Source organism: Osmerus eperlanus, chromosome 17 (assembly GCF_963692335.1).
Source record: "Osmerus eperlanus chromosome 17, fOsmEpe2.1, whole genome shotgun sequence".
NCBI lineage: Eukaryota > Metazoa > Chordata > Actinopteri > Osmeriformes > Osmeridae > Osmerus > Osmerus eperlanus.
This window is the reverse complement of record NC_085034.1, coordinates 6,827,521-6,899,231: the sequence shown is the minus strand read 5'-3', so window position 1 is coordinate 6,899,231 and position 71,711 is coordinate 6,827,521. Positions and strand designations below refer to the sequence as shown.

Below are 71,711 nucleotides of genomic sequence, written 5' to 3'. Positions count from 1 at the left end.
ATTCGAGGTGGGTGAGGAGAGTAGTTACATCTGTGTATGTCATCACATCATCAATGAAACAAGAGAAAGACTATATTCTACTCTTACGAGGGCTTCAGATAGTAGGATATTGCTTTTCCTCATCTGATTAAGCCTAGCACCTCTCCTCTCTACACCCCATGGGGTCGAATTTAGGCTACTGGAGCAAAAATGGTTTCAGTTGGTTACAGTAATACTCATAGTACATCACTTAATGAAACACTTCTTAATACAACCCCCAAATATACCTTTGAGAATACTCTAAGACAGTTTCTCACTGTTGAAAGGCATGTAATAAAGGTTAATATTTCCACACAAAAACTCACGATAGCTCTAATTCAAAATACTGCAGTATTTTTAGGGCTTGACTCAAACCGGTTTTGCGGCTGCAAATCCAGGCTCCATGATAAGCTCCTGGGGCTTGCTGAGGAGTGAGGCAGGAGCCACAGCCCGCTCGCTGCCTCGTCTCGCTCTACACCCTCCGCCCCTGCCGCACCCCCCCTCATCTCCCTACGCGGCAGCCAACTAGCTTCAGTTTAGTGTCTAGTCTTGGCACACACTTGACTTTGCATGAGGGAGAATAAGCTCCCCTATAATTCTCCCCTATCCTCTGTTTTGGTCGAACTTGGGGTTGAGAGGGCTGTAAGATGGTTTGGTTTTGGAAAACAGTATGGAGGACCCAAGCAAAAGGAGTGTAAACAACATATATCTTTAGTTATAATGATGAATGAGTTGTTCTCATTCGTGAACAGGAGGAACTTGCAGATAGATGGCACCATCGACAAAGACTTTGAGTTCAGTTATTCACCGCATTCAACACACTTAACCAACCAACCGATAGTGATAAATGCTGTGCGACATTGAGTCCTTTGTCATCCCTAATTCCAAGGACACAGAGGATTGCCCGGTCCTCTCTCATCTCAGCCTGGCCCATTTGGACAACAGCGGCCAGGCGCCTTGTCGGCGAGCGTCCAGGGAGTCACACACCGATGGAGGGAGGAGCATGAAGCAGCCTGGAGGCGGGGGTGGGCGAGGGAGGTGGTGGGGGGGGAAGTCTCTTTGGCGAGCCAATTTAGAGTGACCTCGTCCTCGTGTGGCCTCCCCAGTGCTGAGAAACCTGGTAACGGTCTCCTCAGTCCAGGGGCTTCGTCACGGCCGCTTGCCCGCTCTGATGCAGCCGGGCAGGCGGAGGAACCAGACCTGAACACTGGAGACCTTTGGGGATTCCCCAGCACTGCACGGGACTGACAGGACTTGATGCTGCCATCTGGATCTCTCCTCTCTTTGGTCTCGCTTTGTTCTACACGGAGACGGGTTCTTGTTTTTGTTCCGTCGTTTCGTTTCACGTGGGAGATCACGGAATCGTTTCAACGCCTGTTTACGTTTGCCTGGCCCGACCAGAGATCTGGACGTTTCAAACGTCTGGATGTTCTCAAAGCTTGTTTGTAGGCCTAACAGAACACAATTCTACTTAGGCGTACATCAGTTTTACACAAGAAAACTAATTAAACCTCCAGATCAATCATTACTACACAACAACAACAACCAACCATCTGCTGGAACGCCGAAGCAGCACTTCTAGCCCATGTCAGGGTCTCATTAAGGCCTCGGCTGAGTCGGCCCTCCTCTTCCTAACAGCTCTCTCTAATCGCCATTTGCATGTTGGTTAACCTGTTCCGGCTCTGCGTCCCTAGGGGGTTCATTATCCGGGTGGGATGCCTCACAGCACGGCGTCTTTGACACAATCTCTGACCCTGCCCACATCCACGCTGCCTCTCATCCTCATTAGCCACGGCAAGGCAGGGCAGGGCAGCGAGGCGCAGAGCGAAGCTTGCCACGAGACCCGCAATGCATCCCACGGTTATTGATCAGCCTTTGTATTAAATGTGTCGTTCGCCCCAAGGCAGAGAGCAATTAAAAAGTAAACGCCGCGAGAGCTAACACACTTAGCGTGACATAATGAATGCACACTAATTACTCAGTTTAGAAAAGCATAAATCCGTGGGATTTTAGACCCGAGCGGCCGAAAGGGGGAGGGGGAGGGGGAGGGGGAGGGGGAGACTCGCCGAACAAAATGCTCCCACAAACAAGGGGAGGCCTACCTTTGAATGAAGCAAAACAAGGATCGTTCAAACCTTTTCATGGGGAATTCGTTTTTGTACGTGCACTTTTTACGGGGGGATTCGTTCAAATGTCTGGAGTTTTGGAGGATGTTCCGTTGTCTTTAACTCCTGGCACTCAGCTCTTGTTTTTCCAAGTCTATTTCACCGCTCTACTTTCAAAACAGCCAAATTCTCATTTCAGCCACTAGGTGTCACTATGATGACACAAGGTGGTTTTATTCAATACTTTACAATCACACTGAAACACACATCTCTGTGAACATGACTTTTTGTGTTTGGAGATTACAGGTGAATGAGTGACTCCCCTATTACTGTGTGCAGTAACAATGAGGGTCTTAATTACTGTTTTTGTAATATATTTAATTTAATCATTGAAAGCGACACAATGCTCTTCTGGTCGAATGTTGTGCAATCACAGTCCACGCGATGGCAGTATTGCTACACTAAAGTAGGCAAATGACTTAATAAGGCAGACTCCGCCAGGTGACTCAAAATGAACCAAATGAAGTCACAGTTGCATTGATCTGCATCATTGAATCACTTTATGTGCGATCTGGCTCAGGTAAATGTCAGTCTTGTTATGGGGGGTAAGATGAAACGACGCAGTAATTAAGTCACCGCAGAGAGAACGGAGTCCTATGATTTCTCCATCCATTTAAAACGGCAGCAGCTCCCACTGTGTTCTAATTAGAACGCTCCGATGCCATTTAAGTCCCTAGACTTGGTTAATCCACGGAGACAACACATTATCCCCGCGAGTGCTAATGATCTCACTTGATTGATCTAAATACATCCAGATATTCTCTCAGGAACTAAAGTTGAGATGCAACATGGGAGTCATATTGTCACATGCCTTTGACACAATCATACACAGACAGCTTCCAATATCACAACTGTTAAATGGGGTTGTTCCTTTTTGGGGTCAAGGAAACTTTTTAAGGACGTATTTGAATCCAAGCTCAGGGAGGAAGGGATACTTGTCATATTAGGCTATATTTTAAATGTTTCAAATTTCAACCTGATTTATTTCTTTATAGACCTTTATACCAGTGTAACAGACCACAACTCCATGTAGACTGCGACCAAAAGAATGTCAAAAACGAGACCTTGAGCTTAAGTCATTTCTGTTTCCGAAGTCAATGGTAGAAGACACATGAAGGATGTTTTTTTTTTGTTTTCTTGCCCGTGGTTGACAATTACATTAGGCTTCAGAATTAAATGCCTGTTTGAACAGATTGATAGTAGGTTTGAATCCTGAGCAAGATACCGTGATAGGCCTACTTATCAAGGCAAACAGACCATTGCAGTGCAGGTAATAATAAGCTTAGGCCTATGCTACAAAAACCGGCGTAGATTTCACCTACACCCGATCTTAGGCACTACACCTGAACTCATTTCCATAGACAAACTTTTATCGTCTTTAGTAGGCCTATGATACAACATGTAGCCTAACAAACGCAGCAGCTAAGCTTAAGAGTGCATTCATTCTGTCAATGAGATATGATTAAGAAAGCTGTTAGAAAAGAAACTGGCGGTAATTGAAGAGCCGTTATTTATAATTCTCCGCACAAGCCCACCTCGGGCTAAACAACTAACCCGACGATTAACTTACTCAGCAGGTAACCTCCAGAAGAGTCTCGCGCTGCATGGTGGTTTGAAATCAATTGGGAATTTAATTAAATAGGTGTTTAAAGGCTGGCATGCAGTGTCGATTGACATCTTCGCCTTTTTCTTATTTTTAACTTAATGAAAAGAATGTTTGGCGCTGCTGCAAATTAGAATTTAAGGTGTTGAGCAAATATTAACAAATCAATTACCTTCCAAAATAGTTAATGTTTTTTCTATTTCCAAGGCATTGATGTCGCTCAAAAGACCGAGCTGCTATTCACAGTTGCCCGACACCTCAATCGACTGTATTCAAGCCCCCAGATAGGAGAGAACACAAGAAACGGCGGTAATGAGAGGAAAAACATCATTACACAGCAGAATCCGTTCACCCCTCTCAATTTAGGCCCTTTATTGTGCCTTGATAATTACTGCCGTCTCTCCAATTTAGCTTCATACACAACAGGTAGACTACAGTGGCGCTTCCTAGCCGACGCGGTACTCCATAAACAGCTTTAATAATCTGCCAAGGAAAGCATGCTCTGTGGGTCAGATGAGAGTTGAACAATAGATGAAGACGGAGGAAAAGCAGCTTTTTTATGTGTTTCAAGATGGCACAGAGAAACATAATGTAGCCTGTCTATGACTGCTAATGCAAGGTATTTGTGAACAGTAATTAATGTTTCTGGCATTTGAATCTTCATTTGACTAATGATATGCATGGTATTAATTGAGTCATTAGCATAACAACCATTGGACAATATCCTAGAGGGAAGAGGATGGCTGTTTTGTTATTTTTTCTGTTCTTTTTTTCTACCCCTCAAGTCATGTTCTCATTAAGGAAGCTTCTGTAACCTTGACAAACGAAACTTCTGTAACCTTGCCAAACTTTTGTCCCCTAAAGGAGTAGTGTTATATCATTTATACAGTCTAGTTAATTAATATTTCCCATCGATGAATCCCGAGGCACATCTAGGATGCTTCACTGAAAACACTGCAGCACAAAACTGCAAAATAACTGCCTGACCTCAAATGTTTATTATTGATTCAAAATGCATAATTAAAATAAAGGATCTGTACCATACCATATGATTAAATGTGACCCTGATTGTAGTAGTATGGGCGATCAAACACAAAGAAGAGGTCTGTCTAAGTCCAAAAATGAGAATGAATAATTTATTAACTTTCACATATCAGTGTTCAAACACAGACATCTACAACAATATCTATCGATTCGAGGTGGGTGAGGAGAGTAGTTACATCTGTGTATGTCATCACATCATCAATGAAACAAGAGAAAGACTATATTCTACTCTTACGAGGGCTTCAGATAGTAGGATATTGCTTTTCCTCATCTGATTAAGCCTAGCACCTCTCCTCTCTACACCCCATGGGGTCGAATTTAGGCTACTGGAGCAAAAATGGTTTCAGTTGGTTACAGTAATACTCATAGTACATCACTTAATGAAACACTTCTTAATACAACCCCCAAATATACCTTTGAGAATACTCTAAGACAGTTTCTCACTGTTGAAAGGCATGTAATAAAGGTTAATATTTCCACACAAAAACTCACGATAGCTCTAATTCAAAATACTGCAGTATTTTTAGGGCTTGACTCAAACCGGTTTTGCGGCTGCAAATCCAGGCTCCATGATAAGCTCCTGGGGCTTGCTGAGGAGTGAGGCAGGAGCCACAGCCCGCTCGCTGCCTCGTCTCGCTCTACACCCTCCGCCCCTGCCGCACCCCCCCTCATCTCCCTACGCGGCAGCCAACTAGCTTCAGTTTAGTGTCTAGTCTTGGCACACACTTGACTTTGCATGAGGGAGAATAAGCTCCCCTATAATTCTCCCCTATCCTCTGTTTTGGTCGAACTTGGGGTTGAGAGGGCTGTAAGATGGTTTGGTTTTGGAAAACAGTATGGAGGACCCAAGCAAAAGGAGTGTAAACAACATATATCTTTAGTTATAATGATGAATGAGTTGTTCTCATTCGTGAACAGGAGGAACTTGCAGATAGATGGCACCATCGACAAAGACTTTGAGTTCAGTTATTCACCGCATTCAACACACTTAACCAACCAACCGATAGTGATAAATGCTGTGCGACATTGAGTCCTTTGTCATCCCTAATTCCAAGGACACAGAGGATTGCCCGGTCCTCTCTCATCTCAGCCTGGCCCATTTGGACAACAGCGGCCAGGCGCCTTGTCGGCGAGCGTCCAGGGAGTCACACACCGATGGAGGGAGGAGCATGAAGCAGCCTGGAGGCGGGGGTGGGCGAGGGAGGTGGTGGGGGGGGAAGTCTCTTTGGCGAGCCAATTTAGAGTGACCTCGTCCTCGTGTGGCCTCCCCAGTGCTGAGAAACCTGGTAACGGTCTCCTCAGTCCAGGGGCTTCGTCACGGCCGCTTGCCCGCTCTGATGCAGCCGGGCAGGCGGAGGAACCAGACCTGAACACTGGAGACCTTTGGGGATTCCCCAGCACTGCACGGGACTGACAGGACTTGATGCTGCCATCTGGATCTCTCCTCTCTTTGGTCTCGCTTTGTTCTACACGGAGACGGGTTCTTGTTTTTGTTCCGTCGTTTCGTTTCACGTGGGAGATCACGGAATCGTTTCAACGCCTGTTTACGTTTGCCTGGCCCGACCAGAGATCTGGACGTTTCAAACGTCTGGATGTTCTCAAAGCTTGTTTGTAGGCCTAACAGAACACAATTCTACTTAGGCGTACATCAGTTTTACACAAGAAAACTAATTAAACCTCCAGATCAATCATTACTACACAACAACAACAACCAACCATCTGCTGGAACGCCGAAGCAGCACTTCTAGCCCATGTCAGGGTCTCATTAAGGCCTCGGCTGAGTCGGCCCTCCTCTTCCTAACAGCTCTCTCTAATCGCCATTTGCATGTTGGTTAACCTGTTCCGGCTCTGCGTCCCTAGGGGGTTCATTATCCGGGTGGGATGCCTCACAGCACGGCGTCTTTGACACAATCTCTGACCCTGCCCACATCCACGCTGCCTCTCATCCTCATTAGCCACGGCAAGGCAGGGCAGGGCAGCGAGGCGCAGAGCGAAGCTTGCCACGAGACCCGCAATGCATCCCACGGTTATTGATCAGCCTTTGTATTAAATGTGTCGTTCGCCCCAAGGCAGAGAGCAATTAAAAAGTAAACGCCGCGAGAGCTAACACACTTAGCGTGACATAATGAATGCACACTAATTACTCAGTTTAGAAAAGCATAAATCCGTGGGATTTTAGACCCGAGCGGCCGAAAGGGGGAGGGGGAGGGGGAGGGGGAGGGGGAGACTCGCCGAACAAAATGCTCCCACAAACAAGGGGAGGCCTACCTTTGAATGAAGCAAAACAAGGATCGTTCAAACCTTTTCATGGGGAATTCGTTTTTGTACGTGCACTTTTTACGGGGGGATTCGTTCAAATGTCTGGAGTTTTGGAGGATGTTCCGTTGTCTTTAACTCCTGGCACTCAGCTCTTGTTTTTCCAAGTCTATTTCACCGCTCTACTTTCAAAACAGCCAAATTCTCATTTCAGCCACTAGGTGTCACTATGATGACACAAGGTGGTTTTATTCAATACTTTACAATCACACTGAAACACACATCTCTGTGAACATGACTTTTTGTGTTTGGAGATTACAGGTGAATGAGTGACTCCCCTATTACTGTGTGCAGTAACAATGAGGGTCTTAATCGTCTTGTAGGTGGAGAAACGACAAGAGACAAGGTATCATTTATGTATTTGATTCAACCCTGACAAGCTCCTACTGTGGTTTCTTCAGGTCAGTTGCCTAGAACAACAATCAACAAACATTTACTAACAGGGGTGACCAGTCAGTGTCCCTCAACTCATATAGCAATCATTAATGCATTCACTTAGTGTGTGTTTTCTGCAATACCCCTGTAAGTGTTGTGTGTTGGACATGTTTGATGTTTTCTTCTAACTTGCTGTATGCTGATAAACTAACAATCCAGATTGCAGAGCAACAAAGTGTTCATTTATCTGACAGTTTTGTCCAAAGCGACAGACATGGGGGGATTCAACCCTGGGATTCAACCCTGCCTCTGGATCTGCAGTCAAATGCTCGACCACTGAGCAATACCCATCCGCATGACCATGTCATGGGGATGGGTTTCCTTACTTGTTTCCTTACTTAAACTCAGGCCCTGTCTGGGTTTCATCTGTAACCCCCCCCCACACACACACACACACCCTCCTCCCCCCTCCCTATTCTCCTGGTTGCTCCTCTCACCCCCACTCTCCCTCAACTTCTCAGAAAAAGAAAAACGACTCTGAAACCACTTCTAATGGAAAATGCAGCTGTTTGCAAGTTTGCTCTCTCCGAGTGAGTATGGAAATGGTTTTCGAGGCACGCTCCATCAGAACAAGCGTGCCATAGGAAAAAGGGGGGGAGAGAATGGAGGGAGAGCAGAGAGATGGGTGAGGAGAGGGAGAGAGAGAGAGAGAGAGAGAGAGAGAGAGAGAGAGAGAGAGAGAGAGAGAGAGAGAGAGAGAGAGAGAGAGAGAGAGAGAGAGAGAGAGAGAGAGAGGAGAAAAAGAGAGGTAGAGAAAAAGCTTAGGGTGTGCAACTGTGGTTGTGCAGAATCAATGTGTATCCAGATCAGAGAGAAGTCTTCTCCCTCACAAAATGTGGTGGTTTAAAAGCAAACAATTCCGTCGCCAAAGAATAGTACAAATCGGTTTCAAGTACCGTGTTCCAGTAGCTGGGATATACGATGGCGTGTCATGGAGTTCACGTGTGTCATCGGGATTCACGTCAAAGTTCATTCAGAAACGAAAGTAGTCGTAAACAGACAAAAGACGATCTTGAGCATTTTCTTGTGGTGAAGACTTGTCTGGGAATGTGAGGGCCTCTCCCCCTAAGCCCTATCTACCACCAGAAGTGAGACATTTTTGGTTGTTGGGTTAAATGTTATGGACTTACACTGTTGAATAACAATATGTTCCTCGTTTGTGCTCAGGGCTGTATTTCAAATCCATTAGGTGGAAGAGAAGACAAAAGCACTCAAAGTGAATCTGGAGTGTTTGAGGTGGCTGTGAAGCAATGTGGATGATTGTACTTTCAAAAGAAAGAGTTTAATTCAACAAGATCATCTATTACATTCCGTCGCTAGTTCTGTGCCTCTTCTGATGAGATTAGTTTGAACCACTTCATGGGTGTCAAAGCCATCAGTACAACCGTGGCAAAGTGATTAAAATGAGTCGTTCGTGTTTGATTGATGCAATATGGCCCACATATGTGCTGCCAGTGCTCTGGTGATTACACCACTTTGAAAGCCGCGGAATGCTCCTTTTGATGTCGGACTGTCTGCGACGACTTTGAAGAGTCCAACTAAAGGCCATCTGGGATTGAAGAGAAAGATGTTCATCAAAAGAAAAAGAAAGAAAAGAGAGGAGGGAGGGAGGGAAGAGGAGGGGAGAGGGAGTCGGCAGAGGGGAGCTCTGTCCAGTGACATTCACGTCCCGAAAATGTGCAGCCAGTCTTTTGAACAGGTCAGATGTTCTCCGGGATACCTGGTGTCAGGGAGTAGGAGTGGGGCAGGGGCATGTGTCCGGTGGACTGACGTGACGCAGGGGAAACATATGGAGCGTTTTAAGACTCACGGCTAGTTGGAAGTGGGCAGGGGGAGGTTCCTAGGGGATGTGTGGAGTGTGGAGGTTTAACGGGGTCAGTGCTGTGGGTTGTAAACCAGCATAGGAGCACGGCTACAGGCTACTGGCTCGCTGGGAAACTGAATTCCTCTCAGAAGGGAGTGACGCGGATACGAACATCCGGGGAAGAGAGGAACGTGATCGTGAGACCGGGAGACTCCCAACTGCTTTGTGTTTCTCAAAAGAATCTCTGTCAATAATCCAAAGCCAGCTCGCGGATACAAACCTGACACTCAGCACATAGAAACTAACCCAATCAAACGAACAAATAAACATTAAACATTGACCTGAACTTATCAGAACTGATAAGGCTATCTTCACAGCTGTAACAGACTGACGGGCCCACTGTGCTTGGTGATGGGTGGAGATGTAGTTAAAGCAGTACCTCCCTCTATCACGGAAAGTTGTGCTGTCGTTTCCCCTGCTGGGAATGATTTGTCCACCTGCACCTCTGAACACCAGGTTTGGTAACAATTACAAGTCCAGGAAAGAAAACATTACAGAGCCATTACAATAATGATAGTAATTCAGGGCAGGATTGATGTAGCCTCCACTGACTTTCTCTCCATCTCCCTCCATCCCTCTCTCCTTCCCTCCTTTCCTCAGCCAGGCTTCTCTCTTTCTTGTTCTCTCTCCCTCTACCCCCCCCCCATCCTCTTACTTGCTACACAGACACACAACGGCACATAACACTTCTATATACGCTGATCTGAAAGATGTCATATGTCAAAGAACAAAAGTCAATCCCCCATGTGAAAACAGTTGAAGCCATATCACAGCCATGATCAGTGATCAAAGCCATATCTCAAACTACGATCAAAAGGCTCTGCCTGGCTCCATACCTCATGCCTCCAGCAGGGGGCACAAGCCTACAGAGCCGAGGGGTAGGCAGAGTCTGGAGTCTGCCCCAAAACGCAACTTTATTTTATAATATTCTTTTATTTATGTATCAGAAAGCGAGATGGCGGCTCCGGGAGATGTTCTGACGTGCTGATGGGGTGGGCTCGGCGCGGTCCACTGCTACTCCGCAGTCTGGAACACATTACAGCATCGGCGTTATGAAGAGAGTGTGAGGCCTAAACTCAAATTAACTGCACACTCTCATTTTAGAGAGAGAGAGAGAAAGAGAGAGAAAATGAAATGTTCCATTTGCATGCGTGCGTGGGAATGGAAAGAAAGAAAAAGGCAGAGGGAGAATTATTCAAGACTAACACAGGTAATGTATATGATAATTTATTGTATACATTACTTTGGTACTATCCCCAATGAGCCTCCAGGAGAGATGATTGTGTATCTTCTAAAAAAACGATTGGAGAGCTCTTCTGGGTGGGCCTCAGTACACAACTCAGATGAAGTCTTGGCGGGCTTAACTGTTCCTCTCAGTCATGAGCTAGGTAGACCTATCCATCTCCTCTCACCCCCTCTGGACACATCCATCTGCTACAGACACTCTTCATCTATGTACTGGAGTCAGTTATATCTTAAACAGAACCCACACTCTGTAAAGCTTGGGGAATCCCCAGTCCCTCCCTCCCTCCCTCCCTCCCTCCATCCCTCCATCCCTCCGGTCCTCTTTCTTTCCAAGCCTCGTCCACTGCCGTGATTCAGCACTGGAACACAAACCGAACAGTAAATATTAGACAGTTCAGTTGGTTTTAAAAGCTGCAGTGTTTCCACAACAGTGCGTGCCAGAACTTGCTCTCAGAACGGTGATGCGGGCATGTTCTGCTGTCTGCCTCTCAGTGTAAACCCTGCCCTGCAGAGGCCAGCGTGCCACCCCACACAGACTCCTGGAGAGAAAGGCTGTTGCTCAGTGGTTAGAGCATCTGACTGCGCATCAAGGGGTCACAGGTTGAACTCCCCCCCCATGTACATTGCTTTGGATGAAAGTGTGTGCTCAATGAGGTCATTATTATTACACACCATGTGTCCTGTACTGTACTGCCCTGTGTTGTGCTGTGCTGTACTGTGCTGTACTGCACTGTACTGCCCTGTGTTGTACTGTGCTGTGCTGTACTGTACTGCCCTGTACTTCCCTGTGTTGTACTGTGCTGTACTGTGCTGTACTGCCCTGTGTTGTACTGTACTGCGCTGTACTGCCCTGTGCTGTACTGTGCTGTACTGTACTGCCCTGTGTTGTACTGTGCTGTACTGTACTGTGCTGTACTGTGCTGTGCTGTCCTGTACTGTACTGTACTGCCCTGTGCTGTGCTGTACTGTGCTGTACTGCCCTGTGTTGTACTGTGCTGTACTGCCCTGTGCTGTACTGTGCTGTACTGTGCTGTACTGTGCTGTGCTGTGCTGTGCTGTCCTGTACTGTACTGCCCTGTGCTGCACTGTGCTGTACTGTACTGCCCTGTGTTGTACTGTGCTGTACTGTGCTGTACTGTGCTGTGCTGTACTGTGCTGTCCTGTACTGTACTGCCCTGTGCTGTACTGTACTGCCCTGTGTTGTACTGTGCTGTGCTGTGCTGTGCTGTACTGCCCTGTACTGTGCTGTGCTGTGCTGTGCTGTGCTGTGCTGTACTGCCCTGTGTTGTACTGTGCTGTGCTGTGCTGTGCTGTGCTGTACTGCCCTGTACTGTGCTGTACTGTGCTGTGCTGTGCTGTGCTGATGTCAAACAGAGGCGCCACAGCACAATGTGTGGCAAGCACGCACGACACAGAGCCAAGAGTGAATTCATTGCACGAGAACATATTGTAGTCATTAATCATCGGCAAAACCAGAGAAAGTATGAGTTAATTGCCAGAGAGTGTACCAGCCAAGACATAAACTCCACATTGCAGTTCCCATGCAGACAACGTCCCCCAGCTCAGATGGAAACACGCATGGAGCTCCCATACATTTGACACTTTGTTCATTTAGCAGAGGCTGTTTTCCCAAGCGATGTGCAGGCACCCACCCCCCCTACACACTCCTGATCCTCATCTGGTGTTTGTCCTAGGCTATCTGATCTGGGCTCTACAAAGAGAACTAACAATCAATGAAGGAGGGATGCAGCTCTGAAGAGAGGGTAAACAGACTGAGTAAACTATGAGCCTGGCTGAACCTCTTCACCTCCTCCACACCAACCTCCTCCCCCTCCCCCCCCCCCCTCCTGCCCCCATTCCCCTCTCTCATTCAGGGCTTGTTTGACTTGTCGACAGGAGGCTGGGCCTCAAATTACAACCTTTTGGTCTTTGTTTGCTCATTGTCAACAAAGGAGGCTCACCCATCTCGTAGTGACAGTGCATAACTCACACCTTTAGAGAGAGCCTCTGCTGTGGCTCTCATGTGGTAGGTGGAGCACAAACACACTCACGCACACACACACTAACACTTACATATGTGTTATGTGGTTGGTGGAACGCACACTAATACTCACACTCAGAGAGGTGCAGACACTAACGCTCCCAGATGTGTTATGGGGTAGGTGGTACTTAGAGAGAGCTAGTAAAGACACACACACACACCCTGTGTGTGCTTGGGAATGTGTTATCATGTGTGCTGTCTATCATTTAGGGATTTGTGTGGGTCGGCGTGCGTGGTTGCGTGCACCTGTGTGAGTGTTAGTGTGTATTGGGTGTGTGTGTGTTTCTGCGTGTGTAAGGCGGTTGCGTGCACCTGTGTGTGTGTGTGTGCACATGGTGGGGTCTAAACGGCGGAGGTCGGTTTGTTTGACCCTGGAGTGGCTGGAGTAATGGTGCCCGGGGGGTTAAAGGTCAGATGGTGATAGTGAGTGTGTTTGTGTGCGGGGTGTGGATAGAGTTGCTATACACAGTCTGAATGGCCACAGCCCTGACTTCAACCACACCGGCTGGGAGCTCACACACACACACACACACACATTTCTTTTGTCCTGCTTCACCCTCTCTGGGTGAAGTGAGCTGAAGAGATTGATGACAGAAGCTGTGACCTGAGGGCATAAGATAGACTGAGGCTCGAGAGAGAGAGTGATATCTCTCTCTATCTGTCTGCTTCTGTCTGTCTCTCTCTGCCTCCGTCGCATTCTGTCTCCATCTAGTTGTCTATCGTTCACTCTGTTTCTCTCTCTTACTCTTTCTCTCTCTCTTGCATTGTACATGTGTACGTATGCATGTCTCTCTCTCCTCTCTCTGTCGTCAAGTGACCAAGAAAGATCCCGCTCCGATAAGAGGAGAGACCCTCTGCTCACTTGAAAACTCGCGTGTCTATTTGGTCAAGAAGAACAACCGGTGTCCCTCCAGATCCAGTGAGATCAGATACTTTTAGAGTCAGAGGAATGGGACAGGAACAGCACTGCTGTGAAGGACTCGCTCAACGGGATTTTATGGATTCCTCTCCATGTGTGTGAGAGGGTTCAGCACAAACAAACTGAATACAATTGTGTTTATTTTATTTTTTTATTGCTGGGGCTTTCGAAACACAACTTTCAAAATAGATAAGACAGACACGAACAAATGAATCTTGTAATAACAGGCTACCAATGACAAATACCCACAAGGCACACATTCACACAGAGAAGTATTCACTGTGCTCCCCTCTGTGGATTTTTGCATACAGTGAAAGAATGTGAAGGGGCTGGACCCTTACTGGTGGTGACAGGAGAGGCGGAAACCTCCAGGAGGGAAACTAAACTAGCAAGGTCACCTTTTCTCTTCCTTTCTCCCCTCCTCCTCCGCCTTTTGCTCTCAGCTCACAAAATATGCCCTGAAGACCTACAGCTAACCTGTCTGGATCTGTCCAGGGCTATAATTTGAGTCAGGCTAAACGCAGACACAGTTTACCACTTTATTGGCAATTTGTTTGGGGATTATTTCAGAGCTAGTTTGGCAGCAGCTGTGTTGTGGCTCTGTTCTTAACACAGCGGACATTTTGTTTTTGGGCAGCAGAGTACTGGTCAACTCTTTGTTGGGAAGAGAGCTCTCCTTACCAACAAATGAAGGCCAGTCTGAACTTTAAAGCTCAAAAACATCTATCTATGGACACAGGATTTGATCCACTTGACTCTACTTACAATTGAGCTGTTTTTACAAGCTACATACCTGCCCCAGTCGTGAAACCAGAGAGGTGTCGGTGTGACTGCTTTCAATGCAGCAGTAAAACCAAACAAACAGAGGAGAGGATCCGGAGGGCTGCCAGGTGCTAGCGAGCGCTGTGGCCCGGGGCGGCCTGCTGTCACCGTCACCCTCATAAATCCTCACACTCAGTCTCTCGTCACGGACGACCCTCAGTCCTCTCTCACACCCATCTACCGTCGACGCTATGACGCTAGTAGCAAATACAAACAATGTCATCTATTTGGAAATACATCTGTGTCTGCTGTGCGTGTACTAATGTTTTCTAAATGCTACGTGCTGTTTGCTCATTGCTTTGGATACATTAATCAAATGGAATGTGTTCATTCCACACTCGCGTACACACACTCTTGCACACACACTCCCAAATATTCCCAGACTGGTTCGCCATGAAGGCTGGCGGATGGTGGTGCATTCTCTTACGTCTTGGATTGTGTTACATCAACGTTTGTCCCTGCTAGAGAGTGAGAGACATGAGGGATGCAGTCAACCACGCTTCAAGAGAGGTGTGAGAGAGGGAGAGAAGGAGAGAAGGAGAAGTGTGGATGGATGCTTTTGTTTGTTACTTCTGTTTACTACCTCTCAGTTCCACACCTGTGCCAAGAGTTTACAATTGTACCGAAAGAGTTACTAGAAGCCTGCTTGAAATTCCTGCATTTCCCCCCTCCTCCTCCTCCTGCCTTTACTTTACGGGAAGGGTGGGGTGGGGGGTGGGGGGGGCGAAGTTATTGTGGAACATTTGTCAGACAGCCAGTTGTTGAGGCTGGGCCAGCTAGTGATTTATGGCAAAAAAAAGAAAGAAATGCACCAGTATCTGCTTTTAATCATACAAGCCCCCTAGGCTGGGCTGGTGAAGGCAGCGGTGATTTTCATAAGGAGGGCTGAGCTGAGGAAGGATGAGGGATGGGCTGGGCTGTCAAGGAGGACTCCACCTGTGTCAGGGATGACTCCACCTGTATCCTGGACCCGTATCTGATTGTGAGGTTTCCGACATTTTAAAATACATATGATTAAGATTGTATTCATCAAGCAGATGCATTGCCCACAGTTTGAACTCAATCTTGTCTTGGGTTTATCCATCTGTAAATTATCCATCTGTAGATTCCATCAAAAAAACTACCAGACTGGTGTAAATGTAAATTTTCATGTAAAGTGTTCATAACAATTCCAACTTTTACATTTGTCTGCAGAAGTTTTTGCCGTGATGCATCCAACTTAGGCTGTGCCCGAGTCCTCCCTGTGTTGCCATGACAACAATCTCTGGGGCAACAAGCAATGTGTCCAAACTTTTGACTGGTACTGTACGTCCTTCTCCATAAGCGGTCCGCCTTCCAAAACACAGATAAATTGACCCACAATAATATCATGTTTCTGTGTTTTTAATCAGGGCTAGCTTTTCCCAGCTTAACTCTTTAGATTGGTGGTCAGCGAAGAATTGATTGCAGAGCTTAGCTGAACCACGCAGATCAAATGACTTCTAGAGGAGTGAGTCACAGTAGAAGACGTGGTTCTGAGTGTGACTGTGTGAGAAAACTTGTCAACAGAGTTGAATCACAGCCACTGGTATTTGTGGTGGCTGATGGGTCACGCTCATAACTCTTGTTTTTCAATCATCGAACAACTTTATTATGGGATAGAAGCTGGTCTCCCACAGCAATTATTTCTCTGAAAGTCATTTGATTGGCAAGGTTTAGTTAGGGTTAGAATGAATTCTTCGCTGACCAACAATCTAAGACAAGCTAGGAAAAGCAAGCCCTGATTAAAAACACATAAACATAATATTAATGTGGGTCACTTTATCTGAGCAGCAACAGTGTTTGATTGTAAGTTATTGTTTAATTCATTTTCTCAGTTTACTGTTTGAGCCCCAACCCAGCCCAAAACAGGACCCAAGGAACACACAAAGAGGTAGTAAAAAGTTTGACTCCATTCCTCCAGCAGATTTCCTGAGCTTCACAACAAAAGAATAACAATTTCAGCGAGCCGCCCGTGGACATTTAATATCATAAACATCTGTCTCCATGTCCCCACATCTGGTAACAATGAAGGCAAATTAGCTACGAAATTCAAAGTGTCTGGCACTGAGATAAGGCTCTGGCATGCTAAATTTCTTTTTCAGGGTCCCAGTTGCCAGGATCGGGAAGGCCAGCTATGGCCTGAGGAACTGATTTAAGATCAGTTTCGGAGAGCTCCTTGTATATGGGTGAAGGTCAGGGCGATGGGCCCAGAAACTGATCCCAGACCAGGGGTAGAGGACTCCAACCTGCCCTCCCATCCCCCAACTGCCAATCACTGGTGGTCTGGAGGAATAGTCAACTTCCTGTCTACTTTCTTTGGAGCCAAAATCAAAGCGGGGAAATTATTCTGCAATCTGGCCAGTGTTTTCTTTTCCCTCCGGCAGAGAACAGGACTGTTCTAGCTGACTGCAGTCTCTGCAGGAGAGACTCTCCTTATTTCTGTGGAGAACTTTTTAACCTAACACCTCCCTCCTTTCCCTCCCCTCCTCCCCCCACCCCCCTCACCACCATCTCCTCCCCCATCCCCTTGTTATGCTACAAATTGTTTCTTGATGGCAGTTGTTTCAGAACTCTTCCCAGAGGAGTAAATAAACGGTTAGGGCCTCACCAAATTGTGGAGAGGTAAATTGCTTCTACAAGTGTAATTGCTGCATGCATAGTTATGTTAAATGCAACAAAAAAAGTGTATGCTGGTGAGAAGTCTCTACCAAAAACACAACAGTGTGGGAAAACCCACAATCATCATGCCATACCCCCTGGAAGTTAACAAACACTATGCTGTGATTCAGGCATTTTGAACTCAATAGTTCCTCACTTCCTGTGGTTGTGATTCTCAACCCTGGTGTGATTCCTATCACCTCTCATCACGCCAACGTAAGGAGCCAAGTTTGAAAGTTTGATGGTCTGGTTTCTTAGATCTGGTTTGCACTCTATGCTGACGAGGGTTGCCAGGATGAGAGCATCTGACTCGAGCAGCTGTGTTCCAGGTGTTTGATCGTGTGTGGCTGCAGTGTCTCGTCTTCATCCCAGGTCCCTTGGTGACATAGCAGAACTTCCAACAGACGACCCTCACGGCATCACAGAGGAGCTACATTCACACAATTCGCCCTCTCCAGGTGTGGTCAGTCAAATAAGCTGAGTCAAATAAGTCAATAAGATGAACGGGGGGGGGGAGGGGAGATGAGCTCTTCTATCAGCAGATGTCGGTTTTCGAAATGTACCCTCTCGGAGCTACCACCAAGCACCTCAGAGATTTTAGTGTAATAATAACGGAGCTTTAAAAATCTTACAATTTTCTCAGTGGGATATCTCACTAAAGTTCTGTTGAACACCTGGCACCAGATGAACCCTCCTCCTCCTCCTCGCTAACACTGCCAGCTCAGAGACACTGCTCCAGTGTGGCAGTCACCAAGGCCGCACAATGCCTTCCAAGTGCAAGTTTCAACAGCTAGCCTAGCGCACAGCTAGCCTAGCGCACAGGCTCACCTTTTTCCTCCCATGTTGAAAAGGAGAGGCCTGAAATAACAAACCCAAAATGCGAAGAAGTTGGGGCGGGGGGGGGGGCGGTGGAAGGGAGGGGGTGGGGAGAGGCAAGATGAGTCATCTGGTGGAAAGTCTCCATGTGCTGAATACTGCGAGAGCTGCTTTCAGCCCTGGCTGGCTGGCTAGCTGGCTGGCTGGCAGAGAGAAAGTTTATGTGACTGTTCTTGTCCTGTATGTCTGCCCTAATTTGAACTTCCATCTTCAGCCTCAGGGGGTCCCTGTGGTGCTGAACCTACACAGCGCAAGCCATGGACACACACACACACAGCCGACCTTCACTTTACTGGTCTGTGTTTGGCCAGCGTCGTGGGGGGCACATGGCAGGAGCATTGCCGTCCTTGGAGGTCTGCGGTTGCGCTCTGAAAAGCTGCCCTATATGCCAAGCCGTCCCTCTCATCCCCGGCTAGGCTGAAGCCAGGACCTCTCTCCACTCCTCGTCCTCACATGGCACAGACCAGGCCTCCATGCATGACACACAGGCTCCATTTAAACCACAGAAGTAGAACCACCGAAAAATCCCCAGATCAAGAATCACAGAACTCCCAAGTGTACATAGCAGCACATGTTATGGTGTTTTTTATTATGTATGGGTATGTGCAAAAGATTGCTTCACTCAAAGCAAAATGTCTTAGGCTAGGATAACTGAACAGGCAGGGAGAGATCTGACAGACAATACTTGTAACAAACATGAAAGGTAAGCAAAAATAATTGGATTCTAATTTATTTTACATTTAATTTACAAAATATAATAAACTTTGTATAAAAATGTATATATTCAATATCTCTCTTCTTAAATGGAAGTCGTGTACCATTTCTCTCTCTCTTGAAAATAGAAGAAAGAACCATCTTCACTGTTAACAGACTCCCCGTGTCTTTTTCTGCATTTCATACAAAACAATGCTTCTGTTTTACATTCACTTGTTGCACTGCGGTGTCCATCATTGGGAAGAAAGAAAAAAGGGTCATTTCACTGAGGTAGCATTTTTTGGTCATCCTCTTCTCGAAGAAAAGCAAAAAAAACATTGAGTCCGTCTCGTTCATGGAAAGGGGGCACCCGCGCGTGGACCCTCCCTACGTGCTCGCCCGTCCGTGCAGAGCGGCGCCTGTCCTGTCGACGTCGAAAGGCAGCTCGTACACGTTCTGTTCCGAGCGGTCCGGCGGGGAGTCTTTGCCCCGGGCGGGGTCCTTATCCTCGTCCCTGTCCTCGTCCGTGTCCAGAGCAGAGTAGGGGTTCTCGTGGAGCAACATGCCGCTGTGGGGGACCGGGGGCTGGGGGGTCAGACCAGGGTACAGGTCCTGCTGGGGACGCCACGGGGCCTTGCCAAAAGTGCCTGGAGGAGGGGAGGAGAGCACAGGGGAAATGGGCTTAATATACCTCTAAGATGGACTTACTGACTGAAGAACTGCTTTGACAGACAAGCAGACCTGACTGACTTCTCGTCCTACAGGCCGTGTGCAACTTACCCATGAAAGTGTTGGCGGAGGCCAGCCTGCTCTGAGGCCGCCCGTACTCGCTGGCCTCCCCCTGCTCCGCGGAGGGGGGCTGCTCGTCTGGGAGGTGCAGGAGGGCGTGCGGGAGGGCGCCGTGGGGCAGCTGCATCAGGACGCCCTGGGGGCCGTGGTCGTAGGGGTCGGTCAGGACCCCTCCGCATGGATAGTAGTCCCTCCTCTTGGCGCTTGTCAGACTGCCGCTGTAGGAGTCGACACAGACCGGTCTCTGGTCCACACAGCCTGGGGGGGGGGGGGATGAGAGAATGTGAGTACAAGGGCACCCCTAGTTCGCCCACCCTCTTCCCACTCTCCCACACATCCCACTCTCCTGCTACACCCCCCCTCCCTTCCCAGCTCCCTCCCTCTGTACCTCCCATTCACCTTCCTTGCACCCTCCCCCCGCGCTCCCCTCCACCCTCCCCCCGCGTTCCCCAGAAACCACCCCTTCCCAGAACCGTGTCGGTGTGTCAAAACGGACCTGCGAAACCATCCGTGGGGTCAGGAGAATACATGTTTCCCCTGCGCAGCAACGACCCCATGGGGCCTTGGTAGTGGCACAGCAGGGGGTCAATGGCTGCCTCCATGTCCGCCTCACTTCCGGTATCCAGCTGACACAGTCCTGCACGCAAACAGAAAACCACACCGTTACAACCCCTTCCACATCGGACCCTCGGATCTCCTTTTGTACCAAAAGGAGATCTCCCCCCACCCCCCTTACCGTTGAGGTCTTTAGTCTGCAGGTAGAACCCCCCCAGGGAGGAGCTCATGAACTGGTGGTTGCTGCCGCTGTCTGAGGGCAAGTACCCATCCTGCCTGTCGGCCAGCGTGCCCTGGGATGACAGGTAGCTGGGGATGTCCGCCGGCAGGTTGGTCTCGTCTGCGGAGGACAAACACGCCCGTTAGACATGGGGGACCAGCTAGTTGGAATGGGAACGCTAACTGTAACATATCGAATCCCTCACACCTCTGCAACAACAGAAAACCCTCAACTGTGCTGCACCCTCCAACAGCACCCTCAGGGAATGTCCCTCTCCCCCCCCCCCGTTAACCCTCACCCGTGTTGGTGATGCTGCAGTCCTCGTTGCGCCGGCGCGTGTGGTAGATGATCACCACCCAGACCAGCGAGGTCCCCACCACGCAGCACACCACCGCGATGATCACGATGCCCACCGTGGTCCAGCCGTCCGCGTCCGACCCCAGCCCTCCCACGGAGCCCGCGCCCACGCCGCCCGGCGCCCCCGAGTCGCAGTTGGGGTTGGGCAGGACCCCCAGGCGCACGTTGCCCCTCTCCGTGCCCAGGGCGTTGGACATCTCGCACGTGTACCTGCCGGCGTCGCCCTCGGCCGCGTCCACGATGATGAGGAGCTGGTTGGCGGCGGCGAAGAAGTGGCGCTCCGTCACCACCAGGGGGCTGTCGTCCTTGGTCCAGTTGAGGCGCGGCGGCGGGCTGCCCCCGGCGATGCACTGCAGCACCGCCGTCTCGCCCTTGGCGACGGTGCGGTCCATGAGGGGACGCAGGAAGGAGGGGGTTTCTGGAGGGGGGGGGGGGGAGAGGGGTGGTCAGTTGGTCTGATGTTGTTGGACAGGTGTCTCTGTCGCTCTCTGTGTTTGGCTGGCTGTTTTCTATACCTCTCCCTACCAACTTCCTCTCTCTCTCTCTCTCTCTCTCTCTCTCTCTCTCTCTCTCTCTCTCTCTCTCTCTCTCTCTCTCTCTCTCTCTCTCTCTCTCTCTCTCTCCCCCTCTCTCTCTCCCCCTCTCTCTCTCTCTCTCTCTCTCTCTCTCTCTCTCTCTCTCTCCCCCTCTCTCCCTCCCTCCCTCTTACCCAGCACGGTGAGCGTGGCGTTGGCAGATATGGCGCCGGCAGAGTTCTGGGCGGTGCAGCTGTACACGCCAATGTCCTCCGTCTTCACGTCCACGATGAAGAACACGTCGTCCTCGGGCATCACGTGCATCCTGCGCTCGCGGGCGGCCGGGAAGTCCGTCCCGCCGTCCTTCTGCCAGGCGATCTGGGGAGACGGGTGCCCCCCCGCGGCACACTCCAGCCGGGCCGTGGCGCCCGCACGCACGCTCAGGTCCATGGGGGTCTTGGTGAAGGAGGGCAGCACTGGAGGACACAGGAGGGGGATTTGTCAGTTGGTCTGATTGCGAGGGGGAAACAGACACAGACAGAGAGAGAGAGGGAGAGATACAGACAGAGGAAGAGAGAGATACAGACAGAGAGAGGGAGAGAGAGATACAGACAGAGGAAGAGAGAGATACAGACAGAGAGAGGGAGAGAGAGATACAGACAGAGGAAGAGAGAGATACAGACAGAGAGAGGGAGAGAGAGATACAGACAGAGGAAGAGAGAGATACAGACAGAGAGAGAGATAAAGACAGAGGGAGGGAGAGAGAGATACAGACAGAGAGATACAGACAGGGAGAGAGACAGACATACACAACCCCCGGCACCCCCGGAAACAAACATGCACCGCCCCCCCCACTCACTGTTGACGGTGAGCTTGGCCTTGGTGGAGTAGGAGGAGCCAAAGTGGTTGGAGATGACGCACTGGTACTTCCCCTCGCTGGAGAACTCCACCTGGCGCAGGCGCAGCGTGGTGGTGTACTCCGTCACCTCCGCCTCGCCCCCGCCGCCCCCCGCCGCCTGCACGCGCAGGTGCGCCTGGTTGTGGATCTCGGCTTCGCTCAGTGCCTCATTGTCCTTCTTCCAGGCGAAGGTCATGGGGGAGTCGCTGGAGCTGGCCGCCGAGCAGACGAACGTGACGTTGGTGCCCTTGATGGCCGACTGGGTGTCTGGCTGCACCGTGATCTGGGGTTTGGGGAAGTCGTCTGGGGTGGGGACAGAGGGGAAGAAGGCTTGTCATCACACGGGTGGCTTGGGCGAATCGAATGTGGATGTAATCATAAGCATCGACTCCAACACACGAGCAGAATACGGTGGTGAATGTACTATAAAACACAATTCAAACTTTCAACACAATTGAGAAGTCGTATCTATCCACGAACTACCCTCGTACCAAGAAGGCCTGGTAACTTTTCTTAAAGTCCTTAACAACTAGTTAACCCTCGTGCTGCCTTCGGGTCACATGACCCAAAGGTTCATAACGAACCATCATTGTGTTTACCCAATTTTACCCAATACAAAAACAAATAAAAATACTTTTCTTTTAACCTTCGCAATGTGGGGGGTCTGAGACAGCCCGACGGTTAAAAGAAAATGCTTCACTTTGTTTTTGTATGCGGTAAAGTTGTCGCAATACGACGGTGGGTCACAATGACTGATGGGTCAGAACGACCCGAGGAGAACACAAGGGTTAAAGGGTTTATTTTCCACCAGCTCTCTCTGGCGTTGACTAGGAACTCCAAAACTGAAATTCCCTCCCTCTCCAGTCTGGTCTCACTGGGGTGTTGAGGAAATGGACTGTTCTGTTCTGAGATGGAAAACCTGCCACGGGTACACGCCAGAATTTTACCAGCACCACCGTGAAGGGCTCGATTGTTTGTGTAGGCGTACGTGTGTGTGTCAGGGAGTCTGAGTCTGAGTGTCTGGGTGTCGACGTGTATGAATCGGCGTCTACGGCTGTGCGTACGTGCGTTCTTGAATGCTTGACAGCGTAGGGCGCGGGCGTGCCTCACTCACCGCACACAAACTCCTCCTGTGCGACGGCGAACACACTCTTGCCCTTCAGCACCAGAGGATGGGCGCAGCTGGCATTGACGTGGGCCATGAAGGCCTGCTCTGCCACCCACAGCGGCAGCCACTTGAGCTGGCAGTCGCACAGCAGGCTGGAGGTGTTCAGGTGTCTGGGGGAGACGGAGACAATAGGAGGCTGAGTTACAGCGGGTACAGATGGGTATCGCATGAGAGAGAGAAAGGGAGAGAGGAGACAATGTGGGCTAGATGGGTCAAGTTTGCAAAAAAAATGTTTAACAATATTTCAGCTGTTCGTGCCAAGGAACGGTCTGTATCTTAACCAGACACGGTGCAACTTATAACTTGTATGTCTGTGACTAGGATAAACAGTCGTTTGGAGTCATAGCTCATGGAAGGCAGGTGAGCGCCCGGGCTAGGCCGTGCCAGTGAGGGAGTCTGGAGAACCTGGGGCTCATACTCACAGTTGCTCAAGCCTCTTCATCTGGGAGAAGGCGTTTCCTTGGACTGACATGATGGCATTGTTACTCAGATCTCTGAGGAAGAGGGAGAGAAAGGAGAAGAGGGAGAAAAGGAAGAATGGATGAGAGGGGAAGAAAGAGAGCGAATGAGGCCAGACACAGTCTTGGCCTATCTGGGCTCCCACACACACACACGCGCACACACGCACGCGCGCGCACGCACACACACACACACACACACACACACACACACACACACACACACACACACACACACACACAAGGAGACCAAACACCTCCATAACCAGGGCAAGGAGGAGGGTCTGTTCTGAGAGCCATGCTTTGTTCATTATGAGGGGCCTGGCTCAGGCTGCAGTGAGCTCACACACACACAACCTGGAAACAGTGAGTTAGACTCTAACTCAGAGTACAACGCAGCTGTCGCCAGGCTGCCTCATGGACGCCATCTCTCTTGTTCACACACACACTTCTGTACTTCCCGAAACAGGATCAACTAATGATCTCCGCAATCTAAGAAGAGGTCACACGGCTCTGTTCTCCAGCAAAGACGTTTTTGTTCCAAAGCATCAGTATACTTGAACCTATTTTAGCTTCATACATTTTCATTTTTTCCGACACAATTGGAAGTATACTTATAATGTACTGATGTTGTATATTCACGTACTTGTGGACAAAATTATTTTGTAACTATGTTTGTACTTATACTTTGTAAGTATCCTTTAAATATAAAAATGGTTGCTAAGGATCCCCCAAACCCAGACCCCAGGTTCTGGACAAACAAGGAGAGGTCAGAGAAGGTCAACTTACAGATGCTCCAAGGTGTCTAGACCAGAGAAAGACTTCTTGGTGACAGATCGGATTTGGTTTCCTTGAAGAAACCTGAAATAAGAGAACATTTTTTTTCTGATTTACTCGTCTGACCCACAGATCCACGATTAATGACTATTCAAGGTTCGCTCAAGGTTCAACAACGTATAACAAACTCACAGTTTCTTCAGTTTGTCCAGAGCTGAAAACGGCCCGTTCATGTCCTCGATGGTCCAGGAGATTTCGTTGTTTTGCAGATCCCTTCCAGAGAGAAACAAAAGACACCAAACCACCTCGTTAAACTCCACACCCTGAAAACAGCTGCAGCTGCAATGTTTCAGAACCCTTATGTGGCTTCGTGTGAAGGAGAAGACGTTAACACTACATTCAAAATGGCTCCATTATTCAGAGGAAGTTTCTTTTGTGCATTTGCGGGCTCCTAAAATGTCTGCAATATCTTTTCCTCATCCAAACAGCAAGAGTTTTACAAGAAAGCCATTTAAAGATGCAAAGTTCCAAGGCACCAAGAAATTGAGGTTTCACAGTAATACGTAGTAACATGTGTTTTTCATGAGTATCTCTCTACAGGAATGGATACCTAGTCACCTATCATACCTGGCCTATACTCCAGGTCTGACACAGTAGCTCACATGACAAGTCTCCAGAGGTATTCAGCCTGGCCCCCTTCACCCATCCCCCCCCTTTCCGCTGCTCTAAATGCTTTCAAACAGCTAGTTTCCTTCACGGCATGCCTGGTTACAATTGATTTGGGTTGAGGAGGGGGAGGGAGGGCCTGGCGGAGAGAGAGTAAGGCCCTTCCCTCGGTCATACTCCCCCCCTCACCTGCCCCCTGCTGCCCCCTCCAGAGGTTAACATTTGGTTCCACTTAAAAGGCCTGGGAGTCTTGAGACAGGGAGAGGGAAGAGACGGGGGGGGGGGGGAGGAGAGGTGAGAGAGGAGGGGGAGAAAGGAGATCGGGGAGAACAAGACAATGAGAGAAAGGACGGAAGAGAGGGACAGAGAGAGGGGAGAGGGAGAATGGAGGAGGGGGACAGTGAGAGGGGAGAGGGGGGGTGGAGGAGGGGGACAGAGAGAGGGGAGAGGGAGAATGGAGGAGGGGGACAGTGAGAGGGGGGGGGGGGGGGTGGAGGAGGGGGACAGTGAGAGGGAGAGGGGGGGTGGAGGAGGGGGACAGTGAGAGGGGAGAGGGGGGGTGGAGGAGGGACAGTGAGAGGGGAGAGGGGGGGTGGAGGAGGGGGACAGTGAGAGGGGAGAGGGGGGGGTGGAGGAGGGGGACAGTGAGAGGGGAGAGGGGGGGTGGAGGAGGGGGACAGTGAGAGGGGAGAGGTGGAGGAGGGGGACAGTGAGAGGGGAGAGGAGAGAATGTGAGCAGTGTCCCTTAAGGTTTTTAAGAGCGGGGACTCGGACCACAACACATTCATCTAGTTCACATCCAGAAGACAAACAAGACAGTGTTTCCACTCAGGGCGCCATGGGTCAGCAGAGGAACCCGACAGCAGACAGAGTCTGGGAGGCGCTATGTTCGGCTACGACCACACGCGGGCACAGGCGGGAACCACAACACAGAGACAGAGCATGTTGTCCTTCACACGTCTCAGCATCTCCGAAGCTTATTTCAGAAGAACTGGACTTCTGCTCTTATGGTTTCTGATCATCTGCTGCACTTACTATGCATGCGCTTTTTGGACGCTGCTCTGGAGGAAAGAATCTGCTCAATGAAGGAATGAATTGAGCACACGGGATGAACGTGTGAATGGGAGGGGGCTGAACTGGATCTGCTGGAGGTTGACCAGCCAGTGTGTGTCGATGGGAGAGCATCGTGTGTGGACTCACAGCGTGTTTAAATGGGAGAGCCCTCTGAAGGCCCCGTCTGCGATAAAGCTGACTCTGTTGTTTCCAAGGCGAAGCTCGTCCAATAGGCTGAGGCCCACGAAGCTGGATTCCTCCAAACGAGACAGGTGATTGGATGAGAGGTCCCTGGGAGAGAGAAGTGGGAAAGAGAGAGTGTGTGAGAGAGAGAAAGGACATGACTATCTCACAGCACACCCAAGCAAAAGCTGTAATTAGTGTTGTTTTTTCCCACCACTAAGTATCGTCCAAAATCCTATTATTTGGGCCATCTGGTAACTAAAACCTTTATTCTGCCTATCATTCTTTTGGGGGAACAGTAAAACCTGAATTTAATTATTACATAAATGTTCAGCTTGCTAGGCTCCTCACAGTACAGACAGTTATAAAAAGTATATACTCTGGACTGGGGATCCAAATAAGTCCAGTTCGGTTTAAAACAGCAAACAAAAGATAAGAGCAAAACATTCACCAAAAAAAGAGGGCAAAGAAGAAGAAGAAGGAAAAAAAGCCCCCAACTGCCAGTTAGATTTAAACTCAGCTTCACTTGATAAGGGACAACAACAGCGTTGCAGTCATTCAGACAGGCCCCGCCCGCTCCACCACCACGGCTGGCTGAGTTACTGGCGACACAGTAAACACTGACAACTACAAAAGAACAAAGTGTCACTGCCGCCACTTCACTTGTCGCTAGAGACACTCTGGTCGTGAACACGGGCCCCCCCCCTCTCCTCTGCCCTCACCCTCATCACCCCTCTGCTCTCCCCTCCCCCTCTCCCCTCCACTTACACCCCCTCCCCCTCCTCTCCCCCTAATTCTCCTACCGCTCTCAACTCCCCTCGTAGGCGAGGAAGAATGGGGGGGGGGGCATGACAGAGGGTGAAATGGGGCGTAATATTTTGGCAGGCTTGCCGCCCCTGTGCTGGCACTGGCATGAGGGGCAGAGGAGAGAGAGAGAGGGGAGTGTGTGTGTGTGTGTGGGGGATGGGGGGGGGTGTGCGGGGTGAAGGGTTAGGAGGGTGAGGAAGGGCAGAGAGGAGTGTGAGAGAGAGGGGGAGGACGACTGGGGAGAGGTGTTGGGAGTTCACAGAGCCAGTGGGCACACGGAGGGAGGGTGGGGAGGGGGGATAGAAAGGGGAGACAATAACCAGAGAGCGTCAGGAAAGGAGGCAGAGAAGGTAAGATAGAAGGAGGGGGGGCGTTGAAGTGGGTGAAAGAGAGGGGGCGGTGGTGGAGGGAGGGAGGGAGTGAAGGAGAGACAGGGAGAGAGAGAGAGAGAGTAAGGGAGGGAGGGAAGGAGAGAGAGGGAGCGAGAGAGAGAGTAAGGGAGGGAGGGGGGGGAGGCAAGGAGGGAGTGAAGGAGAAAGAGGGAGCGAGAGAGAGAGTAAGGGAGGGAGGGAAGGAGGGAAGGAGAAGAAAGGGGGTCTCACTCACAGCTCGCTGAGTTTCTGGCAGAACTCCCAGGCGTCGGGCCGGACCCTGCTGATGGTGTTGTGTCCCAGGTGAAGCTGCTGCAGAGTCAGCAGGCCGTACAGCCAGCCCTTGCTCACCTCCGTCAGGTTGTTGTAGTCCAGCTGCCTGCTCACACACACACACACACGTACGCACAAAACAAGTACGCAAAACACACGCGCGCGCAAAAGCAAGCACACACAAACAGAAAAAGAATTGTCAGTTCTTGAAGCATTTGAGGTAGACTTAATATATATATTTTTTTTTTTTGTGCTGTGCCTAAGACTTTTCCACAGTATTGTATGAGCTTACATACACACACACACACACACACGCTGGTTTCACAGTAACAGTACTCACAAAACCTCCATGTTGCTGAGTCCCCAGAAGGCTCCGTCCATCAGCCGGCTGATGCCGTTCCTCTGCATCCGCAGCGATCTGAGCGCGTGCAGACCGTGGAATGCCAGGCCCTCCACGCGGCGCACGCGGTTCCTGCTCAGCTCCCTGGGGGAAGGTTAGAACACAAAGCGCACGGTCAGAACCACGCTAACCAAACATAACCGCACGGTCACGGGAGGCTCGAGGGGCTCACGGTCTCCGGGGTCTTACAGGTGCTGGAGGTGGGGCAGCTGGAAGATCTTGGCCGGGATGGTGGAGAGGCGGTTGCGTGTGAGCCGCAGGTTCTGCAGGCCGCTGGAGAGGTTGAGGAAGCAGCCCGTCTCCAGGCTCGAGATACGGTTGTTGTTGAGGAAGCTAGAGAGAGAGAGGGAGGGAGGGAGGGAGGAGAGAGAAGGAGAGAGGGGAAGAGCGAGGGGAGAGAGAGGAAGAGAGAAGGGGGAGAAAGGGGAGAGAGAGGGGGCAGATTATAGTTCAGGAGTAGGTAAACGGACGATGTTGCAATGCAATACATATGTTTTGGTCTACTGAAATACATTATCATACATTATCCACTTTGCCATAAATTCCTCGAAAATCCGCCAAACAGCTAAGTGTGGTGTTTTGGTGGAGGCTGGTCATGTCTACAGGTGGACTGGTGGAACTCACAGGTTTCTGAGCTGCAGCACAGGGAAGCAGTCGGCCTTGATCTCCACTATATTGTTGTTGCTGAGGTCCAGTGTGAGCAGCCCTTGCAAGGCGCTCAGCTGCTCCTGGGAGATCTTCCTGATGCGGTTGTTTGCTCTGAAAACACAGACACCAGAGCTCCAATGAACAACAGAAGAAGAAAAAAATGCTGTGTATTTTACTAACGCAGGTCACCCGTTTTACGTTTCTAGACACACAAACACCCTAACCAGCCAATTAGCTTGCGGTGTTTTAAAGAACGGCACATCTCACCCGAGATGGAACACTCTCCACCCAGCATTACCGGGCTTGTTTTTTTGTTCTATAATTATAATTATTTTGAGAACAATGAATACCCCTCTGCTGTGGAACCTAGAAGACCATTCCCTGGTTGTCTGGAGAGGATTTGGGTGAGGGGCTGAGTGTGTGCCTGTAAGGGGAAGGGGTACTGAATTGGCTAACCAATGTCATTGCTCATTGCAACAGGTCAAACCAGACGTTTGGTTTAGTGCTGTGTTATTTTGTTTATAAGGTAATTACTAACAAGGTATTTAAAAAAATAACCTGCCAATTATTTGTCTGATGAATACCATTCCCCCCAGTGAAAGCATGCCTCTGCAAAGGCCAGCAATTTCCTGAACTGCACGCCTTCTAAATTGCAGTGCAGGGACTGCTTAGTTATAAACAGGACCTGTACAGTGCCCTCTTTGTGTATGGAACTGAGCGTGTAGAGAGAGAGGGAGAGAGATAGAGAGAGTGCCTGGAGAGAGAGATAGAGTGACTGGAGAGAGAGATAGAGAGAGAGTGACTGGAGAGAGAGAGAGAGAGAGAGAGAGAGAGAGAGAGAGAGAGAGAGAGAGAGAGAGAGAGAGAGAGAGAGAGAGAGAGAGAGAGAGAGAGAGAGGAGGAGGGGTGTGTGGTGGAATTCCCTCCGTGCCCCAGACTACAGGGCTGGTTTCAGTGTTCAGTGTTCTGGTGACAGGCCACAAGCCCACCAACACCTAGGCTGAGAGAGGGCAGCCATTATCCAGCCAGCATCCTCCTTCTGCTACACACTGATCTCCACTGAAGTACTGCACGCTAAGATTCAGGTTCAGAAAAGGTCTGATATGTGTGTGAAAGGGAGTGTGTGTGTGTGTGTGAGAGAGTGAGTGTGTGGGAAAGAGAGAGTGTGTGAGAGAGAAAAAGAGAGAGACTGGTCTGCAGACAGGGAGGTCTGGTTCTGGGGAACGCTACACCCGTTGGCAGCCGTACTGTTCAAACATACAGAGGAGAGGAAGAGAGGGAGAGAGACGGAGAGAGAAAGAGGGAGATCGGGAGAGCCAGAGAGACAGGGAGAGGGAAAGAGAGAGAACCTGCCACAGCATGCCTCCCTGCCTAGCCCCTGGCAGGGCTGGGACTGAGGGTTCTGTGCCATGCCAGTGCTGAACACAGGAGAGTGTGTAGGTGGAGGAGGGGATCCCACCAACTTACTTTCGGCATATTCTAACCTACAAACTTTCCTAAAAACAAAATGGTCTCTTCAGAGTGGAAAAGTGTTTATGTGAAGCCCCCAGAGAGAGGGGGGGGGGGGGGAGGGAGAGAGGCTGTGCTGTCCACACGCCACCCCCCGTGTAAGAGGGCTACAAGCCCGTCTTTTGTGCGCAGATTTGCAAAGAGCTTTCCACGCACCACGGCCTCTGAGGAACTAAACAAAAGCCGTGCACACCACCTGGGTCTCAGTTTCCATGTTCCCCTGACTGGCCGCTGAGAGAAGGAGAGTTGAGAGAGAGGGGGAGAGAGAGAGAGAGGCAGAGAGAACCTGTCTTTCCAGTTTTCTGGGGGGGGGGGGGGGGGGGGGAACTGTGGAGCCCCAGAAAAATGTTTTTAGGTGGGGAAGAAGAGAGAAAGTAGGGGGGGGTTGAAGGCTACTGTCAGCACCATGTTCCAGCCCTGCGTTCCTCCCTAAAAGCAGGCGGGCTGGCTCAGGGACAGGTAAAGGATAGCAGGTTATGGTGGGGGTATATCTCGATGTCTCCACAACCCCTAAACACCAAACATCTAGCCAGCTATGGCCCCCAGTCCCACACACAAACCAGCATACCAAAACCTGGGAGTTTCAAACTTTTGGAAATCACCAAATCACCAACAAAGAGCCCAGGTATGGATACAGCTGACTGGAAACAGCAGTCGGCCATCTTGGTTTTCCTGTGTTCAGTGCTACAGAGAATCAAGAGAAAAGAGCGAGCACCATCTCGGAGATCTTCACATCCAAACACCAGCTCTTACGTGAGATGTCTGACTGAACGTGCGTACATAGGAGTGAAACGGCAACGACTCGTGGATTGGACGAGTGAAATCTGAGGTCTGTTTTGTTTGTTGGAGAAAAGAGGCCTGTTGTTTGAGCAAGCCACTGTTTACTTTGAAATGTGGCTGGTAAATACACATTGTCCCTTGACTCTGACCACCAAAATACAGTTAGAACTATACAGTTCTGATCCTTGATCTTCCGCTGTACTTTCTGTATGCACAATTTGTACGTTGCTTTGGATAAAAGCGTCTGCTAAATGGACTCCCCTCACAGAGACCTGAGTGACTGCAGGCCTCTCACTGCCTAGAGTCAGCAAGTTCATAGCGATATCCCTCCCGGGGAACATCTACAGACCATACATGTCAACGCCTCATCCAGCCCCTCTGAGGACTCCTGTACGGAGGACGGAAGGCTGTGGTCCAGTGAGATAGTCAGAAACATTTTCATGGGGTGGCCAGATGGGTCCAGTATATATTTTTGGGGTGGCACATGTTTATATAAAAAAAATGGTGTTGTGTTTATCGACGAGTGGGGGGTCAGTGGGCGACTCAAGCTTCTTAGCGGGGTTGCCGGTGCCCCCCCCAGGGCCCCCCCTGGCTACGCCACTGATGTGGTCCAGACCATCTGGATCAACAAGACCTCCACAGAGATACCCTAGTTCACAGACAGGACAGGGGACCTTGAAAAGGTAACCATCAATGACACAGCTAAAACAATCTCCCAAACGTGGTCCAAGTTTGCACTGAAAACAGTTGGGATCCAGGTTGTGGATGTGTCTAACCCTGCTAGTGTGCTTCCACGGTCTGGCGATAGGACGGACCACGGTCAGACTGTAGAAGCAGGAGAGCTTGGTCCTCCTGCCCACTCCTGTCAGTCAACCAGGAACGTTTGTCCTCTCTCCAACATCTGTGGAGGTAATGAGTGCTTCTGAAAGGCAAGCCATTCCAAGTGAAAAACGAGTATACTTAATTCTAATTTCATGTATTAAGTGAGAGCTTACTACATTTTCATAATATCCATGTTTTCATACACAATTGGAAGTGTCCTGAAGATTGACTGATTTTGTATTTTCACATACTTATTGACAACCTGAATATTTGTAAGGATGTCTATACTTACACTTCTACTCTACAAGTATTTTAAGTATGATCTTTTTTGCTTGGGATGACATATCCCAGACAGCTTTGAGCACCTATCTGTGGCTCTCTCTCTCTCTCTCTCTCTCCCTCTCTCTCTCTCTCTCTCCCTCTCTCTCTCCCTCTCTCTCTCCCTCTCTCTCTCTCTCATGGCTGGCCCTGCAGACAGACAAGCGGGCCATTGTCCGGTCTCCGCTATACACCACTTCAAAATTTGTTCAGGCAATTTTTTCCGCAAGTAAGGTTATTACAGACCATTACTTTAATAGAGCCAGAACTTGACTGTCAAGTCTTGTTTAGGACATGCTTTGGGTGCATACATTAAATATGTAGGATTATAACACACCAAATATACTGTTAATAGAAAATAAATACTATATATATTTTTTCTCTTTATTAGGCTATTGCTGTAGGGAATTGGATACCTCTTCTGCACAGTGATTTTTTATATTTAAATTTCATGTTTACTTCAAGGATCTGAAATGTCTGAATTTGTTCATGTGCAGAAATATTCCCCAGTTTAACAGGCTCCTGGTGATGAGTGCATCACCATCAAACTATTCCAAACACATTTCAGATGAAGATACATTTCCAAGAAACCAAGCTTAAGAACAGACACAGCTGTAAAACATTTTTTTTTTTTTTTAAACCAACAATGGACTGCTCCTAAAACACCCCTCTGTATACTCCAGGTGGCACGGTCTGGTGCCAAATTTTCCTTCCATTTGCACATAGTCCTGAACTTTTTTCCCTTCCTCCCTACCTCCCTCCTCCTGTCTCCCTCTCTCTCTCTCCCTCTCTCGCTCCCTCCGCTTCTAGTCTGGGAGGAGAATCAGATGGGGAAAAAAAGACCCCAGGGTATCAAATGCCACTTATTGAAACAGCCAGGCAGACAGGGCGGCAGCTCTGGTGCACTTCCCTGACCCCTCAGCCCAGAGGAAAAACAAATGGCGAAAAACTCGGCAGCTGCTAGTAATTGAGTCGTGATCATCTTAATTAATTGAACAATTTCCCAGGAATTTATGGAGAGAGGTTTAACCCTTCAAGCTGTGAGATCCCCCTCATTGTGTTTGCTTGATCCAACAAATGACCTGGAGATTCCAGAACTGATTAAGAATTTGGAAGGCTGGATGGAAACTCTTTGTAAGTATTCGAAAAGAGGCCAAAAAGGTTGGAATGAAATGGCGTGAACTTCTACATCACAACAATAAAACTTCTCTTCTTCACTTGGACCCGAGCACACGCTCTCGTCACGCGTCATTCTGATCCCACACCTTTTCTAAACCCCGAGATTCAGAACAGCAACATGAGGAAATGTTGACTCCACATTTCAGAACCTTCTACCAAACCAAACCCTACAACAATCCCCTCGACCCATGGTACGCGTTCCTTACACAGGCCCACTTGGAGAATCAAACCGAATTCAAGTGTGACGCCAATGTGGTGTTAAGGCAGTGGGATCATAGTGATCTGCATTTGGGTGTCCGTGCATGCGTCAGCCCCTAGGACAGTATGATCACTGCTGTGGGTCACAGAGCACCTCATGGAGGAACGCAGACCTGCTCCTCTAGTTCTCGTTTCAAGCAGAAGGAGGAGTCATCTGATGGCTTTTGAAAACTCTGCTTTTTATCCAACAGAATTCCTCCCTCCCTCCCACACACAGACAGACAGACAGAGCCACACAGAGAGAGACACACACATTATCCAAGCTTACTGCAAGCAACAAAAAGAGAAATGGAAAAAGTGATTGGATGTTTAAATTCCCCTTTCTTGGACTTGCTGGGTAGACAAAGTGGAATGTAACTGGCAAGACTCTGATTCGGTTGCTGGGCAGTACACACACACACACACACACACGCACACACACACACACACACACACACACACACTCTCATAAACATGTTGACTGAATGGCTCTGGCCACCTACCTTTCCAAGCTATCAAATCAGATTATCTACAAATGTTTCAATCCAAAGATATGCTTTCAACCCAATAGGCAGGTTTCTGCATCTACAAGACTCGACATGAAAACAACGCAGCCGAAAGACAACATCTAATAAATTCAGATTCCAAATATGAAAGAGAACTGAACAAGATCTACTGATGACCATCTGAGTAGCATTGTTAAATAGCTTGTTAAACTCAACATTGATTCTGAGAGACCTATTGAAAATCAAAGCCATCCTTCATGGTGATCAAGACCAGGAACATAATAGTCTCCATATATAGAAAGTCTCTTGGCGTAGGAGATAACCGTCCATCGGTTATTCCCCCCCCACCCCCGCCCACACACACACACACACACACACTTCCAGCCTCTCGGAAGAGTCCGAACGTGTGAAAACAAATTGGCTGCGTCTGCCTGGCGAGCCTCGTGTCTGCAGGAGGAGTCTCCCACTGGGGCTGCTCCTGCTAGTCAAGTCCAGGCTTGACAAAGCCTCTTCCTCTCACACGGAGGACACATTCTTCCTCTGGAGCTCAACATCCATCGATTCTGCCAGACGCACGTTTAGCCTCGGGAGGCCAACAAATCAAAAAAAAAGTTGACTGATCCTTTTTCTTTTTCTTTCAAGAGACATGAAAGCGATACGTTGCGCAACCGTTTTGAGCAGAGCCAATATTTATGTTCAAAGTCTGAATTTAATGTCTGTGTTTTGGAGATGGGGTGCTTTCTGAAGCCATCCATCATCAATTTAATCAACTTTATGACACTATCCCCTAACAACATCATCATCACCATCTTTGGTTATTAGAAATGCATGCGCTAAACACAAATCTGGGCTACAAACACCAAACTCTAGGTTACAAACACCAAACATCTTTCATCTCTGGATCAGCTTACTGACAAAAGTCAAAAGAATCTGTTCATTTAGCAGACACTTTCATCCAAAGCAAGGTACGGGGGGGGGGGGGATTTGAATCTGCAACCTCTTAATCTACAGTGAAGCAGAGCACATAGCTTGCTGTCCAAGCCACCTTTATCTAAATATCTCATTTGCACTATGTTGCCCACTCATGCTGCTCACTCATATTCGATTCTTATTTTTATATATATTTTATATTTTACATTGTTTCATGTTTAGATTGTTTAGTTCTTAGAATTAGTTAAACTATTGTACTTTTACTTAATTTAAGATCTGTATATGTTTATTGTTTGCACCTTCCTGCCACAGTCAATTCTGTGTTTGTGTAACATACATGGGGAATAAACAAAATTCTGATTATGATTAAATACCAACAGAAACAGTGATATTTACCATCCAACGTGACGGACATGGACCTGGTTGTCTTGGTGTAGACAACACAACCATGTTTGGAATCCATTTTAGCCAACAGGTTTCCACAGAGAGGGAAGGACCAGCTTCACAACTCAACAGTTTTAACCAGGAATGACAACTTCAGTGGAGGACTGGCCTTGAATCCAGGCCCAAACAGAATGATTTCCAGGCTTCTCTTTATGGGGTTGTGGGTGTGTAGGAAAAGAAAAGAGCAATAAAATAAATTCATACTTACAAAGTGAGGGTTGTGATGTTCAAAGCATGAGGGCCAAAATCAGGTATGGTCTCCAACTCGTTGTTGTTTAGCTTTCTGTAAACACAATCATGGTGGTTTGTTTGTGACAAGTTGCATGCGGGGGGGGGGGGGAAGGGGGGCAATGATGGAGGCTGGGGAAAAAACAAACCCTTGTTTATTCTAGAATGGAAAACTCAGGTCCATACTTACATCTCAGTCAGGTGCCGCAAGTTGGAAAACAAAGAGCTGTCAATCGTCTGCAGTTTGTTATGGCTCAGGTCTCTGTGAAGATAAAGGCACATGTGTTGTAGGAAAAGAAATGCTGTGCATGGTCGAGAATTTGCAACAGTTACAATATAACAGTCATGACATAACAGCCACCACTTACTGTAACTGTTTACAAAAAATAGAGAGGGGAGGTTTCACCAAGCGCCTACGTGAACCACACACTGAAATAATTCTGAGTAATGTCTGAAAAGCAGCTGAAACATTTCCAAAACAAACTAGTGGATGTTCAAGCTACCCGAACCAGCTTAGGGCTTGTTAGAGAGTAGAGCAGAGCAAAACAAAGTAGAACAGAACAAAAAAAAGAGACGAGTAGATTAGAGTAGAACTTGATTGATCCCTGGGGGGATATTAAACTGCTATGCCAGCATTGACACAAAATAGACAACTGATTTATTCCATTTAAAAGACTACAATCTCCATAAGTGTAGAAAGTGGTTAACATTACTCCTTGGCATGTCTAGGAAGTGTAATTCATGGCTACAATGTCCAAGAGACTGGGTGCCTATCAAGCATAGTTACTCTCCCTCTTCGTACCACAGAGAGAGACATAGAGAAGCTCAATGCCAGGATCAAGCTCACGCATCTGTAGTGAAACAGGGAGCCAAACCAGACAGTAAGATGAGCTCTGGAAGGGTTGTGTTTTCTCTTCCCAGGGGGTTGAGGCCTACAGAGCCCGGGGAGAAGAGCCTGCCTGAACGCTACGAAGCTGTGCAGTTACTGACGCTGACGCGCTTCATCTACGATGTGGTGCCAGACCCTCCCTCCCTCCCCCTCCCCCCCCCATCTGGAATCCATCAAGGAGAACTGGGAGGAGGAGGGGAAAAACCTAACAACTGGTAATCTATTCACAATGCCGAGAAAAGTGAGAGGGCTTTTGCCTTTGATTCAACCAAAGGAGAAAAAAAAACTCCTGTTGTATTTTCTGGGCTTTGGCTTTGTTTACTTGTACTAGATAATGTCTAGAAATATTCTCTCAAATCTTTGAAGAAATGTTTTCCTGTACTCTTCCTGAAACAAGATACAATGAAGTTGTTGTCTCTTTTACCCATAATGCAGCGGTTTGTTTTTTTGCAGTCCGTGATGGCAGTATTGGGAGAGGTGTTGGCTAGATAAGGATAGAGTGGCTCCAACACTTCCACTCTTCTTATACACACTGCTGCAGAGTGACTCAGATAACACTTGTGCAGTGTGTGTGTGTGAGAGAGAGAGAACTAGGCTACACGGTTATCCGTGTTGGAAAAGTGGATGAAAACTAGCTATCTACTATCTTAGCTTGGAGTGATAAAACAGCTTAGGCAAGCTTGTGCTAACCCTTAGTGCTGTCTCTAAGCTCTGTGGTGCCAGAACTCACTACTGTGATTTAAAACATGGTCATGGCTAGGTTTAACATTGCCAAAAAACATCCTACCAACCAGCTGATACAGGCCATATTCCTCTGGAGATGAATAATAATGGACCAGGTATCTCATATTAACTGGGAGTTCAAAACTGAGGGTAGTATCTCAGAAGATTACACTGGACAGAGTCAGTGAAAGTAATGGGTGTTATGGAGTTGTCTGAAGGAGCCCTGTGGAAACAGTCTAATCCAATGCCACCCTGTTGCAACCCTTAGCAAGGAACCAAGAGTATTTAACTGTACTGAGGGAAGAGGGGTTCTTGCATCAACCCCCCCCCCCCCCTCCATTCGCTCAGCGAAGTGTGAAGCTCCAACCAAATACCTCTCTTTCTCTTTTCTTCCTAACTCCCTGCCTCCTACTCCGTGGTCTCTGCCTCTTTCCCTCCCTCGCACCCTCCCCCACCCCCCCTTCCCTCACTTTCTGAGAGTTTGTACGTACTAATCCAATAGGGGCTCCTTAATCAGAACCATTGCTGGGTCCGGAGTTGCTAATTCAGCAGAAATAATGGGGTGCCGGGAAACAAAGGACCGAGCGGTTTACTGGGTCTACGACGTGCGGGAGAGACACTCGTAAATTAGCATGCCTGAGTGCAAAGAATGTTTCCCCCCATGTGGAACTTCTCCCCCTCTCCTCTGTGGAAGGCCTGTACTGCTAGAAGGCCCTGGCTGTGCCTGTTTTTACTGGCAACACGAAATTTCCAGAGTTGCACACATTCGAGGAGAGATGTGGTGGTAGAAAACGTGCAGGCCTTGTGGTATGAGTTGGGGCTGAGCGAATCAAGCGAGACAGAAACATCATGTTTCAAGTCTGCTAAGTCTGTGAGATCTGCGAAACATCTGTTTGTTGATGTTACGCTGAACAACTATTTGAGTTGTTGCCTTAGGAAATTGACTTGGGTACCTTACTTCATTTAAAGCTAGGCCTATGATTTTACTATTCTAATAAAAGCCTTGGAGCCTGGAACATGCACTGAGGCTTGAAGAAGTACACAGAAGTATAAATAGAATGATGATGTTCAAAGTGTTGAATGATCCCCTTTTGACTTCAGATTGCAGTGGCCTAATGAATGACTAAAATCAGCCTAATAAAAGGCACAACTTCATTCAGTTGGGTGCATGGTAATGATTCACTGGACTGACAATGGGACAATTGATTTGCAAAACACACAAGCCTCTTTCGTTTTATCCTCAAACTACCTGTGTTCATAAAACCGTGGCTATTCTCCACATCTACTGGAATAGCCTATGTATTCCCAACAGTGCTATGTGACAATTATAAGAAACACAAAGTTGTAAACGAATGTGATCCATGTCATATATGCATGAAGAAAAATAAATGCAACATATCTTAGAGCAAATCATTGATAACAATCACACTATATATACAACTACGTAATATGTTGTATTAACAAAAGGTTATAACAAATTCCAATGTGTGATCAAACCAACAATTGTAAACAAACAGTTTAACCCAGTTAACATGCTACTCAAACTATCAGTCTGGGGCCGTAGAAGTGAAAAGGCCCGTACCTAGGCATTACGAAATACTTACTTTCTAAACAAACTACGTAGTTTCTTTGTGAATAAGTGTAATTGACAAACAATCATATGGTAATTAATACGTTTATATGACTTGTTAACTCAGTAGATTACGACCTTCCATGATCAAGTGTAAACAAGCACGTATTTAATCTATTCATTAATCTAATAGCCTTCATAGCGTGCAGCTACAGATATCAACTCGGTATATTAGGTGTGAAGGGTCATTAAGATAGCTATTTATTTCTGCTGACAGTCAAGATAAGGCTGAGGGGGGAAAACGGGGATATAAAACCACTTACAGTTGAACGGTCCATTCAGGAATATGTTGGGGAAACGCTCCTTTATTTAGACGACTGCAGTCCAATAGCTCCCCAAAGCATGTGCATGGTCTGGGGCATGATTTTGAGTTTTCACCATGTCCAAGCAAAAGTTCAATTTGCAAAAACAGAAGAAAAGCTACCGCATACCTCGCAATACTACGAGGCAGCATAGATGCGGACATTTTTTCTTCCTTTTTTCCCACCAGACTTAAGTCCTCCCAAAGTTTCACAGAAAAGCGCTACGAAATCCGAACGAGTGAAACAATGTCCAATAAAATCCAACTAAAATGTTAACCGTAGAAGCAATGTTGTTGTTTACATCCAATAATTGGCGCGGCTTGTAATTGGAAAAATCCGTAAATTTAAAAGTATTACGTTGAGTTCAAAGTTGTCCATACCTCCGCAAAACTTTCTGCCTGGTCTTTTCGCTTTGCAGTTGCAGCGACAACTACTTTCAATGCACCCTAGCGCGCCTCTTTCCATTGGTTGCTGCAAGTGATGCGCAACATACCCAAGGTATGCGGAGGCAGTTCTCATGGGTGAAGCAAGAGTAACCAAAGAGGCACTTGGGAAACGTAGTCCAAGATGAACTAGGAAGAAGTCCGAATGTATAAAAAAAGCTTACAGACATCACACTACTTATCCTTCAAATAGCCTACGTCTAACTAGGTTTTACGTCTAATGAACACATCTTAAAATGACACAATCTAACAAAATAAGAATGCGATAACACGATAACGCGATAACACTCCTTAAATGTTTTTTTGTTGTTGTTTTTTTTAATACCAACATTAGTTGGTATTTTCAGTATTATCTATAGGGGTAAATAATGACACTGCTGTCATGCTGACAAATTGAAATTTGGAGTGACCATAAAACATTAGCTCTTTTATTTAACCATCTTTGCTGCTTGTAAGCTGTTATTAGCATCACAATGACCCTCTGTATCTGATATACTCCTGGCATTAGCAACAGAAAGGCCACTTTCCCCCCACTAAGTTGATCAGCATGTGAAAGACTCATCATTGGTCTGTCAAGGGCCTTTGTGATGTTAATGTTGCCTTGGACACAGTGCGAAAGAGCTCTCAGGTCATTTCCTCCCCTGCACGGGCCTGTCCTATACTCTCCCTAGCTCCCTGAACCAGGTGGCCTATATTGCAATGCAAGGAGTGTGCAGGCCTTACAGAAAAAAAACATATCTCCTGTATACGTACATGACCATAGTTAGCGTTATCTCTCTTTCATCAATTGCATGAAAGTGTCAGCCAAATGAACACAATGATAATTAATATTTAATGTTGCAATAGATTTTTTTTATCCAAAGTGACATAAATGGGGGATTTGATCTTGCAACTTTGATCTGCACTTAAACACTACCATTGAGTTCAGACTTAATCTATTAGGTTCCGTTCCGTTCTGTTCATGTTCTGATGCCTAAAACCACAGAGGAAGTTATAGTAATCCGTGCACTTTGTGAACTGTGTAGGATTATTGATCTTTTGATCCCACTGCTCTCGCAATAAAAATACACATCCTCGAGCACAAAGAGTCTACATGTCTCTTCCCAGTCATTTCACTCTCAGCACAAAAACAGTTTATTGCTCTAATTTTCTGTTCTCCTTGACAATGTCTGGTCATGAATTTCATGCATCTGTATTGCCATCTGTAAGTAGTCTCTTCAATACTTGACTGCACCATCATTGAAGTCTCAAACGTGTGGGACTTGTCCCTTTGGCTGGAGTCAACCCAATTAGCCAAATAATTTCTATGTGAAATGGAACTCTTGGTCAACTGAAAATGAGATTGCCCTCTAGAATGAGAATTCAAGCAAACTGGAGCACGAGAGAACCATTTCCTGGAGGGGAACCTAGAGATCTGCATGTATTACACATGCTCCATTCTGAAGTGAATGTTCCTGCTAGCTCCTTCCCCGAAACGACTCTCTATCAGCCATTAGAGCCCTGGGCTTGTTAATTTAGTTTCAGGTCTAAGTCGGCCCTGAGTGGCACAAGGATACACTGTATCATTTCATAATAGTGGTTATATGATGTAGAGCATGTGTGTACATTGTATTTTAACTACACTGTAAGTTGTTTTAATGGATACTTGTAAATACAGACTGTTCAGAAATACTGTAGTACACTGCACTTCTGATCATTGATCTTCCGCTGTACTTTCTGTATGCACCATATTTACATTAGTTTAAATCTGAAGTGAATCTCAGTCTAAATTTTTTTTAAATCATCTGCTAAATAAAATCAATACACTACACTTTAAGTGAATCGTCAACACCAAAGTATAATGGTGAGAATCTGTGTGTAAGATGCCGTCGGTGAAACTGGGAAAGTCAAACTCTGGTGTCAGTCGTACCTCTACCAAACAAAGACAGTTTAGAATGTGAGCAGCAGACAATTCAGTATTGTTATTCTGTTCAATAGTAATTGAGGAAGCCAGACAGATTCTGGTTAGACTCTAATTGGAAACCATCGATAACCTTTAGATATTGGATTGTGCTAGATAGAATTTGGGCCTCCTGAAAAACACCCTTTAATTCTTCAGCCCAGACGGACACACAAACATGAGCTGCGACTGAGAAACCTACTTTGAGACTGGAATGAATAAAAATAAATAAATCTGAATATCACACACATAACAACAAACAGATGTATTTAATCACCACTGAATACTTTAAATGGAATTTCAAAATGAGGATGGGGAAAAAAAAACAAGAAGCAGCATATCTAACTAACCAGCTCCAACACTTTTGGGTTGAGCTCTTTCAAGCAAAGGAATCCACAGACAACCACAGATGTTCTAGAGCGTCTGACTGGTAATTGCAGTCTGGAAGCATCATCCCACTCTGTGGAAATAAGATAGAGTTTGGAGCTGGGCAAGGAATGGCATGCGTGAGTCTTTGCATGGCCATAGTGATTGATTAGGTCCCTGTGGGCTTTTTCTGGATTTAGGAGAGACCCAGGGGAGGGTGGTGGGGGTAGAGACAGTATGGAGGCCTGCTGTGCCTGGTTGGTGTGTGGAATGCCCTGAGGGCTCGAGGAAGTCCATTCCCTGATCACTTGATTGTTTCCTTATGCTGGCCCTCTGCAGTGGTCTCACCAGACAGCAACAACACTGGCTTGACACCCGCTCACCCTCCCTGGCTCCGTTAGGAAAACAACTGCATGGAGACCGCTTCTAACCTGTCTTCCCCCAGTCTTATATATCACCTGCCAATCAGGGAGCATGACTGGTGGAGAGAAGGAGCGAAAGAAATGACAAAAGGAAAAAAAAAGTCAGGAAGGGAGGAAGAAAGAATGAAAGAAAAAAGTCAGCAAGAAAGCATGGAAGAAATGAAGAGAGAAAGAATTGTTGGAAGAAAGAATAAAGAAAGAGTGACTGACTACCGGGACACATGTCAAAACATTCTGCCTGGCTGGGAAAGCTCTTGATTATTTCATAAACATTCTGTCATCTGAACTTTGAGACGCACACACGTGCGAAATTACACGTTTTTCTCCTCCTGCATGCACGCACACACACACTTACACACACTCATACCCCCCCCCCCCCCACCCACACACACACGACTCCCCAGTAAAAGCACGTGTCAGCGCTTTTACATTCCAAACACGGTGAAATCATATTTCCTTGCTGCCGCTGATTTGTTTGGTCACAACGGCGCCTGGATGATGGATGTTCCGCTGGCCACGAAACATCTCTGCCGACACCGCACACACAGTGTAGGGGCTTCGAGGTAGCTACAGGTCTGTGGAGTACACTTTAATAAGACAAGTGTCTGGAATGTCAGAAGAAGCCCAGAGAGCTCGGGTGAAGGCTCAGGCAGCGAGGACGTGTGTGTGTAGACCACGAGGATGATGGCTGTGGGCTGCTCTCGCCAGCTAATGCTCAGAGTGGCGGTGTGCCAGTCTTTATTCTCAGAATAGCAACAGTCTCTCCGACAGGCCAAACTCCAGGTATTACCCTGTGCCAGGACAAACATGAGGGAGGGAGGCACGAGTGTGAGTGTGTGAGTAGGTGAGTGTATGTGTCTGTGCGAGGGAGAGAGTCTGTGTGAGTAAGCGTGCGTGTGTGTGTGTGCATGATTGAGAGAGTCTGCGTGTGTGTGCGTGCACATCTGGGAGGGGGCTGTCCAAGAAATGGCAGGCAGACACTGTTTATACAAATGAGTTTTCTCAAGCGAGAGGCAGAAAGAAACAGATTGTTTCTTCACACGGCCAGCTGCGCCCTGACAGGCTTCGAGGGCGGTGCGATCGGAGACAAGGGCTACCTGTGGAAAATTCTCCATCTTCCAGGTGTAATACTAACAGTGCCACATCTTGTTTTTTAAATGAATTAACAATATGCTTTAAATGACTGCAGTTTTAAATGACTTTCTCCGTTTCCTGAATTGATTGACACAGAGAGCCTATACACATCATTTGAGGAGGGGAGAGGAAAGGGGTGGGGAAGGGAGTGGGGGAGAGAAGAGGGGAGAGAAAGAAGGAGGGAAGAGGGGAGAGAAAGAAGGAGGGAAGAGGGGAGAGAACGGGGGGCCATAAGACACATTCCAAGTTTATGAGGCGTCTTGACAACCGGGACGCACAAACAAACTAGCTTTCCCAGACTCCTCACCCCGCACACTCTCGCCACGGGGCAAGTGTTGAACGAACAGAGTGGCTGTTGTCAAGGTCACATCCACCCACCCACACACACACACATCCACACACACGCAGACACCCACCCACACAAGCCCTGGTTGTCTGCGTGAGGCTGTTGCCGACTGGTGCTGGAGTGGGTGCAAAAGTGGTCAGCATTGGAGCATGAGCTGTGTGGCCCTTTACCAATTACAGGTCCCAGATCCCTAAAGCAAACAGACAGTGTGTTGCCGGGGACGACGTATAAAGAAGGCAGTGTTCCGAGGCTTGTTTCACCGCTAAGGATTCCTGCCTCTTATAATTAATGAGACGTCGGGTGTGGGGATGGAGCATTGCGGTGGCTACCTGATCGCCCAGCAATTTGTCAACAAGCCCTAGCTCACCCCATAATCATACCACCAAACAGTCCTAACACTCATTTATGTATGTGCGGACGACGACCAGTTCATTATCATGCACCCAGGCCTGCCTGACAGGGTTGGGGTTACCGTACGTCCTAACGAGAGCTGCCCTGGCTTATTCACGGCCAGATTGGAGGTCAGAGCCTGGGGTCACTCTCTCAAGAGAAAATTGTAATTACGGTTCACCCTCCAGGAGCATTTCAGTAAACTGCTGCTCGTTTGTCACAAGTTGTAGCAAACTGAGTGGCGTGAATAGGGGGGTGGGCGCACATTGGCAGGGCTTGGATCATTGTCCAAGGTGACAGGACACACACACACACAAGCACACACACACACAGGGGGGTCATTTCCGAGTCGAACTTTACTCGTTTGGATGGTGAGAAACTGCCCCAATTCCAGACACTCGATAACTGGATTGGTTGCTTGGGGTGTCTGTGTTATTGACCAGTAGAAGGGTCAAGATCCACCCAGGCGCCTGAGGACTGCTTCTATTGAACTCTTCCTAACCAGCCACCACACTTCAATCACGACCCAGTGTTGGGTTCTGGTTTTCAAACTAGTCAATTCATTTGTGGCACAACATGGGTCAATGTGTTCCTATATGATTGTGTTGTGTCTGTGTGAGTGTGTGTGTGCATGTTAAAGTGTGCATGCATGCATGTATATAGTATGTGTGTGTGTGTGTATGCGTGTGTTACAAAGGAACCACGGCCCAAGCAGCCAATCAGAGCAGCTTCCAAGTTCCTCCTTAGATACAATTATATTGTTCACAAAAGAGATAATGTGAGAAACAGATACATCAGTTCCCCATATGCTCAGAGTTATCCCTTATGTGAAACTGCTGGGGCCCCAAAAAAACAACTAGAGTTAAGACGCGACAGAACTTCTGCCAAAGACGTGAACACTGAACGACTGAACCTAATCCAGCCTTCATAAAAAAAAGAGCCGGGCAAGCATCGTGAGCCCAGGGAAAACGGTGACGCACCGCCGGTGTCGCAGGGACGAGAAGAACAGAAGGCGTTTTACGACGGATCCGCGTGGAGTCGCCGTTGAAGGAGGCGGATGTGTCCCCGTTAAGCTCTCGCAGCTTTTCTTACCAGCGCTTGCTCAAGTTTGGTGGTGGTGGAGCCACAGATCCTACCGAATCCTCCAGCCTCACAGACAGGGCAGCACCGTGTCATTGCCACAGCACGACTCAACGCCTTAGGAAAGGTTTTTCTATTGTCATTCGTTTCTTAAAACGTCCGAGATGTTGGACAGGCAATCGTAAGCCAATCCCAGGCCCCGTGTCATGTCTCATTTGATAGCTCTCCCAGGGATCCGCTGTCCCTTTGGGTTGGTGATAAACAGCTCACATTTGAGTGTGCAGTCAGGAGAGAACGCTTATGTGTTCCAAGGTATCCATTTGAGGTAAGCATGGAAAGCTCTTCAGGCTTTGGCAAGAACATATATTTCATGTAACCACTGAACCCAAAGCCAGGGATTGTCTCAGATGACCTGTAATTACTCCTATAAAATAAAGCAGATGAAATCAAATATTTTGACGTTAATAAGTGCTATTCGTACAGTAAATCCCGACCAGTGTCTATAAAATGTTGACAAATTAAATATCAGAGAGATTTCACAGACCTGTTTGAGTTTCACTTTATACTTGACACTATCTGTACATTTTGTGCCCCCCCCCCCATCTTACTTTGTTAAAAAGGCTTTTTGATCAATCACCTTGTAGATTTCTCATTCAACACATCACTGCCATTAACAACCAATTGTTTTTTTCAGGTCGTTTTGGTTGCTTGGGCACTCTATCTCTACATAAATAGAGATGTCTTCAGTCAACAGTCGGAGCAGAACTGCCCCCTGCTGGCTCCCTCACATCCCAGAATCCTCACACACTCCTCTTCCACCCCCCTCCCTTACCCCCCTCACACCCCAGGACCCCCCACCTCACACTCCAGGACCCCACACACACACTCACCCACCCCCCTCCTTCACCCCACCTCACACCCCAGGAAGAGTCTGTGGCGGAGCCAAGACCTGCGTGATAAAGAACCACCAGCTGTTTAAACAGTTTGCTGGAATTAACCCCCACCGGTGATGAGAGTCACACAGGACAGGAGGGTTGGGGTTTTGGTGCAACCTGTTTGGTACAAATTTGCATACGCTGGGAATTTTTTGACTGAACTTTTAGCACAGAACAAAGTGTACTTGTGTGATATCAGCTCTATAACTGTGCAGTATAGCAAAACAGCACAAGGCGAGTTTATTAAGAAAACATTCAACTGACAAGTAAGCAGGCCATCTTATGTCCTACGCGAGCTACGTATTAGCTCCTGACGGTAAGTTGCTCTATACATTTGAGGTTTTATCCATTTAGCAGAGGCTTTTGACCAACCCAGCGTCCAAATCTAGAAAGTACAGCAGAAGATCAAGGATCCGAGATGTTTAGTTCTGACAGTCTTTTGGTGCTCAGAGTCAAGATAAAGTCTGTATTGTAACCATTTCCTTGGAGACATATATAGCAGTGGTTAGGGAATTTGATTGCAGATCAAGGGGTTGCAGGTTTAAATCCCCCCTGTACTACATTTAGCTTTGGCTGAAAGTGTCTGCTAAATACATCATTATCATTTGAGTAAGTGTGGTACTGTGGATTCACACAGTTGACTAATGGGGCTGAGACATTGGTTGCAAATCAAGTCCACCCACGTACTTGAGTATGTGCAGAATTGTAATTGAATCCCCGAGTAAAACTACTGGTCTGGGTTCAGCTCCCAGACTGTTTATTTGTTTAATTCAAAGTTTACAGCTGGTTCTACATCAACACCAAGAGATGCTTGAGTTTCCTCTCTTCATGACCCTGAAACATCATCCGTGTATTCCACTCACGCTGAGGTAAGGTGCTCTTGGTGTGTGATACCATCTTGGAATTTTCTAGATAAGCACTTTCAGTTCTTCCAGATTATATTATTAGTATTTCAAAGAGCTCGTTTTCATCTTCAAAAGAGGCTTGAAACTCCCACTTCAGCAGCACTCCTGTTCTGAGGCCAATTGATGAAAACAATGTCAAAGTTGATAGGTCACTCCTTTCTAATCCACAAAAGGAAACGAGATACATGGGATGTGTTTCCTGGGCACGGCGCTAGGACAAGGTACGTGCTATCGACCACATCACTGTTTGAACAGGATGCCACATAAGGGTTTTCACACTCACAGGCTTCTGTTTCAGCGGAGGACTGAGTTGGTGTGAAATAGAGGTTGGTCGGGACACAAAAGATACCTCTAGTTGTTTATCACCTGTGGAAAGCAGGCAGGGGGTTATTGAGTGTGTGTGTGTCGTTTTTTCACTTCATGGTAACAGCGCCACAGAGAATGAGGCAGACCCCAACATCACTGATTATGCATCTCAGCCTTCCCTTCCTCTGCTTTCACCTCCTCCTTCCCTCTCTCCTCCCTTCTTTGTTTTGGGTGGCCGGCCGTTGAAGGCTTGTGTGGTTGATTCTGTCGCACCTGGGGGTGTCTCAGCGCCCCACTCATGCAGGTCTATAGTGTCCTCTGTGTGAGTGGTACAAAGACCTTGAGAGAAAGGCGGAACAGAACCAAGCGTGTCCAGCAGGGTTGCGAAGAGTGTTGTGTGTGTGCACATGTGTGTATTAGTCTGTGTGTGTGTGTGTGGGTGCATGCAGAGTGAAGAAGATTAAGAATGGATATTGCTTTCCCTCATTCCACCACCCTCCCATGTCACAGGGAGGGCAGTTTGGATTCGAGGAAGAGAGCCCCCCGCACATATTACCTCCATAACCCCAGCTGCAGTTCCTCAAAAGGTCACCAAAACAATCTAACCCTTTTCTCCGCAAGGCTTGGCTTTGTGGAAACAAGCTGACAGCAAACGTAAACACGGAGGTGTTGAGAGAGTGGCTTCCTATGGTTGTTTTATCAGTCGCTGATTCAAATGCTGTCTAAATACAAGCTTGAAACTAGAAACACAGACCACTTCTCCTCAACTAGGGCTGTCCTGCTTTGTGAGGTGATTGAGGTGACCTCGCTGCTATAAAACTGTCTAGACTATGCTGTCGGTAATGATGGAAACCTCAAACCTTACTTATTTTGTACTTGCATGCAAGGATACATATTATACTTTTACTTGACTTAGTTGCTTTCATATTGTATACTATTGTCCAGATGATACTTTACCTGTATATTTGACAAATAAAACCATTTGACTGGCCACCTGTGTCCTGTCAAGTCAAACTAGCTTGCGGGTGCACTAGTAGGTATATTCTACCAGGCAGGGTTTGGGCTCCCAGGTGGGGTTTGCCAGGTGAATAGTGACCTCTAGAGGTACAAGTGTGTTGAGAAAAGGTTGAGGTAGAGTGCGAGGAGATTGAGGCACAGACAATAAAGACAGTCATGATATTCTCCTATTCAGCATGCAGACCCAGGTGAGATCAAGATGAGAATCGTTCGACAAAGCAAGATGGGTAATCTTGATAAACAATAGAAATGAGTCACATTCGGGTAGGATGCATTGCTAATTCAGTCCAATTTTAGCCAGATTTCACGTGATTCGAAAAACTGAATTTTGAAAAAGTTCCAAAATAAAAAAACAATAACTTTCAATTAATCTCCCAACACACTTATAACGGTACACCGATAACGGAAACATACGCACATTTCTCTGCCCTGAAAATCCTATTTGGATTCATGATTCATATCGCCACCTGGTGGCCATCTGTTTGCATGGCCACAACATGATGGTAGACAAGCATCTGGGTCAAGTGTTAGTAAATACTGACAATGACTTGGGGTTCAGTTAATTAAACTTACTCCATGCATTTAAATCAATGGGCCAGTTCTGCTTAATGGGTATAGCACAGTGGTACTTTATCTTCCTAAAAATCAAGAGGTTGCAAGTTCTAATACCCCGTAGCCCATGTCAGCTCTGGGCAACACACGCTCGCAGGTGAGAACCCCCCGGGGCGAAACAGTGAAAACAAAAAACTAATCAGGCACGTGTTTATCACAGTAGCCGAAATAAAAATAATTCGTAGCCCTCATAACACCATCAAGTGACAGTCATGAGAGTGAAACAATCAACTGTTTAAAGTCTTATTGCCTCTTCCAGTAAGTTATTTATCACTCAGGCGAGTGAATATTTTACCGCTGCATATGTAACATATTTAACCCCAAAGAAACGCATTAGTTTAAAAAACGATTTTTCGAATAAATTGCTCATTGCTCAAATTCGAACATGTGGTCATACTCACGCTACAGAGACTATGAAGGTGTCTGTCAGACTGTTCAGAATAATACTCAGTCCTCTTCAATTTCCTCATCCTTCCCTGGAGTCAACCCTACAGTATAAAATCAAATAAGATAGCCTATTTCATGCTGGTAGTAGATAGGATAACATCAAAATCGCTGTTTACCTTGAAACTTTAAGGTAGCCTATTTCTTTGTCTTGGATCAATTTCAGCATAGGGTTACACACGGAACAATCCTTTATTTTTCTTGGCGTTCTTATAAAACGACACATATGCTTCACAGAAATACTGGTTCGGTGTTTTTGTTTGCTTTTAGGGAGTGTCCTCCTTGCTTAAATTCTACTCCCATATGTTGCTGTTTTTCATTCCAGGTGGTCGAGGCTATAACCTACGGACTCAGAAAGATAGTTTATTATTCTATCCGTTTGGGTATGAAACAGTTAGAATCAGATTATGATTGCATTACTTTTGAATTAATCGATAAAATGTATTCTGTTTTCGTGGTTAATGTAGGCCTATATGTTTCATTCATAGTTCTCAAATAGCCTAGGTTACTTGTCAAGTAGCCTATTATGCGATCAACCAGTAGCACATAATTGGCTGTTGAAGATTGTTATGACTTTTGGTCAAGCACGGCAGAAAACAGACTATAATTCCATTCCTTTATGAGTAATCAGAAACTGGGGCTGAGAAGTGCATTATCTTTTTTTGTAAGAATGACACATGACGTCAGCGTGTCGGTGGTGGTGGGGGATGTGCGTTCCTCTGCTTTCATCCAAAGAACACTCACCATATTTAAATATAAATAAGAAAAAAAAATAGAAATAAAAGCATATGTCCATTCTTATGTTTTTTCGGTCTAATTGTCCGAGCAAGAGGTTATAGTTAGAGAGAGTAGCCATAGAGCATTGGGCATGCGCATCATGGCAGGTGCTTTTGGTTACTCGAAAACTACAGTCGAGAGACTATTAATCAGGGGCGGCTGTGGCTCGGGGGTAGAGAGGGTTGTCTGTTAATCGCAAGGTTGGCGGTTCGATCCCCGACTCCTCCTAGGTCATGTGCCGAAGTATCCTTGAGCAAGACTCTGAACCCCAAGTTGCTCCCGATTGGCAGGCCGGCGCCTTGCATGGTAGCTCGCTGCCGTCGGTATGTGTGAGTGAGAGTATGAATGGGTGAATGAGAGGCAAACATTGTAAAGCGCTTTGAGTGCCGCTAAGGTAGAAAAGCGCTATATAAATAAATGCAGTCCATTTAATCACTAGCTCTCTATGGCTTGCCCTGAATGAAATAATATGATCCTATTTACTGATCTGTAATGTAACTACGGTTTAGTAGCCCAGATCTTCAATTATGTCTATTTAAGGCACAGTTTGTTAAATTGCAGCGGCTTTCTATCTAGTTTATGACACGGCTTTACTTGATTAATCCCCATGATGACCTACTTCGGGGCTGTTTGTAAAGTGTGCACAGCACGAGGAGAACGCGCACTGCCTCATCGAAGCTCATACCGTTCATCAAAGACGCGAAAACATTTTTAAACGCCCCTTTCTTACCACTAGGTTGAATGCTATTCGGTGGCTTGTGCAACGGGCAACTTTCTATGATGCTCAGTCCGGCCTTTTGCCTCCGGTTGGCGACCCGTGGTCCAGAATAGCAACGGTAGCAGGTTAGACCGCCCTCTTCCAGCCCTGTAGGACGTCACATAGCGGCTTCTCTGTAAGCGAAAACACAACACAGACCCATCGTCCAACTGCACAGACAAGGTCACCGAACAAGGACCATATTAGGAGATACACGCGTCTTTATTCTCAAAGGTAATATGCGATTAATATGCGGTTTTAGTTCGCAAGGGTTCAGTATGAAACTGCTCAACTCGTGTCCATGAGCATTTTGTCCCAACATGATGTATTGCCACAGTGAGTGCTTCGTTATGTTCATTTTTTGGGGGCCGAGAGTTCGCACCCAATTTTTATTGTACCGTGTCTTTCCCTAACAATCCACATTATTCAATGTAGGCTATGTTAAACTCAGATACATTTAATGTGTGTTACATCCCAATGTTAGCCCAATATGACATCCACAAACATACTGTTGCAACGTAATTTAGGCCCATTGTAACCAACAAGACGTTCGTAATCTATATTGTTCTTGTTCGATTCATTATGTAGGCCGTGAATATCATGGCAGGGTATGCGTTTGCGGCTGGTTGCATCCGGTTTTAAACAGCATCGTACTACACTACCCCTCTAACATGCGCCTGGCTGTCATAGTTGTTGACTCATGGTCTATTACTAAGATCTTAGTAGCCTAGGCTACGTCTCCTCCGCTGGTTTGCATTGAATAGCGGTATACAGTGTAGAAATGGACAAGGGTACGCTAAGAACATAAGACAGTTTGCATAGATCTCTGTCTATTATTATCTTCGGATTTGATCGAGGTTTTCCCGTAAGCAGGTTTTGGCTGCCTTGAGCTGAGGATGTTCTGTTCAGGTCAGCTGCCGGTGGGCTTTAAATATAACACCAGGCCAATATTGAGCTTTTCTGAAACTTGTTTCTCCTCCAAATCGTCCTCAAATATCCGTTTAACAGCAATTGTCCAAATAACAAAAATATAAATGTCATCCCTGTCGGTGGATACTAAAGATGACTGATGCAAGCATACGCTAGTCTTGTGTGTGACTGACTCTGAATTTGTGTTTTTTGACTGCCTACTGTATGGCAACAATTAAGTTATATTTCTGTAAAATGTCAAACTGTCAGCAGAGGTGATCTATTCTTTCCTGAAAAAAAGTGTAAAAAAATGGCACATTTCAAGTTGTTGCGATTAGGATCAATCTGCAAAAGTGACAGAAATAGAACTAAATGTGACGCAGAAAACTTCTTATCCTCGCACTGAGACCAAACACCTCACTGCTATTCCTTCCAATCTTGTTTAAAGTTTGGATGCTCATATATGTTCCTTGCTCAACGCATGACCCCTGTCATACAGATTTATTTACATCTCCTCTTTGGTTAAATCCATTATATGGTCACATCTTACTGGAGGCATGTTTCTCATCAGGCATAACAAGCAGTGTGACCTATCTCTGTTCAGTAGCTTGAAAGTCATGTGACTGAAATGGCATGACTTTTGACTAATGGAAACTCTAAATACTGCTTTGTTGTCACAGTCCACATGCGACTTACGTTGACTCTTAGCTTGTGTTCCACTGTTTTGCGTCACAGGGACTGCTCTTTTTATCAACATGCTGGTCAAACAAGGGCTGCAAGGCTTTTGAATTCCCTGACACCTGAAGCTCATTGTGTTCTTAGGGTGCAATGAAATGAATAGAGAATGAAGAGGGACTGATCGAGGAGTCCTTTCAGTCGTGATGAGTTGAAATATAGGGCCTACACAGCCTCCAACAAACAAGATGTAGTTATACAAGAGAGCCGTGGAATATCTTGTGGGTGCCCAGATATTCCTGGTGACCTCCTTCCAGTGACATCATAACATACGGTGTCCTTTATTGGAAGTGGGTGTGTGTAGAAATATGCATCTTGCTGATCCTGTTTGATGGTTGTTTCGTATTGGCTACATACCTTTGCTGTAGTCTCACCCAGCTAGTCAGGCACCCTTGGGCGTAATGGAGAAGCTCCATGAAGTCCTGTGGTGCCATAGTAAACAATCAAGTAGCACTCAGTCTGTAATCACTCAACAGCAATCTTACACAGTCACAGCTCATTAAAAGTCAAAGAAGTGCGAGTTAATCCTCGGTCATTTCGAGGTTTTCTTGTGACCTATGACCTGGGTTACTTTACATTTACATTTAGTCATTTAGTAGACACTCTTATCCAGAGCGACTTACAGTAAGTACAGGGACATTCTCCCTGAGGCAAGTAGGGTGGAGTGCCTTGCCCAAGGACACAATTGTTTTTTACAGCCTGAATTGAACCGGCAACCTTCTGATTAATATCCCGATTCCTTAACCGCTCAGCCATCTGACCCCCCTTTTATTGTAGGGGGGGTCTGCTTTGGGACAGTCTGCAGTGGACAGACTGAAACCAGTTGCACGTGTGTGTCCCAGTAGCATGTTTTGGGGTTAGGCTTAACCCTAACCCTTAACCCTAACCCTATGTCAAACGGCTTTTTAACGGGTTGCTGATTTCAGCTGCGAACCAATACTCAACCTCTTGGTTTGACATTTTATTGTAATTGTCATTAGCAGAATTTTGACATTTAGGAGTGAATTCTTGTATCTCAGAGCCCCATATCAATGCTTTTCATCCTACCAAACTCTTGCCTTTTCTATGTCCCTCCCTGGGTAATTTGTTGAAGTGGTCGACGTCAAACTAGCGTCAGGATAAGATTTGAATGGAAAGGGGTTTCAAACACTTGAATCAATGATTTGTCAAGAAGGACCCCTGGCATGCTCGGTCTCTGAAGAGGGTGTTTCTCCTTCAGCTCTCAATAGCCTCCATTGTTTCTCTGTAGTCTTTCTTCTGCCGATCGAGCAGCCATAGTTTGTTGTTGCTTAATAAAAAGGGAGCTTTAATCAAATGTAGCGAGACTCCGGGTGATCTGACATGATATGCATCCGAAATGTACACATCGTGGATATGTGATTACGATCCACACACATGTCCATGCATACATACATGCACACATACATGCACACACAAGAAGGGGGGGGGTCCTCAATATACAATACAAAGCCAGGACATACAGCATGAGGTTGGGCCTCACTGTGCTGTGTGGAATGTAAAATCCCATAACACCATTTTTATTTGAAAACTTGCTCCTTGACCTTGAAAACATGTCTTCTGAGAGTGTAAGCTGTGTAGGATTCTTAGATGAAGGGAGAATTCCTGGAACTATAGTGTTTTTTTTCTCTTGAAAAAAAAACAACAAACCTTAACATTTGCTCGGGCCTCATCTGTGAAATTAAAGGTGGAGCAAGCTGGGCCATGACGCTAGCAGTTCTGGTGTGTATCCAGCAAAGCCCCCACTGAAGGAAGGAGTGTTGTGTAGGGACGCACATTTGTCTGAAGAAGGGTTGACCTGATGAGGTATTCACTGAGAGCAGAAAGTCAATCCCGGAAAGCATATCACGGATACGGTCTATGAATACACAAATGCAGAGTTATTTAAAGTCATGGAAAAACTTCATGAGAAATGAGGACTCTTAGCCAGTCAGTCAGTCAGTCAGTCTCTCAGTCACTCACTCACTCACTCACTCACTCACTCACTCACTCACTCACTCACTCACTCACTCATGTATGAAGTTAATGTAATCACTGGGCAGTTGTGTCCTAGGGGATGCAGGACACTGTTAGGATTTAGACTATTACTGACACTGTATGTGCTGCAGGCTGGTAGATATTCAAACCAGGCCACTGAGAGACTTGAAGCTCTGCTTTCAGAACCAGTGCAATTTACAATGCCTACAGTTCTGGTAGTGCTGGTGAGCATTGCATTTTTGTGTCATTTTTAGAAATTCAGGTCATATTTTTTTTTAACCTGAATTGTTATATTTACCCTCTAATTTCTATATTTTCTTTCTGTTAGAGATGCAAGAGTCGTTTTTCAAGCCGCCTATTCAACAACCGAATTGCATTAGCTTGGCAAACACGACATCTGCCATTTGTTTTCCAAGCAATTATGATCATCATCATGCAAATGCACCTCTTGTTCAGCCAGGCTTTATTCTCTAAGTCTCTGTCACAGCAGAGCCAAGATATGTCGATCCCAAATAGGCCTGCTGCTGACGCTTGTCATTTTCCCTCACTCCCCCTCTCGGTGCCACATAATCCGTTTTGGTGTACAGTACAAAGACAAACACCGTAGCACCAGTTACTGTCATGTGTTCACACAGCCATTGTGAACACCAGGTGTTGTCTATGCCCTTAAAATGCAGGTGCTCCTATTTCCTGCCAGGTTACGTCATCCGAGCTCACCAGAAACGTAACCCTGTGAGTCAATAGACCGATCGACAGACCTTAGTTCTGTTTCCTCCAACCGTGCCGACCTAATCAGAAAGCAGCTTCTGGTCCGAATGCCAAGCCACTGTATGTGTATGACCTTGGATGAAAGTGCCTTGGGGTTTACTCTATGAAAACTTGGACCAGATCGCCCTTTCCTTCTGTGTCTTTCACACACGCGTACACACATTGCTTTGCTATATCTTTGAGCACTAATCATCTATGTAATTGAGATTATTTGAATCAACAGGCTGATGTAGTCTCTGGCCAGAAGCCACCATATTCTCCTGCTGGCTCTACTGCTTATCTAACCTCAGCTGCTGCTCAACAATGGGTTTCAGGAGTGGCTTGTGATTGGCTCGTTGGAGGACACATCCCTGGTGTAAGGTGAAACAGAAGTGTATGTGTGTGTGGTGTGTCTCCACAGTCTCAGCTGACGTCTCGTTGTCAAGCAGAGAAAAGGCAGTAGGACACTCAAGTGTACACGATGGTGTGGGTGTTCGAATTAATATACATTCTTAAGGGGCAACACCATACACACAGTTCAGACTAATTGTCTAAGTGTCTGTTTATTAGTTAGATAGTTATGTCACTGGACTTTTTTAACCTTGATTTAGTGTGTTTTGGTCATTTTATTCAGACTTAACCATCTAGGCCTCTTAAGGGTCCCAAGACCTGTTTATGGAAGGGCGTCACGTTCAACCAATCATGCCTCCTATCTACATAAAGGGCTACAGCCAACCGATAATCAGATTACAGTGGATTATAGTTTAGATATTTTGGAAATACATAGGCCTAATCTCTCATTTTAATTAAAAAACCCTAACCGATGTGAATATGCACTGGGGATTAAGTGTGTTTGTAAACTGCGCAAACAATCTTTATCATTGTTCATAGTATCACCAGTTCAGGAGGTTTGTTCAAGCATTGTCAAGGTGAGAGAAAACATAAATCACCGTTCCTGTTGCCTGGGTTCATAATTCACGTACCAACGGCCAGGTCGAGCCTCTTAGCTAATTATCTGCCGTTGACAGTCGAGATGGGGTTTACTGTGAATGAGGCTCCACTGGTCTGGTTTGGGATTGCGGCAGAGACGCTTCCATAATTGATGCTCGGGGGAGGGAAAACGCAGTTGTCATGGTTGCTCTTTCAAAGGCTTGTATTGAAATTGAAACACGAAAGATTTATGTACAAGTCTGGTGCAGCAGGACTCATTGGTGCCTTCATGCGCACGCAGAAGATAACTTGATTCTCAGCAACACGGTTGTGGAGGATAAATCTGGTGAATTCCAAATCTGGTAGCACTTTGCCAACTCTCTCTAGGTGAGGCCAGACCCCTAATAGCTGCCTGGTTATCTGCCTAGTCTGAAACTGACCGGGCATGTTTTGTTGGAGTAATCTTTTACTTGTGAAACTCTTACACGAGCCATTTGTTTTACTGTTTGTGTTGTTTCTCCAGTTTGTCATTGTGCATCAACATGATTAGTTTGCCTCAGTTTTGGCTACTATAATTTAAAATTCCATCTTGTTCCTTCTGTAGCTGGCCATTCTGTACTTAGCAGGCGATGCAAATATAGCCTAGATTTCTCTAATTTATTAGGTGCCTCTTTTCCCAGCTATATCCTGTTACAGTGTACGTGTTTGTGTGCGTGGAAGGGTGTGCGAGTGTATGGAAGGTCTGTGAGCATGTGGAAGGGTGTGTGTGCATGTGTGGAAGGGTGTGTGTGCATGTGTGGAAGGGTGTGTGCGTCTGTGTGTGTTGCACCCTCACACACTGTGCTCCATAGGCTCTTGCTGCACAATAGAAGATTTTCACACAGGATAACAGTGGAGGCGTGTTTGCTTTGTAAATACCATGCTGGTCTGTTAACCCCCCTCCCCTCACACACACACACACACACACACACCTTTATTTCCATTACCCTATAGCCTGAGAGGGGAGGGGAGAAAGGGAGGGGCTGGAGTCAAGGTGAGCAACGGTTGGGGCAAGGTCTCCCAGGTAGTAAAATTCACCTTTTGTAAAGGATATAATCCGTTGTGTGTGTGTTCTGCATGAATGCCCTTAACCTCCTGTTTAATATTCTGGTCTTATGATCTCGCAGTCATGAGTTGGAATGACATAAGACACCTAAGAGGCTTTCTAGCCCTCAGAGTCAAATTCTAAAGGGACTTGCATTAAGGAATAGTATTGTATATCCTCTAAGGTCAGTGTTTTGACCTCCTGTCTGTGTTTTATTTAATGATCTTCTCTTCTCTCTCCACCTTTCTCCTCCATCTCTCCCTTCCACCTGTTTTTGTCCTCCTTGACACATCTTCACCTTCACCCACTTCCTGCTCACTCGTCCTTCTCTACCTACCTCTTCTTCTTCCTCCTCCTCCTCCACCTGCCCACGTCTTTCCACCACCTCACCTGTCTCCTCCTCCTCTCCCTCACCTCCTCCACCTTTTACTTATCTCTCCTCCACCTCCTCTTCTCCTCCACCTGTGCATCTTTCCCTCTCATTCTCCACCCTTCCACCTCTCCTCTCTGTTCTCCGCCCATCCCCCTCCTCCTTCCCTCCCTCCAGTGATAGCCGAACGTTGAGCCGGGGCCAGTGATGCCACCCCCCTCCTCAGGTGCGCCCGCCGTGCCCCCCCCAGACGGGGGCTGGGGCTGGGCCGTGGTGCTCGGAGCTTTCATCTCCATCGGCTTCTCGTACGCCTTCCCCAAAGCCATCACCGTCTTCTTCAAAGACATCCAGAAGATCTTCGGGGCTTCCTACAGCCAGATAGCATGGATCTCCTCCATCATGCTCGCTGTCATGTACGCTGGAGGTAAGAGATTGTTTCGTTATGTGGATCTCTGTCCGTTGTCTCCATGGCGATCGCGGGTTGTTGTAACTGAGCCCCCAGGAAGGAAGATGTACACGTACACTGACAGACGTCATGTACGCAAATTAAATCGAAAATAAACACAGCAAAGAACATTTGGAAAACCCCCAGAGAATGATGTGGTTGATGTGAAATACAACAAAGGCGTGCTGCATACTTCCTGTAGAAAGTTCTCAGCCAGATCATTGTAGGTATGAGGAAAGGGTAAACACTGCGTGTTAATTTGACCTTAAATGAGCATAAGGACACTGAAGAGAAATGTGACCTCTACACTTGACCTGACTTAGCCTACTTATGTATTCGTCTTCATGCTTCAATGCACGTAGGCTTTCCACCATGACCGCCACTGTTTACCCTCTCTCCCTGCCAACCCCCCCCCCCCCCCCCCCCCGCCCTTTACTTCAGTTTTCTCAACTCATTGGTCTTGCTGCTGTAAGCTACAAATATAAACCATAACACTAGCATTGACAGAAAATATATCAAACACAACCTAGAACGGTCAAGTTAAAGTAGGTTGTGGTGGTCGTTTCCTTTTGGCTTTTCACAAACTCATTTCTTTCTTGATATTTACCTTTTTAGACGGCCAGAAGTTTCTGGTGATGTGCTGGCAGCATCTTGCCCTTCAGCATCACATGCACCAGTGCCCCTCACTGTTAGATAAGTCAGTAGGCCTGTTGCATGGCAGCTCTATGCCAGCAATCTTTCCCCAGATCTAATTTCAGTAATTCCTGACTAACGTGGTCACAGGGGCTTTGAGACCGGGGGGAGAGTTCTTTTTAACGGTCGTCATGTTGTCATGGCCTTGGGAGGGGTGGGGATGGTGGCACGGTCCCTCAAGTGACAACCCCCTCCCATGTCAGTCTGCACAATTTAGACAAGTCTCCAGATGCTCGTCACTATTCCCCCAGCAATTCATTCATATTGATCAGAGCTTCTCGTCGTCTGTTTGTTTAACACCTGCCGTCTTGTCCTGTGCAGGCTTATGAGGTAATCATTTGTTAATCGCTCGTCCAATGTTTACTGCATTTCAAATGATTTTATCTGGTCCCTGTGTTGAAACTCATTACATTACATTTTATTCATTTAGTAGATACTTTTATCCAATACGAAAGACAAATATTGTATAAACAATGAAAGCCCGAAAGCTGTAGTCAAATTTTTCAGGCATTTTACACCCCTATCACACAATTTGCCATGGAGAGTGTACTCTATAAAGAGCCAAAGGCCATTAAACAGCTGCTCGCATCATCCTCGTCTCACCGAGGAGTCCGAGGTCACTCCAGGACAGCGGGCATTGGACGTCCCACCCTGTGATGCCCATGGTGAACTCATAAAATGGTGGACGTGGTGGCCCTGGCAGCACCTGTGGTGAAGCGCAAACAGACTGGATGGGCCTGCCATATGCTCACATACCAATTAGTAACGCTCTCATCCTAACGTACGGCAGTTAAAGTTTATGATGCAACAGCCACGTCCTGGTAGGCAAGGCCTGCTAATGCAATGCATAGCATTTCGTTATTTCTTGGAATCTAGCCAGAAGCCTTAGCTCTTACGGTTGTACTTGGAATGTGGTATTGTCATCAGAAAAATAGATGGATGCTTCATGATTGAGGAGCGTGATGGTGATGGAGAGATGTAGCAGGATGAGGATGCATCATTTCAGGCGCCCAAACAGTCCGCATCGTGCAACATGACTGTATGGTTTGTTACGCCAGCCAGCTTCAGTAGCGCCAGCCTCGCCCTTTTCCCTGAGTGTCGCTCTGCTGTGACGGGCTAAGCTGCAGGCCGTGTCAGTGCTGGATCAATGTCACTAATCCACAGAGAGGGAAGGAGGGAGAGGGAAGGAGAGGGGGGGAGGGAGAGGGAAGGAGAGGGGGCAGCGAGGGAGGGGGGGGAGGGAGAAGGGGGCGAGTGTGAGGGAGAAAGGGAGATGAGGGAGTGAACTAGAAGGAGAAAGGGGATGGGGGTGGAGTGAGAGGGGGTATTGAGTGAAGAGAGAGAGAGAGAACGGTAGACTGCTAGAGTGAGAGAGATGGAGGGGGGAAGGAGAGAGGGGGAAGGAAGGGAACTAGACAGGGAGGAAGAGGGAGGGAGAGGTTGCAGGGGGAGGAAGAGGTGACCTTGAGCTTGGCAGTGTAGACACACAGCCATCTCAGTTGACTGTCAGTACGGAGCCCATTCTGGCAGCCTCAGTGGTGAAGGAGGCTGTCCAATAGAAACAACACAACTGTGTCATCGCGGGCAAACCGACTACTCACAAAATCACTGTAGCACAACACCGACTCATGCTCCTTGTAATTGAACTGCCTCACAAAACAAACCGACGCTGTTTTACGTAGTGCTCAGTTTTGACACAACGTGTCACATCAGAAGAGGGATGGAATTCACATAATTTTCCAGCGCCGTCAGCTGCCTTGTGCTTTGACAACCCCTTTCTCTCTACCATTTTATGCAAATTGATCAATTGATGCTAAATGCGCAAACATATTTATGCTGACCAGCTTCCGTTTTTTTTTTGTGTCATCAAATATCACTGTCACAACAGGAAATGAGTCATCTTCTCCCCTGGGGAGATAATTTAGCAACCATTAGACCTCTGTATAATATTAGCAACATTGGTATCTTATTATTATGTTAATAATTCTAAATTATGTTAACGCTTATGTATGATGTTTAAATATGTTGAGACAGGTGTAGTTGATAACAGTATACAAATGAAGTGGACTCATTGAGTTCAAAGTGTAGCGTGACTGGGACGCTTTTGCTAGTCCCACTTAGCTTTGTGTACTGACAATAACCAGTATTTACTTGTGGTCACGGAAAAACCTCATGCTTCAGGGTTTTGTCAACAGCCCTCATTGGGAGCATGGTCTAGCTGTTTTTTGCTAACAATGACATTGACACCTGAAAGTTGTACAGTGAACTGAAAGAAATGCCCCCTTTCTAATTGTGACATAAGAGACCTGACGCAAGAGAAAAAATCCAAGAGCCCTCGACAGGGCTTGATTGATTTTTGATTGTCCCTTTGGCCAGACCGAACTGTTGTTGTTCCATCTGTCAGCCCTAACCAGCTACAATCACTGTAGTTTATATAAAGTAATTTCTAAACAAGTCAGTATCTGCATTACATTTGATTAGCCGTTATTATTTTTGGGGGGGTATTGATTTCCTGTTTGGCAGTTTGTTCAAGTCTTCAAGGTTTGAAATATTTTTTATTATTTATTAACAATTTGTATACTTACATATAACTTTTAAACAATAATTGAACAACCCTTTTGTTTGGTCCATTTGAAACTGATGGCTGAGAACCATTTGACAAAGCCAACCCTTTCTCTGTTCAACAACACAAACAAACAAGATGACATGCGTGCCTTCGAGTGTCAACACATTAGAGATACATCTATTCTTAGGCCGGTGGAATCCCTTCTGTTTTTGGAACACTTAAGTGAGGTCTTACAGTTTAATCTGGTTAGTAATCACCCAGTTGAGTGCTCAATGTTGTTGTTGAAAATGTTTTTGTTGATTGTATGATTTCCCCCAGGTCCTATAAGCAGTATCCTGGTGAACACGTATGGCTGCAGGCCTATAATGATCATGGGAGGCATGCTGTGTTCTTTGGGGATGATCTCTGCATCCTTCTGCAACAACGTCATGCAGCTTTATTTCTGCATTGGTGTCATCGGAGGTAAGTCTGACACAATCCTGTAAGCTGGCCCTTTGAGTTCATTGTGTCAAGGTCTAAGAACATCGGTTTTCTAGTTAAATGAGGTTCTCTTTTGTTTTGGAGAACGTTACTTGTCATGAATTATTTTATCTTCTTTAATGAGGAACTCCTATTATTTCTGAACTCGTCTACAATTTCTCTGCTTCCACAATAACCCCTTGTTTCCATGTAGTAAAGATCATCTTTGTGTCCCTTTTAACCCTCATCAGAAACCCCCTTTAAGCCCAAATATTCTGACCTTCAACCTCTCTCACAGGGCTGGGTTTGGCCTTCAACCTCCAGCCTGCGTTGACGATGATTGGCAGGTATTTCTTCAAGAAGCGCCCCATCGCCAACGGCCTAGCCATGGCCGGCAGCCCGGTGTTCCTGAGCACCCTGGCTCCTCTGAACCAGTGGTTGTTCAACTTCTTTGGCTGGAGGGGAAGCTTCCTCATCCTGGGGGGCCTGCTGCTCAACTGCTGCGTGGCCGGGGCCCTGATGCGGCCCCTGGGGCCCCCGCCGGGCAAGGCGAAGAAAGACGAGGAGCTGGCCCTCACCGCCAAGACCACGGCCAAGAAGGAGAAGGCCACAGCCTGGCAGACGGTCAACAAGTTCCTGGACCTGTCGCTCTTCAAGCACCGCGGCTTCCTCATCTACTTGTCGGGCAACGTCATCATGTTCCTGGGCTTCTTCTCGCCCATCGTCTTCCTGGCGGCCTACGCCAAGGACATGGGCGTGGACGAGTACTCGGCCGCCTTCCTGCTGTCCATCCTGGCGTTCGTCGACATGTTCGCGCGTCCCTCCATGGGGCTGCTGGCCAACTCCAAGTGGGTCCGTCCCCGGATCCAGTACTTCTTCAGCTTTGCCGTCCTCTACAACGGCGTGTGTCACGTCCTCTGCCCGTTTGTGGAGACCTACACGGGCCTGGTGGTGTACGCCGTGTTCTTTGGGTTTGCGTTCGGCATGGTCAGCTCGGTGCTGTTCGAGACCCTCATGGACCTGGTCGGGGCCCAGAGGTTCTCCAGTGCCGTGGGCCTCACCACCATCGTGGAGTGCTGCCCGGTTCTCCTCGGACCTCCACTCGCTGGTACGTCACAGGAAGCCTCTCTCTGGCTTCTTTCCTCTCCCTCTCTCTCTCACTTTCTGTAGTCTTTCTTCTCCCTCTCTTTCTGTCTCTCTCCCCTCATGTCCAGACCTTGAATTTTAAATGAGTTTATTTGTGTATGGAATTCAAATGGAGGTAAATTAACACATCTTCATCACTTCATCACACAAATGTCCACAAACATTTTTGCTTTTGATTCAATTTTTTTCATTTTCTAATCGTTTAGCAACAAAAGAAGATGTTTATTACATAACTACTTACTGCTGTGGTGCAAGTGGTGACTAAATTGTGCTCATTAAAGATTAGTATGTGTTTATGTTTTAGAATAAGAATGAGAAATGTGAAATTACCTTCATTAAACTAAATAGCTGTTAAAAAAAACTCCAGATAATTACAGAAATGCATGTTTTTTGTTGTCGTCATTGTATGTACAGGCAAACTGGTAGATGTCACCAAGAATTACAAGTACATGTATTTCTGCTGTGGTGCCGTGGTGATCGTAGCCAGCATCTGGTTGTTCATCGGGAACTTCATCAACTACAGACTCCTAGAGAAGGAGCGTAAGCAGGCGGAGATGTACAAGCGGACTGAGACGGAGGACCCTGACCAGGAGCAGAAGGAGGCGGACGGGGACTTGCAGGCATCAGAGAGCCTGGCCAACAACGGACCAAAGGACAACGACGCCATGCAGCGGGAGACCAACATCTAGAACCTTCTAGAACGTTCTCTCTTCTGCCTCGCCTTGTCCTGCCAACACCCCCACCCCCTCCCCAACCCCCCACACACACCCAACACACCAACCCACAAACCTGCCGCCATCACACCACGCCCTCCACGAAGATCAGACGGCTCCTAGAGGGCAAGCCAGCGGTTCCGGTTCCGCTCCCTCCGTTCCGATGTCCGTTCAGGGTCTCCGCGCCAGGAGCTTTCCACACTCTGCTCTTTAACTGCCAAAGTTACGACGACGCCTGTTGCGTCGCGAGGCGCGTTTCTCCACGGAAAAAGGACTGTCATGAATACTGGGGATGTGTCAGCTGGGTAGATCATGTACAATATGCAAGGGAGAGACTCAGGGAGCTGTTAATGTGGGAGAATGAATCACGTCATGTATCTAGGAATCTGTGATTTAAGAACGCAATGTGTATATTTAGTCTCCGCCACTAAACCTACAGTGTCACACACCGCAGCAATATTGGGAGGGTAAAGCTCAGTGGTTAAAGCGCTTGACTGTGGATCCAAAGGTCTCAGGTGCAAATCCACCCCTGTACAGCATATTGCTTTGGATAAAAACTTGGGCTGGATGAATACACTATTACTATTAACACATTCAACTGACTGAGGTCAGACACTTGAAGTTTGTGCTAACGATTTATGATGCTGAATCTCCAAACCAGTTTGAAGTGTAATACACCAAGAACAGAAATCATGGTTTTGGTTGGATCTTCTGGTGCCCATGTATTATGCTGCCCTATAGAACTTTGTGTCTGCTGGGTTGCTCAAACAGCCCAGCTGTCATACGTAAGATAGAGGCCACACTGTAATCTACCACTGCATAATGCACATGGAGTCCACATACATATGAATATATGCTGTACCACTGTCAATGAGGCCCACTTGAGGCCCCAATTAAGACCTCTTTTTTTTAACAAATGCAATCCAATCAAATCCAGTGAATGTGAATCTGCTCATTATCTGGCTGTCTTCAATGGCATTAACCGACACCTGCTGCCACCAACGTCCCCTAGGAATATATATTAAAGGTTTATACCAAATATTTAACCCCATGAGAAATATTACCAATACTTATCCATCGCATTGAAGCATGTATTTGACCAAGGATAACTATTAGTGTGGGACATGGGGATGGGTCATTTTTTGGGAGTAGCTGTTTCACTTTCACCAATGATGCATTGCCTTAAATGAAAAAGAATGCAACAAACTTGATTCTCTATCTATATATAAAGTTATAGTATACACTATTTATTGAAGTGTTCTTGAACACTGTGAGTCTGAGACATTGTGGACTTGTCTTATCACCAGGAGTGTTCATTTTTACTCCTTATGTGTTTATAGTTCCACTCTCATTAGATGGTCATATGTAAACAATCCCGGTGTTAAATTAACACTTTGAAATGTGATGTGTAGAATTCTCACATCCAATTGGTTTGTATAGGAAAGTATTTCTTACAACTTGGGTGTTGAAGTGTTTGAAGAATGCTCAGCAGCTGTTACTATACTAACTAATAACATTTAATAATCTATCTACTGTATGTGCATATACTGTCAAACAGCCCATTGTGTTATAACACCAGTACAGTATATTATTAATGTGTAATGTGAAATTCAGAAAAGGAAATAGGAGATATCATCCATGTAATTTTAATAGTGTGGTTTTCAATAACTGAACTACCATATTTAAATATAGTTCAGAAGATTCAATGTAGCTTACTGTACAATATAGTATAAGATTATCCATCTTTGGATTTTTCTGAGCAATTTAGTGAAGAAGTTTAACATCTGTTTGCTTCTTGTAGAGGTGTTAACTTGTGAACACACAAACACACATTCTAGTTGACTAACACACTTTGTCAGCTAACAGCCATTGTTCTAGAGCCCTTTTTTCTTGTTTGCCTCCAGCATTTCATAGTATTTTAACAGTTCAGGGTAGACAGTATTTTTTATAGTATTATGACTATGTAATTTTCTGTAGTTTTGTCTTGACTGTGGGCAAGAGAGCGTGTAACGGTCATTTACGTTGCTAGTTGTCTAGTCAACGTTTTACTAGCACATGCAAGGACTCTGCACCTAGTCATAGACAACAGGGTCAGCACATGCAGTAGTTCCTAATGCAGGAATGTACTGTACAATCACGTTTTATATACCAGGTAACACTGCCCCCTGCTGGTTTGAAAACCACCACAACAAATGCAAAACGGAGCTTTCCACTCTAAAAAACCCTACAAAAACCACATCTGGTGGTATGGTTCTTGTTTAATGGGGCTGAATGCAGTTGAGTAGGTGTAGCCGTCTTCCCTTACCCACACCTGTTGACCTGAATGGGTGTAAGAGAATGTTGCTTGTTTTCACTTGTACTTGACATTGTACACCCATGATAAACTGAATAAACACGTGCATTTTTATGCAGTTGTATTAAAAGCGCTTGTAGGCAGTGATTGTCTTTCTTTTTTTGTAGGCAGAAGATTATTTTTGTACACATCCGTTGAGTGAAAAGTCAAGCTGTTGACTTAATAGATTTTTTTCTTTCTTTTTTTTCTTTTTTTTTACTGCAATGTTACTCTGATTTTTCAATTTTAAGTTTAAAGTAAACCGCATATTTTGATACAATGCTTAAAATGTTCACTTCTATTTTCTTAGTTTCACAGCATTATTATCTAAAGATCTGGCTACTTAGCTACTACTTTGATTTTGTCAAGATGACTTGTATCTTTAAATCTGAATTATGAGATATGTTTCCCTACACCTATTTTAAAACCATCAATTCCTCCAGATTATTAATTTAATAACATTGTATAAAAAGCCATGTCATTATTTAAAAGCATGTGGTTGATGAACTTGAACTATGCTATTATCAGGACCAAAAGAAAATACATATTGTAGTAAATACATTTAAATGAGCGTCAAGTCGATATGAGATATGTTCTTGATTTCTAAATGAAACGTGTGTTTGTGTGGGCATGGTGTCATCATTAGTGGTCCTTACTTTGACTGTTTTTTATTTCATCAAACCAGATAATCAAACGCTATGCATTCAAAAAATACCTTTTTTGTTTGTTTCATGTTTTGCTCTTTACGCACAAACAAATGACAATTGTTTATGTAAATGTTGACAGAATGAGGAAGTGATGGCTGATGTTCTTATGTTAATTCCAACATGGGCAAAGAATCTTGGGTGCACGAACCTGTGTCACTGCTTACTGTATTGTTTGGTAAGTGAAAACAAATCATCTTCAACGTAATATGAACTTGAGACCATACCTCAGTTCTGATGTGGGATACTTGAGCCACTAAGTAAGACTGAGCTAACAAAATGTTCTTGGGGGATGAAAGGGGATTAAACAAACAAGGGTACAGTCACTGTGGTAGGAGTGAAGCAACACAAACATACCTGTATAAACAATTTAACATGTTCTCTTGTATTCTGTTGTCTAATACAGTACATTAATCTAGACATGAACATGGGAATCATTTTAGAATAATCAACTGCTACTGTGCTTAAAAGCTAATGCTGTTAATGTCACACTACTATACAAGACAACTAAAAATCCTATTAATAAGTTGGATAATGAGCTTACTGTGCCTTGTGAAACTCTATTTTGAATATTCTGTTTGGATATCTAAATTGTGTCTGAGAGTGACTCTTCTTAGTTGTAAACTAAGACATGATTCTAATTTTGACAAGGCACTTGTCAACAGACATGCCAGATTAAGGAACATAACACAACAAATCTGCCATTGTCTTCTTGATGTTTACAAAGACAAGTCTCGTGAACAACCCATTTAGAAAACTGCTGTATTCAGTATTCAATTTCTCATTCTTTCAATATTTTCTTTAATTGTAGAACAGCAGACACATTTCAATATGTTTGCCTTACATAAGTGGTTAGGGTTAAGAACTCTGGTAAGTGCAGTCTTGTCAGTTTAACGTCATACTGCACGTGTTATGCTATTCTAAGGAGACAAGCAAGTATGAATGTTTATAAACATCTGTTTGCAGGGGTTCTGTGTTCGGCATTTGAATGTGTACATCAAGTCATTTTGTCACCATTTTGTTTTTTAACTAACTATACATGCTAGGTTACCCAAAATCTTGAACTTTCTCATGTGAATTCTGCAATCACTAACGTACATTAACTTATCTCAATGTCAACCGCTTCCAATACCATGATAATATATTAGGCCTACAGTACATGTCAGGTTGTGTCAGTATTTCCACTACCTCTGTAGTTGTTATTTCAGAGTCCGATGAGTACCACACGGGTATCCAGATTACTAATACATTTTTGTAATTGTAATATAATGTTACCCTATATCAAAATAGTCAAATAAAATATATACATATATGTTGACACAGGCTCAGTATTTTTTTTCCTTCAATTTTTTTCTGAGAAAATGAATGAATCATGTTATATAGGCTATATTTCTATTGAGCAACCTTTTGTGTTTGACGAACCAGCTACGAAAGTAGCCCGTAGCCCGAGTCAATCTGGAGTTATCTGGCTAAAGAACTCATTAATGTTGCTTGGTTACAGACCCCCCGACCCCCACCCACTTCCACCGTCTCGTTTTAGGATGCAGACCAGTGTCTCTTTACAGATCCGGCCAGACCCTCCCTCGTTAGTATGCAACTCGGTTTAGCAAGGCACGCATGCCGATGATGTCTGAAGACCCTCAGGCAGCGTTTCAGGCTAGATTTTAATGGGGCAGTAAGGGTCAACAGGAGAGGAGAGAACAATGAGCTTCTCTAGTTTCCTGTGATAGGCATTTTAGCAGTGGAGGGGACCCGAGGGGGACCGGATGGGGGGTTTTGAAAGCAGAAGAAGTTGACCTTCAAAACCGTGTCAAACTCTGCTCTCCGTTCTCTGCTGAATGGTAAGCCGTGGAGCTTCAGTTCAACACGCGTCCCCCGCGGCCTCTTATACTTCTTATAGTTGGTAATTAATTGACGCTTTGTGTTTTGACGTTGATGTGCAGAAACCTAGTTTTCATGACAATGTTGTGATAATAGGTTCAACACTTAGGGGACTTAGCTGGCGATGTTACCTATTTCTTTAACTCACAGCTGGTAATTATAGAACATTATTTATATCAGCAAAGGATGCATCATACATTAATCTTCGTATAACTTGGATATTATTCATGACATGTACAAAGAAAAAATAGGGGAAATAATTGTCTGACATTCGGTCATAAAGAAATGAAGGCCAGTCTTTGGTCCATAAGAAACTTATGTTGGATTTTAAAGATTTTTTTGCTGTCTAAGGAATCCTTCCTAAAGTACCGGCACCTCTTATGTCATGAGCTGGGTGGTTCAGTACGTAGAAAAACTAAACAAAATCAAAATGTTCTCGTTTTGTCAGTGTAAACCTAGAGAAGCCACACAGTTAGGCTATGGAGCCTGTAGCAGTACAGCAGCATCATTCATTTAACAGTTTTTATAGGGGTCGGTGGAGTGAAAATGAATTTTTTAGCGGCCACGTTCAAACACCATTTGCTCTCCAGTTATCATTTCTGGTCAAACTGAACTGTTTTGCCAGGCCCTGAGGCACCTCGCCCCAAACTGGACCTGGGTCAGCCCTGCCCAAAAGCTACAAGCTGCTGGGGTGTCTCAACAAGAGACACATTAACCTTTTTTTGTTATTTTTCTGTGGAGATCCCCCAGCTTTGAAGTGTTTCCATTTAACCTTCATTTAACTTTTGTGTCGCTCACTCCCAGGGGCCCACATTTTGACAGTGGAAGCCTTTAGAACTTGAAAATGCCCCGAGGCAATCGATGGCATATTCCGAAGCACATCTGTCTCCTCTACCGGAAGGCACCGGAACTCGGAACTGGCTGCACATTGTTTTGCGTTTGGATTTCTACACATTACCAGTATGTGTGTCGTTTACATTTAAACTGATTAGAGTTGTGTTACAGAGAAAGTGAAAAACTGTTGCTATAAAGGCCTTGTTGTTTTTGGTCAGGTTTGTCTCATCAATTGTCATTTGGCAAAACAGATCTACCTTACAGATATGATTTCGTTTTAAAAGTCAAATCATGGAAAAAGATCATGAAAGGGTTTCTTTGGGTTTAAGTGGATTGTGAAAATAGACAGTGAAGATCTGTAGGCGTTTGATGTGACCTGTCTCTCTGGTTAACTTCAGGGGACATGGAACTTACAAAGGGCATTTACAATGTAAAAGTCTCATATTTTACCTCATGGTTTCCTTAAAAGAGACTTAATCTACAACTGTCCACATGGGCCAGTATCATGACTAAGAATCCAAGTTGGACTAATAGTCTACTGCTGTTATGGGGGGTGAGCTCACTGAAACAGAAGCGGCACATAGGGGGCGCTCTGTTCCTGTTTATACCGCATCTCTGGCCCCAACCGGGTTAACCGTTATTTATAGCGGCTATGGTTGACTTAAAAAAAAGGAAAAACATTACTAAGATGTTCGCTCAGGTGATTTTGTGCTTTGTGCCAGATTTACAAAGCATGACAGTCTCTCCTTTCTCTCCCTTACTCCCTTGAGTACTGTCTTAAGTGATCATCTTCATCTGCAGAGATAGGACAATTATAAATAGCCCATAATGAGAAACTAATGGTTCTCACCAAACAACGTGTTTGAAGTACGGCAACGAGTATATCAAAGACTGACTTGGGTTAAGATGTTTTGCATGTCTAAATACCTTACTTGTGTGATCATTGTGTAATTATAGCGAGTGAGCACGATGGACGAAGTGTAGACTAGGCTATATGTCCATACGCTGATTAAAGTAAAGAGAACGTTCAAAGTGAATGGAAACATCAAGTAGCCTAATGTTTTTCACTCTGTTTAATCAGAATATTTGATTTTGGCCAAGATATGGGAGATAGCCTAAATCACTAGACATAGTCTAAATCACTTGACATAGAGAGTGTAAAATCATCTCCAAAACAATACACTATTCATATGCAGATTAGGACACTTTTTTTTTTTTTTGTGTAGGCTATAGCTTATCGTTGTTCACACTTCCGTGTCATTAATTATGTCCTTCAACTCAGCCGCATGCTGATTATTCACCGACTGCCAAAGTTGGTTAAAACTGGGACACCTCAGTTTGGTTTTGGTATTTAATTACAATCAAACTGCTGACGTAGCCCTACATGATAATACGCTGCAGGTCGCAGCAATTTCTGTGACACCTTTTCTCGCTTCTTTGTATAATTCTCCGCCTTTCATAAAGCACTTTAGCTTTTGTTTGTGCTGAAATAAAAAAAAATATTTTTTTACCGTGCACCCAATTTGTGAAAGATGTAGTCTATTTGATTTTACAACAAACTTATTTTACCGCGAGGTCTGGAATATATAACATAGGCCTAAATCATGAATATAAAAAGGACTATTAGGCCTACAGGTGTATATTCTAGGTCTACATTTGATTTGAACAGACATCCGGGATATTAGTAGACACACTCCTGTAGGCTATCAGACGTGAGGTATACTACATTGTCACTCATGTAACGCCTATGAAATTGCCTACCTTTGGCTTCACAGCAGGTGAGCGTTACCGTTGACAGACAGAGCACAGATTAGAATCGCTCACCCCACGACCGAAGTGACATCATGTCTACATCCCGCGATGCAAGGTAGAAAAGGTTATTCGCTGAACCGGGATTCATGGAACGCCGCGATTTAATGAGAATTTCATTTCACACAGAA

The 71,711-nt window shown here is 46.2% G+C and overlaps 2 protein-coding genes across 3 annotated transcripts; one reads left to right on the top strand and one right to left on the bottom strand.

Moving 5' to 3' along the window:
• Window positions 1-18,585: 18,585 nt before the first annotated feature.
• lrig3 (leucine-rich repeats and immunoglobulin-like domains 3) lies at window positions 18,586-39,797 on the bottom strand. The gene is made up of 19 exons (XM_062483241.1): window positions 39,317-39,797; window positions 36,002-36,073; window positions 35,792-35,866; window positions 28,835-28,969; window positions 28,400-28,543; window positions 28,151-28,294; window positions 27,773-27,916; window positions 26,324-26,467; window positions 24,650-24,730; window positions 24,470-24,541; window positions 23,645-23,716; window positions 23,169-23,332; window positions 22,016-22,357; window positions 21,351-21,632; window positions 20,583-21,059; window positions 20,246-20,404; window positions 20,006-20,146; window positions 19,501-19,767; window positions 18,586-19,367 (listed from the first exon to the last, which is right to left on the bottom strand). The coding sequence occupies exons 1-19, from the start codon at window positions 39,517-39,519 to the stop codon at window positions 19,108-19,110; spliced, it is 3,378 nt and encodes a 1,125-aa protein (XP_062339225.1). The 5' UTR covers window positions 39,520-39,797; the 3' UTR covers window positions 18,586-19,107.
• An 11,298-nt stretch (window positions 39,798-51,095) lies between these two features.
• Window positions 51,096-64,929, top strand: zgc:165507 (uncharacterized protein LOC561188 homolog). Of its 2 annotated transcripts, XM_062483165.1 has the most exons (5): window positions 51,096-51,462; window positions 58,176-58,422; window positions 62,021-62,164; window positions 62,460-63,269; window positions 63,722-64,929. In XM_062483165.1, exons 2-5 carry the CDS (start codon window positions 58,206-58,208, stop codon window positions 63,994-63,996), a joined length of 1,446 nt encoding a protein of 481 aa, XP_062339149.1. In that variant the 5' UTR covers window positions 51,096-51,462; window positions 58,176-58,205; the 3' UTR covers window positions 63,997-64,929. The 2 variants fall into 2 exon arrangements, with proteins under 2 accessions (XP_062339149.1, XP_062339150.1); XM_062483166.1 differs by lacking the exons at window positions 51,096-51,462; window positions 58,176-58,422 and adding an exon at window positions 61,149-61,947.
• The last annotated feature ends 6,782 nt before the right edge of the window (window positions 64,930-71,711 follow it).

Coding starts and splice junctions, on each gene's coding strand:
- lrig3 (XM_062483241.1), bottom strand. CDS start 39,519: ATGTCCGCATCTATGCTGCCTCGTAGTATTGCGAGGTATGCGGTAGCT. Junction 35,867..36,001: donor TTGCGGCACCTGACTGAGAT/GTAAGTATGGAC, acceptor TTGTGTTTACAG/AAAGCTAAACAACAACGAGT. Junction 22,358..23,168: donor ACAGGAGGAGTTTGTGTGCG/GTGAGTGAGGCA, acceptor TCCCCACCCCAG/ACGACTTCCCCAAACCCCAG.
- zgc:165507 (XM_062483165.1), top strand. CDS start 58,206: ATGCCACCCCCCTCCTCAGGTGCGCCCGCCGTGCCCCCCCCAGACGGG. Junction 62,165..62,459: donor CTGCATTGGTGTCATCGGAG/GTAAGTCTGACA, acceptor CCTCTCTCACAG/GGCTGGGTTTGGCCTTCAAC. Junction 63,270..63,721: donor CCTCGGACCTCCACTCGCTG/GTACGTCACAGG, acceptor TTGTATGTACAG/GCAAACTGGTAGATGTCACC.